Below are 60,948 nucleotides of genomic sequence, written 5' to 3' on the forward strand. Positions count from 1 at the left end.
TCTTTTCCACGCGCTGTGAACCTCTCAGAATGAGGACTTCTTGAGGTTGTGTGCCTCTGGGCGGGCTGTGGGTAGAGACCATGGTCATGGTCATTGAGCAGTGCAGCGCCCCACTTATCTTCCAGTAACTAATGAACAACAGTTTGCCTGACCTCCTGGGCTGAGGGGCTGCGATCTGCTTGTGACGTCAACACACGCTCTGGAGTCTTTCACCTTGCATGAGCCACTGGCCTGCTCCATCCTAGATGGTGTTTTAGCCCCACTTCCTGGCCAGTGCTGAGAGATAAGCAGGTGAAAGGCCCAAGGGGCCACGTTCTATTCAGCAAGGGGGACAACCTGCTGCAGACCAACTCCATCAATGCAATTTCTTGCCTTCACTGGGTTCCACAAGGCATCAGTCATCATTCATGTCTCCAACCTGACCTCCTCAGGTGGGGAAAGAATTTCTCAGTCTCTGATGAAGGGCATTTGTCTTGGTTTATGTGCAAGGTCTGGATCCAGCTCTATGGTGCCCCAATACAGCTTGAAAATGAGAGTGTCATTCGCTCAGTCGTGTCTGACTCTTTGAGACCTGTCCATGAGGTTCTCCAGGGAAGAATACTGGAGTGGGTTGCCATGCCCTCCTCCAGGGGATCTTCCCGATCCAGGGATTGAACCCAGATCTCCTGCATTGCAGGTGGATTCTTTACTGTTTGAGCCACCAGGGGGTAGCTTAGCAAAGAGTCAACACTTAGAATTGTGCACAGCAGTGGGGGAGATGCTCATGCAAGGGACACACATGGGCACTGAGATGGAGGGAACAGCAGAGTCATGATTCCCATGAATCTCATGCTCAGCCGACCTATCTGCTCGTTGAGTGGTAGAGGGTGAAATTGCTGCACAAAATAGTGATTTTTATCTCTCTGTTCTGAGCACTTACACGTGAATTCCTGCAGCTTAAATGCCATGCGATGTGTAACTACCACCAGGACCAACCTCTGGGTTTGTGGGTGCTTTGTTAAGGGGCCACAGTCTCTAGTGGTGGGTGGCTCAGACCACCCCAGTCTAGAGGAGGGGTCAGCAAATTTTTTTTCTGTGAAGGGCCACAGATACTACATATCTTAGACTTTGTGGGCCATATGGTGTCTCTCCCTACCACTCAGCACTGATTTTGCTGCACAACAGAAGCCATAGACAGCATGCAAATAAATGAGCATGGCTGTGTTCCAATAAAACTTTATTTACAAAACAGATGATGGGGCTTCTCTGGCAGTCCAGTGGTTAAGAGTCCACCTTGCAATGCAGGGGACACTGGTTCCATTCCTGTTCAGGGAAGATCCCACAAGCCTTGGAGCACCTAAGATACTTGGGGTTAGGACTTTAACTCACAAATTTATTGGAAGCGGGGAGACATAATTCAACCAATAGCCAGCCGTTTGGTCTCCTTTGTTTTCTCTTCCTCTCCAATTGGCTGGCCAGAGATCATTCTCTCTCCCCATTCACATCTGCATCTCCCCTGCCTCCGACTGCCTCATCACCTCCAGCCCTCTTTCCCAGGTTACCCGTCTCCAGAGAAGATCTAACTCCTCAGCTTGCAGTGACAAATTCACCTCCCCACTGACTGTCCGTGAAAATTTCTAAATAACTTGGAAGAGGGGCGGGGGAGGAGTCAGGAGGAAAATGCTATTTAATTCCACCTGGTTTTCAGCAAAAGAGAAGGCTGCCACCTCCATGGACTTTAGATGATTACAACGCAGTCTTGAAAAGATGTTTTTGTGGATTTTTCAGGCCATTAGTAAGAGATTATAATAGTCATACTCCTCCAAATAGAAAAATTATCAGAAAATGAGAAGTCTCTGTAGCTTTAAATACCAGTTTTACAACTGGGGACAGTCATTCTCTGCCATCTACTGGCCACAGGTGCAATCGATAAATGATCTTTGGTCTTTGGAGCCAGGGCCACCATAATTAAAGGTAGAGCAGTGGCCCAAGATCACTGAACGGCCCTTGTAAATGTCTTTGTGCATGGACATGACTTACGGTGACATGTCCCATAGAGCCCCATGGCCCACAGTCAGGATGAGACCCTGGCCAGCTAGGGAGCCCCAAGGCTGCCTGGTGGTGTTCTGGTCTGAAGTGCTAGAAGCCAGAGGAGAGAAGGCTGCAGATGAGGACAGAGCAGGCCTGGGATGCGAGGAAGCCGCGAGCAGTGGGCCCGGCTTTGTGCCCAGGAGGCCCTCTCCAGCCGCCTACATGCCTGAGCAGGACACTGTGTCCGTTCATTCAACACACAGACATCTCTTTCTTTTAAGGAGTAATGTTTTCTTTAATCTTTTCCTGATATAAAAAGTAAAGCATGCTCATTGTAAAACGTTTAGGAAACCAAACAAATATAAAAGTAGAAAAACATCATTTAGGTTGGCACCAGAGGGTGGCTTGGGGGGCTTTACCGCAACCTCCATTAGCACCCCCAAAGTCACTCCAAACACGCATGCAACTTGAGGGAAACCTCTGCGTGCCTAGCAGAGCAGCTTGCAGTTTGAGGAGAAAGTCCCTAGCCCCTCTTCGAATGGCCTCTAAAGCATCCATTATAGACTTCCCGCAGGGCCCACTGGCCACAGTGCCACCAAACCTGGAGGTGACTACTGTCTGCCATTTTTGTGCCTGTGTGTTATCTTTTCTTAAATTTATTTTTTATTGAGATACAATTAACAGATAACTATATTGGTTTCAGGTGTACAACATAATGATTCAAGGTTTGTATATATTATGAAATGATCACAATAAGCCTCCTTAGCATCCATTGCTGCACACGGGACTTCCCTGGTGGTCCAGTGGTTAAGACTCCACGTCTAAGATCGTACCTGCCGAGTGGACCCCCCTCCCCCGCAAAAAAAATCCACTGGTGCACAGAGTTCCGTTTTTTTTTTTTCCTGTGATGACTGACAACTTTTAAGACCTAGTCTCTTAGCTACTTTCAAATATACAATGCAGTATTGTTCACTATGGTCATCATGCTGTACATTATATATCTTATCTTTATGTACTATCTTTATATCTGATTTTTTAAAATTTAGGACATTTAGGACATACCTGCTTATATTTTATTTTCCACTCAATGGCACATCTTAACATGTTTCCATGTCACCATTCCTCTGAAACATTATTTATAAAGGCTGCATAGTATTTTATCCATATAAATCTGCAATGTGTAGATCCACCTTCCAGTTTGGAAGTTTATGTAACTTGCTTCCAGGTTTTGCCCTGACGGAAAATGCTGGAATGAACTTCCATGGATCTATGTCTGTGTGCTCCTCTAGGATCATTTTTTTAAAAAAATAATTAACCTATGAATTAATTTTTTTTAAATTTATTTGTCTTCATTGGGTCTTAGCTGAGGCAGAGGGGGATCTTCACTGCAGTGCACAGACTCTAGTTGTGTCTTGCAGGCTTCAGAGCATGTGGGCTTAGTCGTTGTAGCACACAGGCTTAGTTGCGCCTTGGCATGTGGGATCTTCCTGGACCAGGGATCGAACCCATGTCCCCTGCATTGGAAAGTGAATTCTTAACCACTGAACCACCAGGATCATTTCTTAAAACAGGAATTACCATCGATAGTACAGATGCTTCCAGGCTCTTTGATATACATGGCCATATTTCTTCTAGCAAGTTGAGGCTCCTTTACCCTTTGGCAAACAATAGATGTGTGGATTTTCCCTCGCCTGTGCCTATGCTAGATGTAAGCAACTGGGTGCCAAACAGTAGGCTGCATGCTGGAGACAACTTAGCAAGAAAATTAAAAAAAAAAAAAAAGAACTTGGTGTCTGCCTCCCCAGATTTCCTGACTTAGCGGGAGAAAGCAACCCTGATCAAATAATGAATGTAGAATTACAAACTGGGAGGAGTTATCTGGGAGAGAGGAAAGGGTGTGAGGAGAGTGCAGTGTGTGGCGGGGGTGGGGGGGTGGGGGGTCGCTGGGTGGCGGGGGGAGGTGGCTTTGGAGTGAGGGAGGCAGAGAGCAGTCAAAGACAAGTTCCGTGTGGCTGAAGCCAAGAGGATCCGGTGGCCGGTGGCCGAATGTGGGTGGAGGCTGCAGGCGAGCTGCTCAGACCAGCTGGGCCGTGTATTGACAGATCCCAGGAAAAATTCCAGAGTACTACTAAATAGTTTTAAACACCAGGGTGGTGTGGTCAAAATTGCCTTTTGAGAGTCACTATTTTTAAAATAAAAAATTTAAATAGTGGTTAAAAGAAAAACAACTAACATAAAATTTATCACTATTGGTTAATTTTATTTTTTTCCCTTTTGAGTGGTTATGGTTCAGTAGTGTGCAACAGATTCCCCAAATTTTTCATCTTGCAAGACTGAAACTCTGTCTCCATTAAATATCAACTTCCGATTTCTCCCGCCCCTCAGCCCCTGGCCATCACCTTTCTACTTTCCATGTCTATAAAGCTGACTAGGCATCTCAGGTAAGTGTGATTATGTAGTGTTTGTCTCTGTGGCTGGCTTCCTTCACTTGGCACAATGACCTCAAGGGTCATTTATATTGTACCATGTGTCAGAATTTCTTTCCTTTTAAAGGCTGAATAATATTCCATTGCATGCGTATATCACATTTGGTTTCTCTGTTCATCTGTCAGTGCACACTTGGGTTGCTTCTGTGTTCTGGCCATTGTGAATAATGGGTGTGCAAATATGTGTTTAAGCTCTGTTTTCAATTCTTTTGGATCTATTCCCAGAAGTGGGATTGCTAGATCATATGACTGCCAGGGAAATCCCTCCTATGTTAGCTCTATTTTTAAATTTTTGAGGAACTTTGAGAACTCTCAGGAAGCAAATTCAGCAAGGCTAATTCTCTTGTCTACAAAACAATAGAAAATAGTACTGGATATCGCTGAAGGCTATCAACTTCTTGTATTACATTACTATACTTTACTAACTATACACACACATGAGTGTCTCCAAAGTTAGAAGAGCTCAATATGAATAATTAAATGTTTACACATTTCAGGAACACCTATTGTATAGACTTGTGTCTTTAAGTGCTTTGAGGGACAATATTTGTTAACCAAATGTTGTTGAGTTCTCGGTCTCTGTGAGGCATCATGGGGAAACCCGAAATATGCCTAGCTTGGGTTTCTGGGAAACCCCACTCTCACAAAGGTGGCAACACCACCCTTTGTTACGTGGTTTGATAGAAATAGAGGTACAAAGGGAAGGTTCTAAGAGTTCAAGGGAGGCAGGAGTCATGGGGAAAGGCTTCCAGGGCGAGGTGACAGTGGCTGTGGTGGGGTTTGGGCAGGTGGAGGGGTAGGGGCTGGAGGGTTCTAGGTGGCTGACACAGGCATGAGAAGATCAATGGGGGGGATTCTGCGGGTGAGATGGGTGGAAGAGAACCAGAGCTTTAATGCCAGGCTGAAGAATTGGCACTTCTGTGGTAAGCGGGGGTGAGGGGCCCAGAGGGGTTTAGGGGAATGACATCAAGCTGTGCAGTGATGTGTGTAGAGCAGACTGAAAGGGAGAGCTACGGGCAGCTGAGAAATTAGTTAGAAAGGGATTAGGTAATGAGGGTTTGAGTTCGGTGGTATGGCACAGGAGGCGGGGAGTGACAAGGAGGGGCCGGATGAATACTGTGAATGACTTGACCTTAGCTTCTTTTCTGTGGATGTCCCACCCCACCTTTTCTTCCTTCCTCTCTGCTCTCCTCTCCTCCTTCCCTCTTTCCTTTCTCCCTCTCTCCTTCCTTTAGAAAAGTATCACATATATCTTACCTTATGATAATTAGTCTTCCTTACGTAGGTTTCCTTCTGAACCTTGCATAGTGGCCTACGCTTACCAGAAACTTAATACTTGTTGGATTGCCATTGTTTACTGATTAGAAGTGGGACAGGTGCCAAGGCATGGAGTCAAGTCTGAGTGGTGGGAGAGAGCAGGATGCCAGGGGAAGCTGCTCAGGGTCAATGTCAGGTTGAATCTGAGCTACTGGCAGGTTATGCAGCTGACTTGAAATCTTGCGCTGTGCTGGGAAAGATTGAATGCAAAAGGAAAAAAGGGGTGGCCGAGGATGAGATGGTTGGATGGCATCACTGACTCAATGGGCATGAGTTTGAGCAAACCCCAGGAGATAGTGACAGACAGGGAAGCCTGGTGTGCCGAGTCAGACTGAACAACAACAAGAAGCTAGAAAAGAGAGAGATTTTAAGGAACATCCCTGCCTTCACCCCCACTCCAGCTGGGGTGATAGTATCTGTGTTTTAGAGCACAAATTTTGGTCTGAGGTCATATTTTGGTCTGCCACTATCCGAGTACCAAATTAGGTAGTCTTTCTGAGCCTCTGGTGGCTCAGATGGTAAAGCATCTGCCTACAATGTGGGAGACCCGGGTTCAATCCCTGGGTCAGGAAGATCTCCTGGAGAAGGAAATGGCAACCCACTCCAGTACTCTTGCCTGGAAAATCCCATGGACGGAAGAACCTGGTAGGCTACAGTCCATGAGGTCGCAGAGTCGGACATGACTGAGCGACTTCACTTTCACTTTTCACTTTCTGAGCCTCAGGTTTTTTTTCACCTGTGAAAGTGGGATAAAGTGGTATCCTATAAGGTGGTTGTCAAGGCTAAGGTGGGGTTAAATGTATTCATACAGCACTTGGGGCAAAGAATAGCTATAGTTATGAATTATTATGATTATTAAGGTTTGGAGAGGGAACATAAATCACATGACCCCTGAGTAACACCATCACGGCTTCCCACTGCACGGCGAATAAGACAGCCTCCTTCCTGGGCTCCGCACTTGGTCAGGTCCCTGCCTGCCTCTTGTCCAACCCCTCAGCTGTGTTCTGCCTGCCTGCCGCCTGAACTCAGCAAGCTCTCTGCTGCCTTAGGACCTTTGCATTTGCTCCTTCCTTGCTTGGAAGGTTCTTTGCCAGATCTTGTGCAGCTAGCTTTTTTCTGGGACAAGGGAGTATGTATGCTCTGTAATCCTCATTCAAATCGAGATACGGGATCTTCTGGCTTCCTGAGATTTAGATCTCAGCTCAGACATCATGACTTCAAAGCAAATGTCCCTGAGCAAGTCCCCTTGCCATGCCCTCTGGCACACCATCCTGCTTTATTCTCTCTACAGCTCTCACCGTGATCTCCAGTTACCTTGCACACAGTTTATTTCTATGTCCATCGACTCTGCTCTGCCTCACCCTCCTGGAGAAAGTACCACAAGAGCAGCCACTTTACTGTGTTTACTTCTATATCCTCAGCACCTTGAACAGCACCTGGTGCAAGGGAGAGACTCAGCAAATACTTGAATGAATGGCTGGTGTAGAAGATGAGAAAGGAGGGGTGATGGTGACAGGAACAAGGTCAGTGAGGGTGGAGGAGGTGGGGAGGAGGAGTGGCCTGGGCAGGGGAGATCACTTACTTCCAAGACAGGAGGGAAGGGGGAGGGATGAGGGGACCTGGGAGACATTTTGATATGCAGTACAGGGCTTCAAGTGCACTGCTTCGGCTGACCGCTTTGACATTTTCACAAAGGAAAGGGTGCAGTCACCTGCTGAGAGCTGAAGGGCAGCAAAAGAGGGGTCTGGGCTCTGAGGCTAGTGGAGGGTTTTGGAATAATTGTACTTGTTGCATTTATTTAGCACTTATGCACCAGGCACTGTTCCAAGCCCCTCAGACTAGTTGATTTCATCTCATGACAATCCTATGAGGAAAGGCATTATCATTACTTCTATTTTAAGATGTGGAAAGTGAGGTCCAGAGAGGTCAATTCACTTTTTCCCAAGGTCAGACATTTAGGACATGGCAGTCTGGCTGTTGGAGCCTGTGTGAAGAACCTTTGCAGTTCCCTGCCTCCCTGGTCCCCCAGGCATGGGTATATGAAGGATCAGGAGGATATGAAGAGGACTGTGGCCTAAGTGGCACATGGCAGGCCCAGAGGCAGCCAGCCAGCCAGTATGCTGTGCCAGGAACCTAGGAATGGGAGCACAGAGTGAAGGGGACCACGGGGTGGGGCAGGTGGTGACTCAGGGTTAAGCATGGCAAAGATGGAGGCTGAGGCTTTCTGAAGTGCATGAGGGAGGGGGTTTCTGGGCAGAGAAAACAGCATCTGCAAAGGCCCTGGGGTGGGAAAGAGCTTAGCTCATTGGGAGGAGTGAAAGGACAGAGTCACAGTAGAGTGGCAGGGATGGGGGATGGTGACTGGTTGGCATGCAAACAGCCCAAAATGGAGCCCAGGCATTGGTATTTTTTAAAGTACCCCAGGTTATGCAGTCAGTGTTGAGAACCACTGATTTAGACCTGTTTCTAGGTGTTAGTGGTTGGGGGCCTGATTGTAGGTGGCAGGGATTATATTTATTGAATTCATTTCAGTGCTCAGCATGGAGGTTTGGGGCCCACACTTTGAGAAACATGGTCTAGATGATTCTAGTAGCCAAGATGGGGTCATTGACCAGCACAGAGGCATGGCTTCAAAGTGTGACCTCATCTCCTCCCAGGGAACCAGGACCGAGGTGAGGAAGAAGGCAGCATCGGTTGGGAAAGGATCAACTTAGGTGAGCAGCAAAGGTGGTAACTGGGCAAGGGGGGCACTTTATCCCAGGCACAGGCAGAGGAAGTGGGGCTAGAAGCCAGGCACTGGGGGTGGGCAGCGCAGGAAGGAGCAAAAGGAAGCTGGCGGTGGGCACGGGCAGAGCCATGGGTGGGGTTCCAAGGTTCAGGGCTCACCGCAATCAGGTGTGACATGCTGGTGATGGCACCTCATTATTCATCCTTTAACTGACACTTCAGTCCCACTCCCAAAAAGATGTGTGGTGAAACTGAAATATGGAAGTATGGAAGGGGACTGGATGGTGTGTCTGTGGTGGGGGGAGGAGGGCAGCAGAGCAGGTGTCAGATTTTACTGAGCCAAGGTTGTTAACATCACATGACAGCGAGAGTGAGAAAGCCCTGGGTAGGGCAGCAGAGCCAGCATCATGCTGTCTGGCACAGAGCTTGGGGAGGGGGGATGGGTAGCATCCATACAGCACCCACTATGTGCCAGGCACCACGTTTGCCACTTTGTTTCTTTCTCACTTAATAACGCAAGGCCTGGTGGGCCATAGGAAAGTTTGGCCTTTTTTCTTAAATGCACTGGGAAGTAACTGAAGGGTTTTCAAGAGGGAAGTGATGAGAGTGATGTAGTTAAGTCATACAACACTGGTACTCTGCCCATTCTATTTGATAGGCCAGGAAACTAGAGGTTAGTTCGTCCAGGACCATGCACAAGGAGTGGTGGCCAAACCCAGATTGAAACCAGGCCCCTCTGAGATAAAGCAGTTAGGGCAGAATGTTAACAGTTGGTGAGCACAGGTTAGGGGTCTAGGGTGTTCATGTTCTCTTCTTTCAGCTTTTCTATATGTTTGAAAAGTTTTGTAAAAAAAAAAAAATTAGAAAAAAGAACTAGGTCTAACTCCAAAGCTGGAGCTCTTTTTTCCCCCAGTATGCCATGCCCTGTCACTAACCTAAGTGACATTAAGTCACTCACTGTCCCCTCTGAGCCTGACTTAGACCATGAGAAAAAACAGGATTGGATTAGACTACCACCAAGGTTCTCTAACACTTAGCAGGAATCTTGCCAGGGCAACATGTAGCTTTACGTTGCTGCTGCTGCTGCTGCTAAGTCGCTTCAGTTGTGTCTGATTCTGTGTGACCCCATAGATGGCAGCCCACCAGGCTCCCCCATCCCTGGGATTCTCCAGGCAAGAACACTGGAGTGGGTTGCCATTTCCTTCTCCAATGCATGAAAGGGAAAAGGGAAAGTGAAGCTGCTCAGTCGTGTCTGACCCTCAGCGACCCCATGTACTGCAGCCTTCCAGGCTCCTCCGTCCATGGGATTGTCCAGGCAAGAGTACCGGAGTGGGGTGCCATTGCCTTCTCCTTTAGGTTGCAAGGCTACACTAAGAGACAGGGCTTCCACCTGCCCTGCACTCAGGAAGGCCGCCATGGGTCTCCTGTAGCAGCAGCTGGCAGGCAGTTTCTAACCTCCAGGAGGGTAGTCACTGAGGCTGCCCTGTCACACTGCCTGCTGCTCCATCCACTGTGGGGAATCACTTGCAAAAGGAAACACCTTCCTCTGCCAAGGCTTTGGGTGGGGCTACAAAAACCGTTCATGACAACACTGAATCAGCACACACATTTGGGTCAAGTTCACAGAACAGACTGGAAGAGAGCCCTGATTGAAAAGCAGCCTCCAGCTGAGGCCTCTTGAGTCCTGAAGGGAAAGGAATCAGAATGCCCAAATCCATACCAGAGATTGGAGGCAGGGGAAATAAAGGCACTATGTTCAAATGAGGGGCTTTCTCTTCCAAGTGATAGAGCTCAGATTCAAGTTCAAAAAAGCACAACTAACTTTATGGGCTTTGTCACCCCAAGAGGTACTACAAGTTCAAAACAGATTTTTTTAAAAGTTGCAAATGAACGATGTGAAAACAGGCTCTTTGGGAGGCAAGTGTAAACTACTGAGGCTATGATGCCAAGGCCAAAGCGGTTCTCCAAAAATGTGTATTACAGAACCTGTCAGATTCCTGGGGCTGGCACAATCATGGGTCTGACTCAGTGTGACATTTGTGGCCATCAAGAATCAACATCTTTTCTTCTAACAGTGTTATTTTGTTGCCTGAATCCCCAGGGTCAAAATAAGGATCCTTGGCTGACTTCTGAAAGCACTGTGACTGCTTTGTTTATTTTTGATAATACGTGGTTTCTTCTCCTCTCCAACGGCAAGTACACTGAGAATTCTGATGCTATTTCCTTTCAAGATAGGAAATGCCACTCCAAGCATAGCTGGGGGGATGGCAGCAGTCATGTGGGACCTGGCGACATAAGCCTCCTCCTCAGTTCTTCCTAAGATCACACTTTGGTTTTTCACACAACATATATTTATTCAGAAAAAATTTGCAATAAATTATAATAAAAAAGATGACACGAAATACAGAATCCCACTAGCAGCTTTGCTTAGTGACCAAGACATTTTTGGGAAATGTAACAAACCATTCATTACAGGGTAAAAATTAGGAAACAGTGAAAGGGAGACTAATGCGACATCATCACGAGGGGTTAAACCATTTCTTCCCTAAAACGATAGCTGCAGAGTCCTTCCTACCAGCTGGATCTAAACTCCTTACTTCAGAGGTGCTAGGAAGTAGTGCGTTAGAGGTACCTAGGGGTTAGAGAGTGGGGTGCTGGAGTACACAGGGAAACAGATTTCTTATGTCTGCTCTGTTTCTGATCTCCCATCCCGAGAGATTGTCTAAAACCCTTGACTCTGTGTACATCCCAGGACCAGAGCTGGACAGAAGGTGGAGGCAGTGAAGCAACCAAGTGCACCTGCCTTTCGGAGAGTGAGCTAGATGCTGCCCACGCCCCCCACCAACCACAGCCCTGACCACATGAAGGCCCCAGGTGGTAGCTGACCGGGAAATGTGTCTAGGACAGGCACTTCCCTGTCTCTGTGTGACCACCTTGCCCCAGCGTCTATCACCTGCCTCTCCTCAGATCCTTTTCTGACCTACTGGACATGACAAAAGGGTTGTGCTCAGTCGGCCAGTAACTAAGTTCAGCACCCAGCCCCTGACTTATTAGGTCTGCAGCTATTTGGTACCAATAACTTGATTCCTACTTCCATAATTCTCAATCAGGAAAGGCTTTAGGCAGAATATCACAGGATACATACCTTTTCTTCCCCCAAAGAACTCAATGGATGGGAGACAGGGGAGTTGAAGAACCACTCAGTGGCAGTGCTTTCCTGGCTCTCTGCTTCGATGCTCTAGTAGAGTCAGGAGTCAATGCCTAAAACCTTGCACACAGCCTATACACACGGCTCTGGGGTTTCCATGTGAACATGTGACAATGAGTCAACTCAGGGTGGTTTTAATGAAAGAAAACCAGGAGGAAGTCAATTACATCAGGCAGTTTTGCAGTCAGTGGCTGGTTTGCCAACCAACATAGATTACTTTTTTTAAAAAGGGCTGCCCCACAGGAGCTTGAGTAAATGACAAGCTCAGAGGGTTGTCTTGGGAGGGAGAGAAGGTGCTTGCTTTGTCCCACTGCACAGTCTCTTTTACGCAGCACTGGACAGGTGACTGGGAGCTGAGGGCAGCTGGCTGCAGAGCCCCAGTCAGTCCTGATGTGGGAGGGGGTGACAGTACTTCAGGAGAGCAGAGAGGGGATTCTTGGGGTTATCCTCAATTCCCCTGCTGGGGGAAGGAACAGTTTCTGTAGAGAGGCCCACTTGGAGTGCAGCCTCCATTTTTGACTGTGGTACAAGCGTTGCTCTGGAGCTGGATTTCTAAGTGGGGTATGGGCCCCACAGACACCCAGGGTTGGTTCTCGTGTACAATTTGCATAAGAACCAAAAGGGATAGTAGGAAGCAGGACCTGTCGAACATGAATATTCTCACTCCTGAAACACTCAAGAGTGCTTCCATTCTGTGAGTCTCTCACATCAATGAGATGTCATCTCTAATAGTCCCTAATGTTCTGCTACTAAGTGTGGTCTGAGACAAGAGAATGTGCTTCCACTCATCACAGATCCATAAAAGGCCAATGTCAGGGATGGGGACAGATACCATTGTGGTAGGAATGCACAAATGCATGTAAAAACCACGTGGAGATGGTTAACTCACTGTTGGAGACACCCAAGGAGTCACTAGCCTCACCGACTTTCTTCGTCATGGTAGTATTAGTGGAGTAGAGCACAAAGGGGTGACATGGGGAGGCGGTAGGGCCAAAGTGCTTTAGACCAAGGACTACGGACAAGTCTGAGCTACGGCGAGTAGTGCTTGTGGGCCTAGAATAGGTACACCTCAGAATCTAGGTTCAGGTGCTAAGGACAATCATGATGGCTGGGCTGGAGGGCAACACACACAGCCCCAGGTAAAGGAGTGTAAATACAGGTCTCTTTGCCTTATGAAGAGAGAACACAAAAACACCAAAATATGGTTAACTTTGGCTTGGCAATATAAGTCTAAAAGTATCTTGCTGCGTAGAATATGGCAAGGGAGGGGTTAGGAGACTCTTTTCCTTTCACACTAGAAACAGAACTTTTTCATGCCAACGGCCTCGAAATTCTGCAACGGACCCTTCCTGTGGCATGACTTTTGAAATCATTCTGAAATACTCGAGGCCCAAGATCTTCTGCCTCTAGAACCTCGGAGAGTAGTAAGAGGAAAAGGCTTATCATTAGTCTTCATCACTCCCAAGTAGAAAAGTCAGAAGGAACTGGGTAGCACGCTGGCGGTCACTTGGAGTCTGTCTTGCCATAAGGTTGGGTGGAGGCCTTAGAAGGAGACTAGTGAAGAGAGTAGCTAGAGGGAGAGAGAGAAAAGGGGAAAACACTCAGTCAGACACAACCTAAGCAAAACCTCAGGGATGGGGGCCAGGGGATGAGGGCAGTGGGAGGAAGTGACTGTTACACGCCTGGACACGAAGAAGGGAATACATGTGTCCACCATCCACGGACAGTCCTGACCAATGCTCCCATGTGGCCATTCCTAGGAAGTGTTCTTACCGATCATGTTGGCGTTGACATTGTTGTACTCGGAGAATTTTAAGAGTTCTCGAAGGAATGCCATCAAATAACGAAAAACGTTTCTATGGCATCCTGGAAGCTGGGAAATCACCTGTTTTTTTTAAAAAAAGGGGGTGGGCAGTGAGGATAACATGGAGGAAGGGAGTAAGAAGAGCTCACAGCTGCCATGAAAGTAGTTTATAATTCAGCCCTTATAGGACCCCTCCCTTATTGACTCATGACCAATATTACCTGTTGAATGGTAACTTACATGGCAGAATGGTCATCCTGTTTGGCCCCTGTCCACTCAATGAGCAGGCCACGTTAACACATAGTCATACGCATGCCCTGCCTCAGGAGCAGATGGGTGTCAGCCTGGTCTCTCCCAACCTCCCCAGGCAGGTGGTGGTGGCATCTGCCAAGCTGAATGGCTTTCTGTGCAATGCCATTTGGCATGGGTGGGAGCACCTCCCGATACTCACTAGTCTGATTCAGAGGTATTCTCAGTTATTGTGCCTCAAAAGCATTTCAAGATTAAAAACAAACACTGAGAAGATAAAAAGAAAGGCTCACGAGTGTCACCCACCCTTCCTGGTCATGTTGGCTAGAATGCCGCATGTGATCAGTTTTACCAATCTTACCCTGGAGAAGAGGTGTGCACCCTACTCAATGGGCTAACTGGAAAAGGGTGGCAAATATAATAGGAATAACACAGCCTACAGTTGAAGGGTCCCAACTCTCAGTGCTGGTTTCCTGCTCTGAACAGATCAAGACCTGTCCTAGCATACAGCTGGTTGTCCAGCTGGCTTTGTAAAAATGAGTGATTTCTCTGTTGGGGAACTTGCCTCAAACACATTCTCAGAGCAACAAGACTCACCTGTCGGCAGATCCGGGGATCCTGAGCAGAGTCGAGGCATCGCTGATAGAGCTCATAACAGATGACAGGTTCCGGCAGGGCTTCTAGGAAAATGAGCAGTGCCTCAGCCACTGAGTGGTTACTGCCAGCTGGATGGCCTTCTGTCAAGGGAAAGAGGCTCCAGGAAAAAGGCCACACTTAGACGCAATGTGCTCCCTCCCTCAAGCTCCCTCAGGGGAGGTTTTCTTCCTCTTATTCAGGGCACCCTGATCCTAACTGGGGTTTGATATTTTAATGGTCCAGGTGTGCTGCAGCTGAGTTGTTAGAGAATTGATCGAACACTCTTGGGAGGTTTGGCCTGACTCGAGAGTCAAGGGAATGTGGCCTGCAGAATGACAGTTCACACTGGAAACTCATCATCAAGATTTCCCATCCTCCTCCCGGTTGTGTGGTGGCAGGAGTGATCACTTGGCCTAAAGCAGAGCAGCACCACGGCTGTTGGTCATATGTCCCATGCAAATTACAATTCATGGTTATCTACCCTTTGATTCCTTTTAGTAAGCATCTCACACAGAGAAAGCATGAAAGTTCCTAAAGGGAATTGAGAACTGTATAGTCAAAAGACAGTTACAAATAAAATAAATACGGAAAACACAAAAATCACATGCAGGTGGGAAGAAGAGTTTGGGCGAGTGCACATCCAGCTTCCTAAGCCTTTGTCGAAAAGGATACGGATTGTCTTGGGAATGCTGGTGTCCAGACAATCAATGATCTGCTGTAACTCCTCCTGCATTCCAGGGGTTTGGAACAGATCCTCCTACCAAAGAGGTTACAATGAATGAACAATGCAAAATGACCAGCCCTAAGGTTCTGATGATTACCCAGCGATCAGGAGAGTACCAGGAAGCGAGGGGAAGGAAGAGGCATCATTCATGATGAGGAACAGAGGTGTGACAATGGCACCTTTTCCCTTTATCATCTCTGTAATCCATGTGAAATTTTCTTTCAAACTAGGAGATTATCATCAAAGGTTTCAGCCTGCACCTGACAGGGCAGGGGACTGGATGACTTGACGGGGACATCAGGCATTCCCACTTCCAGGCTCCTGACAGGTACAGAAGGTGGAGTCCAAACAGGGGATCATATCCAAATATTGACACACAGACTGCTAGGGCAGGAGTCAAGGGTATGTCCACACCAAACCTTGTTTTCAAGTTCTGTTACTTTTCAGTAGGTAAGACAACATTATCTTTCAATGTACTGCCAAGAAAATTTTCTATTTCAGGAGAATGGGTTGGGGATGGTAGGTATTGTAGATGGGACTGAAAAGGACGGACAAATTTTTTAAAAATGGGATGGAAGTTTGCTTTGGACTTTGAAATCTGTGATGCCAAGGTGACAGCTGAAGCAGGTGCTCCGGACTCAGGTGCGGAGTGGTCCAGGGGAAAGCGTGTGTGGCCAGGGGACAGGGGAGCTCAGTTGGGCTCTACTCTGCCACTACACTTATGCCATAGTCTTAGGTAAATCCCCTAGCCTGCCTGCTTCAGCTCTCACAGCTATACATGGGAATACTTCCACTTGCCCAGGTGCTCTCATGTGACAGTGCTGTTCTGCAGAAGTGGCTTGGGAAAGTTAAAAGCACTATCTATACTGACACGAGGTACTATCATTTCCCAGTAGACTCGGGTGCCTTCCAAAGGTGCCCAGAGGCCTGCCCTCACTCACCTGGTGACAGGCATATCTGAATAAATGGTCTACCAGGAGCCAGATCTCCTTGGGCACTTTAAGAGGTTTCTCACTGGCACCTTCATCCAAGGGAACCATCTGCAGAAGGGATTTCTCCTAATAGATGAAAAACAGTGAGAGTCAAAGGGTCTCAATAAAAATTCCTGTGTGAAACCATCTTCCCCCAACCCAAGTTCTGCTTATATGGGTATTATCTGATCTTCAGCTCTTAAGACTGTTTTTTTTTTTTTTTTTTTCTCACTGGGACGCTCCTGGTCAGAAGGCACTCAATATGGATTTCCACAGTTAAATGATCTTCTTTTCTAACAAGACGCTTCATTTGACCGTTAAGCATTCCATCTGGGTTTATTATGTTTCTCATGTCGATGCACTGTGTGCTGTAAATCCTTTCAAGGGTGACACTGAGAACCGGCAATACAGTCACGGTAGAGTCCACACACTACCGGAGACTCACGGACCATTAAGTTACAATTGTCAACAGAGCACTTGGAGAGAGCAGCAGCTACTGAGTTGTTGACTTTTAATTTATTCTTCTTTCAGGTCTTACCACAAATATCAGAGCTTGCATTGTTGATTTAAATGGCGTTCTCTGGTCTTCAAGAATGAAAGACAATTCACATTAGACCTACATGCATGAATATTTCAGGCTTGATAGAAGATCTAATCTTAAGGCACTAAAACTCAAAGTCCTAAGATCCAAAAATAGTAAACTGAACACAGCATACCAAGAGTCGGAAATACCACAAAAAATCTAGGCTCTGAGTCCAGAAGTTATTCTTTATAGTAACAGCTCAGCAAAGAGTTCTCAGGCCTTTGACTCCATTCACCTAACTTTCTACTCTCTCTTAGATTCTCCTGAAGGAATCTCAGAGGAAAACCCAGAAGCGACATAAGTTAGATCAGTAACTAAACCTGAACTGGAAATGGGGAATAAACTCAATTATTTCATGTTTATATAGTCAAATATAAAATATATCACAAGGATTTCTGAAATAGGTTAAAAGGCATCTGAAGGTAGCCTTCATACAAAATCTAGTGCAGAAAATGGTGACCAGTTTTTGGCATCTTCCATCTCCTACACCTCTGGTTTAAGGTCACATATTATGTATACTCAAACTTAGGAAGTGCTGGAAATTTGATCCACAACCCTTAGCTGTGTCACTTGAAGGGAAAGAAGAGAAGTATTTCACTACTTCCAGAGAGCGCATACACTAGAACAGACAGAGGGCTAAGAAGAGTATTCTGTTCTTCAACATGCACGGGTGACCTTTTAAAGCTGCTGTGCCTTTCTATGGGCATCAGGAAGAGAAGGAAGCATGACAGTTGGTTAGCATTTAAAATTTATCTTCTTCACATTCATTCTGTTTCCTTTCTTTCCCTGGGAATCCATCACTTTATATTCACGTCTCCTAGAGCTGCCAGACCTTCAATCATGGCTCATCCATTAACTTCTTTCTACTTGCAAGTATTAAATCCAGGCATCCACATGACACCTGAGCCAAAACACTGTCCATAATGCACTCTGCTCACTTTCTGGACCAAATGTAACACATGTACAGATTCTTCAGCAGAATAAATTATTCAGCACCAATTCATGTACTTTTTAAAAAATCTGACATCCAATTAGCACTTTTCCTGTACTAAGGCATTAAGGCAACACAAGGCACTATTCAAGATGAAAAGACACATGGCCTGCTATTAACAGGAAAGGGTTGGGAAGCAGAGCCGTCTCAATCCTCAGTGGTTTAAAAAGGTTAATAAAATGCCACCAGGTTACATACACCATCCACTATCCATTTTCAAATTCACGTGTGCTAATATGAAATGTCATGCTTGCTGTCTCTGAAGTCTAGAGAAAGATTACACCCAAGAAACAAACTTTAAAAAAAGTCCACAAATGATCCTGAACTCTAATTTTTCAAAGAGAAACCAGGCACGCTGTGTCTTCTTTCAATGGGACACATTCAGTACTTGATAAGTTCACACTCTGTAACCTTCGTGCTGTTAACTGAAGCACAAAAACAGTATGCCATGCCTACCATCAAAACACATTAAACTCCACCAAATGGGGAGGTCACATTAGATACTGTGTGAAAGTGTTTTAAGAATGGTTTTCAAGCCCATATTTCTCTATTAGATGACCCTGTGTAGAGATGGGCCACAAGCAACACAGAAGGAGTGCTCACTTGGTTCCTGTACTGGGTATGCAGGAGACCCAGGTTCTAGTTCCCTGTGCTCCACACCCTTGATGTCAGGAGCAGGATGACTTCAGTGAGGTTCTCAACCTTCCTGGGTTGTCTATTAGAATGGAGACGACATCTCACCCTGTCTGAAGGCAGGGAACTCTACCACATGATCCCTATGATCTCATTCAGGTCTAGGATTCTATTCTATGCTCTATTCTTGACCATATCTGTGTATTCTTTCGGTAATTACTCTTATCACTTCCCCCAAATCACTCTTAAAGAACAGAAATTCACTTCTGCTTTTACTATCATTGAAAATGGAAAATGGCTAAGCGGTACCCTCCTCCATCTTATGAGCTTTCATATACATCGAGACAGCTCTTCAGTTACTTCTCATTTCAAAAAACAGTAATCTGGAACTTTGGGTCCTATTGCTTTTATGTTCTGGGTCTCAATGACTTGGCAGGTGTAGTAAGTATCTTTCCTGTACTTTAGACACACTTAAACACAGCTGGCAGAATTTGGGGGGATTCTCATGGAGTCAGAGGTCTCTGATATGGGAAAGCCAAGGGATAAATTCCAAGGACCATGGTTAAATGTTAACCAAGCACAGGGAAATGCATAATCACCAATGGATTGCATTACCTTTTCTAGGAAGCTGTCTTCTTCCTGAGAGCAGAGCAGGAAAAGAAAGTCATTGACAGATAGAAAATGATTAGAATTAACTTACAGAATTAGAAACAGATCAGTATTATTAGAATGCACTAGCTTACTAGATACACATATTTTTAACAGCTTTAAATTCTGCAAATAAATTCTGTTGAAAATGGAACACATTCTCACATACAAATTTCTCGATTATGCATATTCAATTTTGGGCAGTTTGTTGAGACTATCGCTCAAGAAACATATGTGTGCAGTCCTAGACTTTGGTGTCCATTTGCAGATGTCAGCTGATCAGCCAAACGCCCACTGGGGTTTCCTCTTCCTGCGCTGCTAGGCGGCATCTCGCTCACCCTAGCGCCACTTCAATGGAAGAATGTGGTTGTGAGCCCGAGAGCAGCCATGCAGAAGGAGATGGTGAGCATTTCTCCTCTCCACTGCCATGCCTCTCAGCCTAGCTAGCAGTCTCTCTCACTCCTTTCCCCTGCCTGGTACCCTCTCCCCTCCTCAAGGGCCGTTAGAGTCCCCAAATATGAAGTCTCTCTGAAATACAAATTCATTTCATTCCAGACCTTTGTGGACCATAAGATCCATCATTATCCCCTAGTGTGTTTTCTTACAGGGCATAACAGAAAAAAAGAGAAGCAAGGAAGAGGGAAGAAGGTTATCTTTTTAATCATCTTTGTGTTTCACCATTATTACCATCTAACAAAGACAACAGCAACTACTGCCACCACTTAAGGGGTATCTGCCATGTAGCGGTAATTGCAACAGGCTCATATACAGTGTCATTTAGTCTCCACACAAAAGCAAAGTAGATACTATTCCCATTTTATAGATGAGGAAACTGAGGCTCTGGGAGATTATTTGCCCATGGCCACACTATTAGGTATTAAGTGGCAGAATCTGGATTACAACCCAAGTCTGACTGACTCCACAGTCATGACCACTATGCTCCCTTAGGTAATTCAGAAAAGGATAAACTGATTGCTTCCTAGACAGAGAGGCAGAGGAACTCTTCGAGAATGTATTCTATTCTCTGGCAGGCTGCTGCTGCTGTTAAGTTGCTCCAGTCGTGTCTGACTCTGTGCGACCCCATAGACGGCAGCCCACCAGGCTCCACTGTCCCTGGCATTCTCCAGGCAAGAACACTGGAGTGGGTTGCCATTTCCTTCTCCAATGCATGAAAGTGAAAAGTGAAAGTGAAGTCACTCGGCAGGCTAAAGACAGTTAAAAGGCAGCAGGGTTAGTGGAAAGAGTACAGGTATGGGTGTCAGGCAGTCCTGGGTATGAATCTTCATTCTACCTCTTATTCATTTTGTATGGACTGCAGGCAAGCTACTGAACTTCACAGAGCCTCGGTTTCTTCATCTCTAACCAGAGACAACAACATTTACCTCACAGGCACGCGGAAGTGGCCTAAAACTCGGAGTAGGGGAGTGGGGCGGAGGGCGTGCAGTGGTTTTGCAAAAGGCCGGCAGCAGGTCAGGTCTCTCAAAGCTCCCTGCACCTCCCCAACAATTCCCAACCCTGTCAGGGGCCACCAAGAACCTGAATAGAAATCCCATGTCTCGGTCTGAGAGTGAAAGGAGAAATCCTGCTCTCACCATCAGAAATGTGCAGGAGGTTGGAGGTGGGGAAATATGTGTTTGTTCCCTGACACTCCAGCTAGTGGTGCTGAGCGCATTTGTCCCACATGACTGTTCCATATGATGGGTAGAGTTTTTAGCACTATTAGCTACATTATGAGTTAAACATGCTTTTGTAGCATATATACAATGAAATATCATATATAGAATGAAATAAAAGTAATCAGAACAATAGTGCTTTATAAAGGATACAAAATTTATAGTATTGTAATTATAATATTTGGAAGTTAATTCGGAGGGCCAAACATCTAAGTTAACTCAATTTTGGAGTACAATCTTTTTTAAAATTTGGAACTACTTGTTAACAAACAGAGAATCTTCCTGTCTGACAGACTTCTCTATCTTCCCTCCCGTGAATATGTGCCATATGATATGATGAGTAAAACCGGGCAGAGTTTTTATATACTAACCTGCCAAACCATCCAAAAGGTCTTCTTTGAGCACTATCTACCAGTGCAAGACACTGAGTTAAATGTCTTTGAAGGGTGGTGGTGGGGGGCAGGTGTGAAAAGTGAGGCTACACAGAGGGGAAAGACATGGTCTTTGACTTGGGTTTGCAACTGAGTTGGGGTAAAGAGGCCCAGAATTTATGGCCTGGCATTATTTTGATTCACCAATCTGAGTTCTCAATAAATGGTAAAAACACATAAACAAAAAATCAGGGTTTGTACAAAGGAAGAAGTCCAACTAGCCCTTAAAAGAGTCACAGGATTTTAAAGGGTAGAGACGAGGTGGGGACATTACAAGTGGCGGGGGAGCAGAAAGGAGCATTCTCCTAAGGCAGGCCTACCATTGCTGCTAATCACTTAGTCCAACTGACTTGATTACTGGCTGCAAAAGGTTACATGTTGATCATATTATGATCAATGTTATGTGGCAGCCAAGCCTGGATGGGAGGGGAGTTTGAGGGAGAATGGATACATGTATATGTACAGTTAAGCCCCTTCCCTGTTCAGATGAAACTATCACAACATTGTCAATGGGCTATACCCCATACAAAATAAAAAGCTCAACAAGAAAAAAAAAAGGGAAAAGAGCCCAGGAGTCCCCAGCGGGAACACTGGCTTATAACAAATACACTGCAAATCGTTCTTCACACCAGCATTCAGCCTTAGAGGAAATTTCCCAGTAATAAATGCAATGAAAATCATGTAAAAAAGTCATTTAGAGGCAGATTCAAATTTAAAAATAAAAAGCAGAAAACTGAACAGATACTGAAGTTCTAGAAAGGATTCATGTGAAATCTAAAAAGAAACACAAACCTTAAACTTCATAAGATAAGAAATGGGTCATTAGGTCAGAAAGACAAAATAAATGTCTGCTAAAGAGATCACTGGGAACAAATTAATCACTAAGTTGTTATTCATGCTATTTCAGATTTTTGATATTGTTCTGTTAATAGACATGTGATGTGCTTAGTTGCTCAGTCGTGTCCGACTCTTTGCGACCTCATGGACTGTAGCCTGTCAGGTTCCTCTGTTCACTGGGATTCCCCAGGCAAGAATACTGGAGTGGGTTGCCATGCCCTCCTCCAGGGGATCTTCCCAACCCAGGGATCAAACCCAGGTCTTCTGCATTGCAGGTGGATTTTTTACCATCTGAGTGGCCAGAAAAGCCCTTAATAGACAGGTCCCCAAGCAAATACAGCTGGTTCCCTCATCCCTCAACTTTTTCCATCTCTGTATTTACAAGCCAAACCTTTAGCTAAATCTGATGGGTTCAAGCCTAGTCTCTTTTCCCACTAGTCCAATCTACATGTAAACTAGAATGTCCCTCCAAATGTGTCTATAACCACCTACTAATGTGACCATTTACAACCACATACTACTCATCAAAGACTTCCGATGGGTCTAGATGCCCTCTGGCTCCAGTATAAACTCATCTGTTGACTTCAAGACTCTCCATCCCCCATTCCCACCCTACTTAGCCAGCTTCACACACCAAAATAGGCTGATTCTGAAACTGATTTGCACAGAAATTAGCTCATCAATCAATAAGCTTCTACAGCATATAAGGGCTTGAGTAAGGAGCACAGGAAAGGAATCTATTTGTTAATATAAATTACAAGTTCCACATTCTAAATGACTCATTTTAAATAACTTTTCCAAAATATTAACTTACCAAACACATTGGACATGGGCCCCAGTAAAGGAAGTTAATGTTTAGATGATCTCTAACCAAACTTCCTATTAACCTCGGTTTAGAATTTAGCCATATTGTAAATAGAAGTAAAATTTCATCACCACTGAATTATAGGAACCCAATAAACTCTCTAATACTTTGTATTAAATATACAATGAATACATATTGATGAATATACACTACTTAATAAACCAGAAAAATCTACCTTAATTCTGGAAAAGAATAAAGATAATTATAAAGAGATTATCCTGTTTGTCGCCTGTGCTAATCCTAACAGTTCTAGTAGCGGCAAAGTCACTATCAGGGAGAATGAAAAGGATTTATACCAGTTAGTTTATTCTGCACTTGCAGGGAAGAGCACGTAGCAGAAGAATCTTGGTGAAAACAGCACAGGAGAGTCAACACAGGCACTGAACTCATGTCTAGTTTCACTCAAATTTTAGAGTAAATAATACAAAAAAGGACAATAGGTACCATCTCATGGGATTTGAACTATCATCTTGGGTCTTGCAACAAGCAAGAACAAACTGAAGCATTTCAGATGGTCAAAATCAAGCCAAACCAGCATGGGAAGGTATTACAAATGGGGTACAGACAATCTTAGATTTCTTGTTTGTTGCCCCACACTAATATGGATAATTTCCTCATCAATGAGATCCAGGAATTTAATAATAATTAAATGCAACAGGCTGTGAAAAGAATCAGGACTCTAAATCCTACAAAATTAAAGCTTTAAACAGAATAAATTGTGACCACACATATACAATTTAAGAAGAACTCAATAGTTTCGTAAGAAAAAATGATCAGGGTTCTATTTAAAAAACAAACAAACTCTGAACCATGCGTGCACAAAAAGAAGGAAAAAGGCTTCCTACAGAGTCATTAACTCCACTAAAGATTTTGGCTACTTCCTATTCATGGTCAAATGTGGCTGAATTACCTGATAATATCTTAAAGAAACCTTCCTTAATGCTGGTTAAGTCTCCTTCCCATCCCTTTAATTAAGATGCGACAATTACAGTAAAGGGTAGTATATAGTGCCTAAGCCAACTTTGAGCAAAAGGTTCCAGTTAGAGGGAGTACAAAAGTATAAGTTTAAAAAATCATTTAAAATGGCAGGCCCTTGACTGGACAATTGTCCTGGATTCTTAAAAAGCCAACGTCATCAAAAGAAAAAAAGGGAAGAACTGTTCTCTAGAAGAGACTGCAGAGGCCTCACCAAATGTACTGCATGAATCTGAATTGGATCTTGGCTTTACAAAGCTATGAGAAGAATTATTGGGACAAGTGGAGAAATCTGAATATTGACTGGCTAGTTTTCTTAGGTGTCATAATGGCATTGTGCTGATACAGAAAGTGTCCTTTTTCTCGAGAAGCAGGTCAAAGTGTACACTGGGAAGTGACACATGACCACTTAGTTTTTAACAACATAGCAAAAAAAAAGGTATATGTCGGTGTATGTGTGGAAAGCATGTAGGTGTACTGTACCATTCTTTCAATTCTTCTGCACATGTGCCAGTTTCATAATAAAAGTTGGGAACAAGAAAGCTGGGAAATGGCGTTTGGGATGGAGGCAAGGTGGTAGGAAAAAGAAAGGGAAACAACTTCATTTAGATTATATTCTAAAAGGTGAAATAGTAAATCTAAAACACAGAAATATGATGGTAGGAGAAAAAAATAAGTATCATGAAAAATAATACATGCAGTCATGAGGGCTCTAGGGAAACAAGCATAATTCCAAGAAAGAATGCTGTGAATGAGCTCAAGGGTTTTAATCTGCCATCTGAGTCATCGCTACAACAATTCCATGGCAACAGAACAGATCACACTCTGACAAGCCAGCAGCCTGCCCGCCGGTCTAGTCCTCCCTGCCAGATGATACAATCACTGCTCCAGCTAAGCCAAAAGGATCAATGTGAACACTGGTGGTAATGATGACATATGGCTGTCACATCATTTAATTTTCTTTGGTAAAAGACCGAGTGTACTTCCCAGACAGGTCTGCACAGAAATATATTTTCATTTAGAAGAAAGGTTCTTTTTTTTTTTTTTTTAGTTCTACCAGTTTATTGCTACCAACCCATCTCCCTCCACCTTCCTCTTGCATGCATGCTCAGTCATGTAACGTCATGGACTACAGCCTGCCAGGCTCCTCTGGCCATAGACTTTTCCAGGCAAGAATACTGGAGTGGGTTGCCATTTCCTTCTCCTAACAGTTGTTACTAAATAATTTATGTTCCTGAAGATAATGAGCATTTCCTCCATAAGGACATAGCTTGGTGTTGGGAAATGGAAATCCTCTTCTTCTCTTTTCTCCAGTTGAGTCATATTAAACTTGCATCAAACTTCAGTGCACATTATAACCATCTGGGATGCAGACAAAAACACAAATCCCCAGACCCTGCACCCTGAGATTCTGATTTCACTGCTGGTGAGGAAGGGGATGGGCCTGCGCCTAGGTAAGGACCCCGAGGGGCTCTGAGGCAGGTACCCTGTGCTTCATTATGGTTTTGGCTCCAACAAACAGCCAAGTTTGACTTGGATCAGATATGATGATACAGTGAGAGGCTCTGGACTGCGAGTGAGAAAATCTGGGTGACAGACTCATCACTAACTTATTCCACTTTGGGCAGGTTATTGTTTCTGTGCCTCAGTTTTCTCATAAGTTTGATGAGGATAATATTGCCCTACCCCTCACTGGACCTCACATACATGTTAATTTATATAAAAATGACTTGAAAATATGAAGAGTGTAACAATTAAGCATTGTATCTCTGAAAAGGGAGGCTTTAATTTCACTCAGTGAACTTCGTATTATCTATTATAGCCACGACAAGAGTCAATTACAGATTACTCTCTTCTCTTTCCTTTTAAGCTTAATCCAATGAAAGGCGTGCTAGAGTAAGGTGACATTCTTATTCACCGCTTGTGGTCCACTGCCCACCTCCTCCCATCAGCCCTGACCAAAGAGAAAGCACAGAGACAAGGAGGACATCACTGAAGCACTGTTAAATTTCCATCTTAGGGAGATTCATGCTTTACGATGCCTCTTACCAAGTCTATGAGTTTGGTAACAGGAACTTCTCGGATTGGTCTTTTCATTCGGCACAAAGCCTCTAAGGATGTACCAAAACAACTTGGGAGGTAATTTCCACTGATGGTCAAGAAGTAATCTTTGCCTCGATCCAGGTGGAGGACAAGAATATCTTCAATTTTATCTTCCCCTGAGTTCAGGATGGTCACAGAGTCCTTGCTGACATACACATCAAGGGAGATATCCACGGTCTCATCTGAAATGTAAGAGATGATAAACAGTAACAGAAACTTCCAGTGGAAAAGCAGAAAGGGGATGAGAACCAACAGAAGAACTGTCCTCTAAAAAAATCATCAAGTGATGAAGGAGAGATGGGACACACAAAAAAGGGAGGAACCCCAATATAATGACAGTGAAGGTGAGAGACGTGTGGTTAGAAAACAAGAAGTTAAACAAAGGGAGGGGATGGGAGTCACGAGGGGACAGTGTATCGCGAGCAGAGACAATGGTAAAGGGGAAACTCACTTGGCTCCAAGTAGCCCTCACAAGGTTCAGCCCGAAGCCATGGCTTGCAGTACTGGCTGTCATTAAGCTTAGGGATGAAAGAAAAATGGCAGGGAACCTGTCCATTGTTGCTGATCTGGAACTTCTCCTTTTGTAGTTGCCGAAACTTCACATTCTCAAACACAAACTGGGGAATAACAGACAGACACAAACATGCATCACTAGTAGGGGAAGAAAGTCAGTTGGATTATTCCATAGAGAATATGAATAAAGAATAAGGTCATTATTAACCATTATTAACTGCTGATGTACTCGCCAAGCGAGCCAGCTGTCCACCGTCCCCTCTCACAATGGCAGCGGAGTGAGGCACGTCTCACTACTTCTCTAGGTTACTGATTGTTCCTGGGATCCTGAGAGGATAACCTGACCTCAGATCAGGGCATGTATCCCGTGATCAACTTCTGGTTCCTAAGATATGAATTAACCAGTAAATCTGAAATATTAAATGAGAGCAGCTAACATCTGAGGGCTTACTTTGTGCCCAGTGCTGTTTTAAGGGCTTCACATGTATTAACTCAAGTAATCCTCACAACTGTCCCTTTATCCAGAAAAGGAAACTGTGGCTCAGAGAGGGTAGGACAGGTGCCTACGGTCATATGTCTACTAGGTTGCAGCGCAGGGACAGGAACAGAGGCAGTCTGCCTTCAGCTCACACAGTCTTCACAACTCTGCTAGTTACACGATTTCCCCTGTGCTGACCACTATGGGCAGGAGACGGGTGGCTGGGTATGCTCACCTCCCTCCGGCTGAGTTCTAAGGAAGGAAGGAAATCATTTTCCATTCTGTCCATGATGCGTACAATATCTTCAAACACTTTCCGGTACCTCCGTTCATCCACAACCTTCACCTGAAAGAAAACGAACCCTCTTTTCAGTCTTGCATGCTCACAGCTCATCTTCCTTCGAGATTACCTAATGGCTTAAAACCAGTCATTATAGCAATCATTTCAAATAAACTGTGGTGCAAACAACTTCCTCAAACACTTTCTGAAATCTCATTTCATTCACACCTTTTATCTGAAAACAAACAAACAAACAGATAGATCCTTATTTAGTTTTCTGTGCTCTCAACTGATATATCTTGAAGAATCTAACTATTTTTCAAAGGTCAGTAAAACAAACAGAAATTAAATAAGCGTTACAGAATCATACACTGCAAGGTAGAGGTAAGGTTAATTGGTTAACTTCTTGGAAAAGTTACACCTCTGTGCTAAGAAACTTGGCAATAAATATTTAGGAAGAATATTCTTTGCTCCACTGTTAAGTAATTTAGTGGTGGAGAAAATGTGATGACTGTGCTTAAATATTATTTCAAGCACTATACAAATTGACAATGTCAAAACATACCTGTTTCCAACAATGATCATGAAGCACTGAAATAGCAGAAAATAATTACTAAAGCATTTAACTCTATTATTATGCACAATGCCAAGAATCGTAATATGGATACTCAGATTATATGATGATAAAGGTATGTTAGTAAATAGACCCTACAGCCATTTTAGAAAACAGCTGATACAAAATGTCCCAGAGTAAAAGAGTGACAACAGACAAACAAATTATTTTGACTAACAGATCAAAAAACTCCCATCTGACACAGCACTTTCAGCTTCCTGACACAGCTGTGCCTTTTTTTTTTTACTGTTAAAACTTTATACAAGTCGATGCTCCAAATGAACAAAATTAACATAGCCTTTTCACTTATTAAGATCCTGATTTCTTTTTCAGAATAGAAAACTTTACAAATTCAATTTAAAAAAACAGATTGATGCATACAGTAGAGGCTGTAAGGAAAGCATGAAAAATAATAAAAGCTGAGCCAAGTATCTCAAATATCTCAAAGATTTTTACATATCTGAACCATACTTAGAGAACTGAGGGGTAAGAGGAATTTAATACTTCTTAAATTCTTCTTCAACATTTTCCAAGTTTTATTTCAAAAAGTATTCTACATGTGTCATCTGATTTTCACAACAACCTGTGAGGTGACCAAAGCAAGGATTACTGTTCTCACCATTGAAAATCTCAAGGTACAAAAAAATCAACTAATTTGCTCACTGCCAGTTAACAGCAGAGGTGTTATCTGAACCTCTAGCATAAGACCCTTTCCAACATACCAGGTATGTGACTTGGGTAGGTTTTAAAAACACAGATGCCTCAGCCCACAGATCAAAATCTCTAGAGGACAGGGTCCATGCATTTTGAAGCTCTCAGGCAATTCTGAAATCCACCAAAGTCTGAATGCAACAGATCCCATTACCAATTGCAGGGGTCAGAACCCCATCTCAGCTTAATCTCAGCCAGCCCACAGCAAGTCTTAAGTTAATTGGCCCCTGAGCACTTGGTCCCTTTGTTAATAGTCACTGATGCGAATGGTGGTAAGAAACATAATGTGGTTCTTAAAGCCTCTAATCATAGCATGCCTAAGAGTCCAAAATATGGGGTGGTTACCCAATAAAATCAAAGCTCTTCTCAGAGCATTATCACGATAAAAACCCTTAATGCACATGAAGGGTAATGAAGGGAAAAATGTCATCACAGAATGTCACCACTTAACACACCCATTTTAGAAAAATAAATTACCAACAAAATTAGAATTAAGAAATAAGTACAATGAGCTAGATCTTTATAGAAAGACATGGATAGCATCCTAGAATATACCACTGAATTAAAAAATAGTAAGTTGTATACCGACACATATAGGATAAGACCATTTATAATATATACACAGCAACACACAAATAATACCATATTGGGTATGGGTAAACAGAAAAGCAAATGCAAACACTGAGAACTGTGCCAAGCAATATATCAGCCAGTAGCCACATGAGGAAATTCACATTTAAATAATTCCAAATTACATAAAATCGAAAATTCAGTTCTTTCAGTCACACTTCAAGTGGTCAGTAGCCACCTGCAACTAGTAGCTACTGGACTGGACAGGATAGATTTAGAACATTTCCATCATCACAGAAAATCTATTGGAGAGCACTAGTCTAGAAAGAAAAGAAATTCATAAGGGTAGTTGGCCTTGCAAAAGTGGGAGTGGAGGCTAGAACAGGTGAAGATCTCAGCTTTATCTGTGAATTTTGCTTATTTTTATTTTAAAGAGAAAACATGTTTGCATTTCTGTGTAACTGAAAAAGTATTAAAAACTAGAAAGGCAGACCTTTATTACAGATATAATATATTTTACACAAATATACACAGAAAGCATGGAAAAACTGTAAATATCCTGCTAGGAGCTCTGCATTAATATGTATGTGTTAGTCGCTTAGTTGTGTCTGACTCTTTGTGACCACAATGACCATAGCCCGTCAGGCTCTTGTGTCCATGGGATTCTTCAGGCCAGAATACTGGCGTGAACAGCTATTCTCCAGGGGATCTTCCCAACCCAGGGATCGAACCCAGGTCCCCTACCTTGCAGGCGGATTCTTTACCATCTGAGCCACATTAAAGATACACAAAAATACACAGAAAGCATGGAAAAATTGTAAATATCCTTCCGGGAGCTTTGAATTAATATGTATGGAGTATTAGAAATATTCTGAGGTTCTGAAAAAAATATACACAAAAAAGCTAAGCATAGCTAATGAAACTAAAAAGGTTAGTGTTTGGGAGGAAGATATCCTTTTAAAAATGGATTAAGAGAACTCAAATGAAGAAAACATGGCAGTCTACAAGTCTAAGCTAGAAATTAAGTGGGCAAAAAGTAGTATCTGAAGGTATATGTACTCAGTAAGTTCTTCTGGAGGCCTTGCAGGGGTAGTGGAAAGATCATCTGTAAGTTTGGGAATTAGACAGGCTTAAGATTTGAATCTCAGCTCTTCTTCTAGCTAAATGCTTTTTAAGGAAGTTTATTTAAACTCACTGGTTTTTCACGTGCACATCTGTTAAACAAGAAATATTTAACTCAAAGCCTTGTTGTGAGGAGGTTTGACAAAAAACAACAAAATTCTATAAAGCAATTATCCTTCAATAAAAAAATAAATTTTAAAACAACAATAAAAAAAAAACAAACCCACGCTTCTGGATGGGAAGATTTTAGTATCTTAGTTAGCAGGACTGACAGTATGCCTCTTAGAGTTAGATACAGATGATGTATTCTGACCAGTCTGTGCCTCTTTGCTTCTGCTGTCCCCAGCCCTCCACCAGGAACCTCTCTCCCAGTGCTTCTACTTTTCACTATCTTTCTGATGCAAAGCTATTCATAATCCTTTAAAACCTGGCTTCAAGCTCTTCTTTATGTATAATAACTTTAGGAGGTGAAGGGTGCTACCAGACATTATGCAGCATGAGAAACATCTGTGTCATTAAAAGGCCATATGGACAGCATTTAGGAGGGTCAAGGGCTCTAACTTCTCAATGTTGCAAACAATTATTCGGTTATGAATTGAAAACGTTTATGGTTCACTGAATTACTGATCCATTCTGAGTCTAAATAATGCCCTAAGAATAGATACTTAATACACAAACAAACAACTGTGTGAACAAACAAGTGTTTACCCCAATATGGAAGAGGGCGCTAACAGGCTTGTGGTCACTGGTTTTCAGTTCCATGTGACTCCGGTAATGAAGCTGATTAACATTAACGCCTCTCCAGAGAATTCGGTCACACCAGGCTGGCACCCGACATTTCCCACTGCAAAAAAAAAAAAAAAACACAAAAACCAGCAAGGGATTAGAAGGAGAACATACTACACAAGAGTGGAATATCTACCACACTGGTTCAGACCTGAGTTCGGCCCCCTTGTTATCTGCTTCTCCTTTCCTAACGACTTCAACTATTCCCTACTCTATTGCAAGCTCTGTGAAGGGACTGTCTTGTTTGCCACTGAATTCTCAGCCCCTAGCACAAGATCTGATGAAAGTAGGTGCTCAGTGAAGTGAAGCGAAGTGAAGTGAAAGTCACTCAGTTGTGTCCAACTCTTTACAGCCCCATGGACTATAGAGTTCATGGAATTCTCCAGGCCAGAATACTGGAGTGGGTAGCCTTTCCCTTCTCCAGGGGATCTTCCCAACCCAGGGATCAAACCCAGGTCTCCTGCATTGAAGGCAGATTCTTTACCAGCTGAGTCACAAGGGAAGCCCAAGAATACTGGAGTGGGTAGCCTATCCCTTCTCCAGGGGATCTTCCCGACCCAGGAATTGAACCAAGGTCTCTTGCATTGCAGGTGGATTCTTTATCAACTGAGCTATCAGGGAATGAATAAACAGTGCTCCTAAGGTCAGGATTTACATTTTCAATAATGTTGCCCCAGGGAAAGTAGAATAGCACCTTCTTAAAATAACCTCAGAAGGGTAGGATTATATTCAGAATACTTTCCCTTTGTTTGCTCTATCAACTGCAATGACACTTCACAACAGATAGACAACAAATGAACTCTAAAAATCCAGTCCTATACTTCTAGAGTGGGTTGAATCAACATTGATGGGTAATAGCAGAGGTTTCTTCTTTTTTGTTGTTTTTTCAGAGGTTTCTTTAAACCTAGACTTTTATGGACAAGTCGAGCTTCTAATAAAGATGAACTAAAAAACCTAAGCATGCAAGTTTGAACACATAACAGCCTATAGGAATACCAAAGGAAAGGAAAAAGCCTATCCATCATTCTATTAAAATAAGCAACACTGTACACCTGATCCAGATGGGGACACAAATAAAGTTCATATCAGTAGCTCTTCAGTTGACTCTCAAGTCAGGCAAGTGGAAGAAACAAAGCAACGTGCACAAGATCTATCAGGGTCACTTTTCACTTGCTGAGCAGCTCCCTCCCTCAGAGGACAGGGAGACAGGCTCCTCCCTCCTCACACTCCAAGTCTAAAGAAGCTGATGATGCCTGGGAATTCTCTTTTTCTTTCAAACTTCTGGGTTCAAACAACTAGGAAACCATAGTGAATGAAGAAACAGTAAGAAGACACACAGCCACCAGGCACACACCGACAGGGGCACTTTACTAGGGGTGATCAGGAAATCAATAGCCCCTCACTAGACAGGATTCTCAGCCTCCTCTGGCGGTCATGCAGGCCAGGCTCAGGCACTGGTATTTGTAAAAGCCCCCAAGAGATTCTAGGGTTTCCCTGGTGGCTCAGTGGTAAAGAATCCACCTGTAATGGAGGGGATGCAGGAGACACAGGTTTGATCCCTGGGTCAGGAAGATCCCCTGGAGAAGGGAATGGCAACCCACTCCAGTATTCTTACCTGGAAAATCCCATGGACAGAAGAGCCTGGCAGGCTACAGTCCGTGGGGTTGCAAAGAGTCACACATCCGTGCGCGCGCGCACACACACACACACACACACACACACACACACACACACACACACACACACACACATACGAGAATCTAATGTACACTCAGGATCAAGAATCACTGTGCTGGAAAAACCTTTCATGCTGCTTTGTTTTCACATCTGGTATCATGAGTTAAAGAGATGAAAAAGTGTTTGGGCAAAGAAGCAGAATAGGGCACTAGGTAAGGAAATAGGGGCAAGATCAGGAAAGCAAAAATCAAATAAGCAGTCTGCTGAGGTGAGAGAATAAGGCGCTGCAGGTAGCTCATAAAACTTCAGAGCAGTTCACACCCTCTTAAGGTGAGCTCCCTAGAGGAGGAAATGGCAACCTACTCCAGTATTCTTTCCTGAGAAATCCCATGGACAGAGGAGCCTGGTGGAGTCGCAAAGAATCGGCCACAACTGAGCAAAAGCACAAGCAAGCAAGGTGAGCTCACCTGTGAGTACACAGGAATTAAAAACTCTTCTTTAAGAGCACTGAGCCATTACGTTTTTATCTCTGCTTCTGGCAAGACCCCAAAACTTCCCAGTCCCTCAGCAATTCAGAGGGACAGAAGTAAGATCAGGTTTTAACCTATTCCATAATGAGGTTCTTGTTATTTTACCTGGAATCCCATCGGTCTGTTTTAGAATCATACTTATATGTGGGGATAAACTTGATTTCCCCTTCCATGAAGTCAGCAAAAGCTTTTTTCTGTGTGCGTTGAATATTTAGCTAGAGATAGAAAAATGTATCATATAAGCCACGGTAACACCATCTTAATAGAAGTGATAATCAGGTTGATCAGCTATTTTTCTATGCATCTAGTTTCTGTATCTTTTGCAATTGTCAGAGTACATAGATAATATTTCTGTGCCTTATGAATTACATTTTGACATTCCCACAGCATCTAAACTCACCCACAGACAGGATGCTCATATAAGCATGTCACTAATTTTTTATTGCTAATGGTGGTCAGGGTACAATGGAAAAATGAAACCTGAATAATCATAAGTTCCCTGAAGTTAGCATGTTTTTTTTTTTAATTTATTGAAGCATAGCTGATTTACAATGTTTTCTTAATTTTTGCTGTATAGCAAAATGACTCAATTATACATATATTCTTTTTCATATTCCTTTCCATTATGGTTAATAACAGGATATTGAACATAGTTTCCTGTGTTATACACTAAGATCTTGTTTATCCTATATATAATAGTTTGAGTACAGCTTTTTTTAAAAAAGCACACAAATGTTGACTGGATAATTCCCAAAGCCAAATTCAGTAGGAGTTAGAGATCATTTTGAAAATTATCCTCACTCAAGTATTTTACCAGAATTACATAAGATTCCAATTGTACCCCCTTTGGAGGCAGGACAGAGGAAAAAATGCAAAGAAGTTAGCTAGCCAACTTCAATGTGAAGGTAGACAGGGTGAAGATAGGCTTACTATAAACACCATTCTACTGCAAAACATCAGAATTCTGACCATATCTGAAGGTTAAAAGCCTCATATTAGGATTAAAGACATTAAAAAAATAGACATTCAAGTCAACTTGAGACATTTTCTCCCCTCAATAAGAAGCATTCACTTTCAGCAGCAGTATCCATATGCTGAACTAAAAAATTCAAGTCCTGTGCCAGGTTCTGAGGCAAATTGCCAGAAAACTAGGTTCCTCAATATTGTTATATATAAATGCTACCATATCAATGCTTCCCTGACAAGTTTTAACATCTATAAAGCAGCTAGTCTCAACTTCTCGATCAGTTCCCATTAGACCGCAGTTTGTGCTATTTGTCCCAGACAAACTTCTCTTCTATGCTCCCCAATCCCCTCATAGGGCCTCCCTCTTTTACCTCCAAGCTGTTGCTGAGCCTGCCAAGTAATCATAGAGCAGCTTTCCCTGTTCCATCTGCCAAACCACATCAACATAGCTGAAGGCCTGTTTCCTCCAGGAAGTGTTTTCCAATTAACCCCACCCATTCTCCAACTCATTTATACAAATCTCTGAAATCTCTTCTTGATAAAGACTTAATGAATAAATGTTACATTGACTATTTATCACTAATATTATCTCCCCTCCTCCCATCCAAGTACTTTGTAAAAACCTTGTGTGTATTCACTGCTTCACTAGTCGCAATGTTTTCCCAAGACAATGAGACCTTTCCATCTACTTCTAGATTAAGACACACTTCCCATGGGGCTTAACCAATTTTATCTGCTATGTAAGAAAGAACCTATAAGATAAAATTTTACTTACCTGGTCAAATTTCAAGAGTCTCTGAAGGTCATTCTTGTTAATAAGACTCTTCACTTCACTGGCATCAGGCATGCAAAGCCTGTAGTTCAAATCTCCCAACCAGATGACGACACTGAGGATCAAGCAATATATGAGTAAGAGTAGCAGTAATTAGCATAAAAGTCAATGAGAGGAGAATGCAGAGAAGGAAAATGGGTAGATTACTGATAAGCATTCATTTATCACTATCTGACAAGGGGTTTGAGTGCTAACTATCCTTTGCGGATGAGTACTATCAACGCCTGAGAGGGTCAAGGGGATGAGAAAAGAGGTGGGAGGACGGACACTGCACACATGAGGAACAAAGATGGAGAAATATGGGGTGTGTGTGGGACTCAGTAGCCAAGGAGTTAACTGCCTCAGAAAAGCATGTAGTTTATTTGCTGGACTAGCTTCAAAATTTCACCTGGCTGCTTGCCAGGTCTCTAGGGGAAGAGAATCTGAACATTTTCTGCCTCTCCAAGCTCTGATGTTCTACAGGCTCTCCACAAGGGTCTGCACAGTCTGAATGACACCTCTCTCAGGCGGGGCCCACTAGCGAACAGAGGTCCAGGGCTTTCTGCTGTTGTCAGTCTATCTACCCCTGCCCGGGAACCACAGTCCAAGTCCCAGGAAGGAAGGAGACTGGCAGCCCACAGGGGCCACAGGCTCCCAATCACAGCAACAGACCCCCAGGTGTGCTTAGAGCGCCACAGGGGAGACCCTGAAATGACTGCACCAAAATGGGCTATTTCAAATTCTAAATGGGTCTCCTTGCCAATCTTTGATGCAACATGAAATTTAAGGAATCCCAGGTAAATAAATTTATGGAATCTCAGGTCAATTTTATGACCACTGATGTCAAGGCCTTGCTTTACCACTGTGAAGCAGAATTCCATATGATCCTAAATGTTGAGACAATATGAACAGGCCAACATCACTATCTTGCCCTACTCTTTCCTCAATTACCCCACTCTCTATTGATTCTAATAGCCCTCAATTTATCTTTTGTTTTCCTGCTAATTCCTATCTCAAACCACTTATTCCAAGTCTCATCACCCTCTCAGAGTTTCAATTACTAGTGTTAATTTCCTCACAGATATTTTCTCAACTGATTCCTTGAGAATCCATTCCTCAACTGATTTTTGTTTCTGTTCTTATTAAATTCCATTATTCACTAACCTTTCATATTAACCACTGGTGTTTTTAAATCATCATGGCCCCTTTTCTGAATGATTCACAGTCAGTGAAAAGAATAATGTAGACCTATGTTTACTGGCTTGGAAAATAATTCACAAAAAATAGGATAATACAGTCCTATATACTGAGTATGTGTGTGCATGTGCACAGATAAAAGTCTAGAACAGCACTATTCAGAAGAAATAGGATGCACATTACAAATGTAATTTAAAATTTTTTAGTAGCTGAATATAAGAAATAAAAGAAATAAGTGAAAATAACTTTAACAACAAATTCCATTCAACTCAATATATCCAAACTTTTGTCATTTCAACATGTCATCAATATCTTAAAAATTGAGATAGTTTACATTTTCCCCCATAATTTCAGTGCACAGTCTATGCTCACCACACATCTCAGTTTGGACTAGTTACTTTCAAGTGCCCAGTAGTCACCTATGGCTACTGGACTGCCATACTGGACAGCAGAGATCTAGAAGGATACACACTGAATTGTCCACAATGGTTTTCTCTGGAGGGAGGGACTGGCTGGGGAAAGCAGAGATAAGAAATGATGGATTTTTTTCTTTCACCTTTTATTATATTTATAATAAATATTTCTATTTTATAATAAAAAATAATGAAAACTGACTACAACTGACAGACCCCCTCCACCAATACTCAGATGTCCGCTGATAGAACTAAGCTTTCCTCTGATAGCAAATCTAATTACTCTGACTCATTGCATCTGCTAGTTCTCAAAACCTTCTTCTTTGTGAACCCAATCCCCAAACAGTAATCTCTCACTCTGCACATTTCTATAGTTTCTCATCATGGTTAGTCTCTTCTCAGCTCCGCTACTCAAAGGCTAAAGAAGACTTAACCACTCACTCATGTTTCATGATGTTCAGCTGTGGGAGGGTCTGATTTGGGACCACAAAACTCATTCGTGCGCAGATGTCCTTATAATCTTGATTCCTTCTTTCAAACTCTTCCACGTGGGCAGCCAGGTGGGAATTGACAATGCAAAAGGTAGTGTTGTGAAATACAAACCTCACAGCTACCCCACCTTTGTTTCCCTGTTAGCAAGAGTAATTATTCACAGTTAGTACAAAAGACACAATGAGCACCTGAACTTCATATGGACATGAAATCATAATCAAGCTCAACTCCAGATTAACTCACCATCTTTCCCATGATTCCAGTTCCAACAGTTTCTGTAGCAATATCACGGATATATCGCAACTGATCCTTTCTGGCAAATATCAGGAGCATCATCCCAACAAGGCGGACTAGCTGAACCTTTAAGTTCCAGGGAATTAGAAGAGGTTTGTGTTAATACCACTCTTTGCACATCTCTAACTTCCCACAAGTAATTTTCCACCAAGAAGATATAATCATGTCTCAATTTGAATCTAAATCCTCTAATTTCCCAATGGACCTCATAAACAGGCAACAAAATTTTTCCAGGAAAGCGCTAATCTGGCTCTGACCAGTAAAAGTCTTCAGGGACAACAAGTACCCTCAGCTCTAGATTCATTATTTTAATCACGTTTTAGCCTACCATGAGTAAGCAGTATTTAAAAGTTGAATAATAAAGACAAAGCCTCTATCCCAGCTTGTTCCTTTTGCCTCTCCTTCCTAGTAAATTTCCTAATAAAATGTATAACAATCCTATTGACTTTGTGAACTAGAAATATGTCTGAAATATGTATTAGTCTATATGAGAGGAATAACATCTTCAGCAGTCTTATCACCTACATCAGGTGTAAGAAGGGGCAGATGAAAATTACTCAGACAGATGACTCCTTTTGAAGGGCTTGATATGGTAGCTGAATAATTAAAATAACTCTTTTGGTAGCCTCTACTATGTGCCTTCTAAAGACCAACAAATTGGGTCACCTTGCTAAAGTCAACTCTACTCTTGACTTACAACAAAGTTTTAAACTCATTTAAATTCCACAGCACTCCTGTTCTTGCTCCAATTCTAAAGCTTACCCAATGCACCCACATGCTTCAAACTGCTTTTCTGTAAAGCATCCAGTTCTGACCGTGTAAGCAAACAATTTCAATCTTAAATTCTTGTTGCAAAAAATCACTTATATGTCATTTGAGTTAATTATTGCTATCAGTACAGTAAAATTCTTCCTTTCTCTTAAAACTTAGCCAAGCAATGAAACTATAGAATTGAGAAGCTTAGGGAATTTTTTTTTTCTAGGAAATAGGAATGAAAAGCATTAGTCTGCCCTATCCGGTATTACACATGGGGGAGAATTCAATTAATCCATTCTTTTGGAACAAGCTATAAACAGAGTAACTTCCAGTGAGTGCTATTTAGTCATATACTAAAAAAGATAATTAAATGCAGCTTACTTTCTTATACTTGGCTTTGGAATGCAAACTCCTCTCTACCGCCAAGGACCACTCTTGTTCTTTCACAGATTCAAAGTAGAAAAAGGCTTCTGTGCTCAAGTCCAGCTCTTGGAATCTGAGAAAACAAGAGGATGTGAGATCTACATCCCATAATTATCTCTGACTACCTCCTGTCCCATTTTCTGAGACATTAGGTGAAAAAAGGAATGTGGGAGAGAGGAATTTTAGAGAACTGCTCTACTGATTCAAGTGATCAGTAAGGACAAGTAGTTTTCTTTTCAAAAGACTCCCCCACAAGTATATGCATAGGTCAAGCAAAACACAAAAAAACTTCCATAAGGGATAACAGAGCTTTGCTTATATATCCTAGGAATAGTCACTATTAGAATTAACCTCAGATCTCAGTTTCTATGAAGAATATAGTTTTCTATGGGTTTTGAGAGGACTAGATGCTTCCTCACACCATTTTAGATATCTGTTCCTCTATGATCTCACAAATTTGACCCACAAGTTAGCTCTCATATATAGTCTACAGTAGGTTTTTACAAACAGTGGGGGAAAAAGGGCAAAATGTCACATAAAGTAACACCAAACATATAGCCAAAATGAAATTCCAGATATGTATTTTACCCAATGCAGTAGATATCAGGAGGGTTCAGATCGCAGTTCAGCCAAGGTTCTAACCCACTATCTGGAGACTGGCCATTCACGTTCCACGTTCCAACAAAAAATCTAATACATAATACCAAAAAATAATTTAGAAACAAAGGTAAAGTGTGAACTAAAGAAAGTTCTCTCATTACTTCTATACAAGTGTATATTCACAATAAGCCAGTGCAATTTCTCAAGCTGCTTTGCCACACATACCAAAAACCCTTCTTGCCTGTAGAATGCAAAAGCAGTGGGCTTATTCCCTCTAACTTTCACAGCAGGTAAACCTACAGAAAGGAATCAAGTTTCTATTTAAAAAACACAAATTTAATGGCTCTACCACATTTCCTTCCTCTTACATTCCATCCAAACATATTTGAAGGGAGAGCTTCTGGATGGGAAAGAGGTATCTTCACTCTGTAAGGATGTCTAATATGGATAACTGTTCCATAAGGAACCATAGTTAAATCCAAAAACTCACTTCTTGAAGGATTAGAAGGACATCTGTGGAGGAAATTCTGTGGAGACAGATATAGTATTAAGGGGGAAAGCAGAAGGGAAAACTCATGACTGTCTTAACTGTTTACATACAAATATAAGCATCCTGGGGAATCTGAAGAACTGGAGGCTTCAGCACAGGGATATAGTCATGACTGAATTAGAATAAATGAGGCATAATGGGATAGCAGATGGGACTGGAATCTTGGACTAAAAGAGTACATGCTGTTCGCAAATAACAAAGAAAAACGTTGCTGCTCTGCACATCGAGATACACGGCACACTACACCACTCCACACGCCACACACAGTGAATCCAAGAAAGAGGATATCAACAAGTAAAAATGAAATGAAAAATATAATAGAGGAAAGAATTCAAGATAGGCCTCCCAATCAAGAGGATTGGGTGAAACTTCGTTTAGTTAACTTACCAAAGTAGGAAAATGAAAATTAAGGTCTAGCGGTAACAGTGGACTTAATTTGCTAGTACTGGCGAGAAGAAATTCAGCAGGTCAGATAGATAAACACACCTGCTTATGGAATGTGCTAGGAGACAATTCTCTAGTACATGTGAGCTTGATTTCGTTCTCTAAGAGTGGATAGTATTAGTAGATGTGGTATCATTAGTAATTAGAAAATCCAAGGGAAATTGTAGCATTTGCATTATCGCGGATATGTAGCTTACTGACCGCAAAAAGACAAGCGCTTGAATCAGCTCACCATTCTTTTTTATTATGCTTTTATTCTGAAATAAGCTAATTACACTAATACCTTAAATACCAAAAGAATATTTTTTTCTATACCAACTAATGTAACTAATGTTTCACCTCCTTAAGTAGAAGAGAGACTAACCTGAAAGTCTGAATGTTGACATATTCTTTTTCTCGCTTTGCCAGGATGTGTTTGATGAGACCCTCCCGCTGTCCAGACTGGGTGTTTGGTACAAAGAGCTTCCGCATGGTGTTGGTCACTTTGGGGGGTTCCTTGTTAGAAGCTTCTTTTTCACGTGGAAGCCTAGCAAATAAATGAGCAATTCAGAAGTGAAACTGCCTTCACCAGGGAAGTCTCACACATGGGAAATCTGTTTCAACACAGGACTTACATTCTATTCACTGAAGGGGGTGGGGGTGGAGGTTCCCGGTGAACCCCTATAGGCTGATTCTGCAAACTGATTTTCTTGTCCAAATTCATAGATGAAAAATTATCCTCAAATCCAAGAAGCCCTGAAGGATGCAGAACCCAGAGTCAAAGCGGGGGAAGATAACATCCAACTTGTTCAGGATAGATAGGACTTTGCTTTGGTCAGCGGTTTTGGTCTGACCCCTATTTGCTCAGCGGCATTACCAAACAGAAAGGTATACGAACAGTGATAACGTAGCTAGGGGAAGAAGCACATTTGTCCCTGAACCACTGACATATTAACTAGAATGATAAACATAACCAGTAAGTTACATTAACTTGGAACGTGACTAAAAGAGCGAGTATTTATAGACTTTTAGCACAATGCCTGGTTGATAATTAGGGATTATATCACTATCTCATTTAATCGTCACAAAGACCCCCATGAGATAGGTGCTATTAAAAAATCTTCCTAAGTTACAGAAAAAGAAACAGAAGCTCAGAGATGTCAAAGTAACTTGACCAAGGTCATATAACTAGGAAGTCAGAGAGCTGTGATTCAAACCCAGGCAGCCTGCCCCTGGAGTCTGCATTTTTTACCTCTCTGCTAAGCTGGCTCCAAAAGAGCTAATGTGCCACAGAAAGTAACAGGACTGAACATGAGGTGGTGAGTACAGACTCCAAAACCACTCCAAAGGAGAAGGTATCTGACATTGACATTACCCCACACTATCTTATCTGCCCAGATAAAATCTACTGACTCTGCAATCATCATAGCAACCAGGGGGAAAAAAAGAATCTTTTCAGTACCTGAAAAAACAGAAGAGTTGTCCTTAGTGTCTAATTTCTGGTACCAGCTGGATGACTCCTTTTGGTCTGGAACAAGAAGCTGTGACTGAGCTGGAGAGATAGGGGTCATAGAGTGAAACAACCATCCACTGAATGGAACTTACCATAGCCAAAAGAGGAGCCTGGCAGGCTACAGTCCATGGGGTTGCAACAGTCAGGCACGACTTAGCAACTAAACCACCACTACCACCAAAGGCCATTCACTTAGCACCATTCCTGAACACAAAGGAAGAGACTAAGAAAATGAGAGCAGCTCTGGGACCATCTGGGGCTGGAGGAGGATTACTGTCTGCAGTAAGCTGGCCATGGCAAGAAACAGAAGATTCTGGAAACTGACTCAGGGTCCTTAAAGCTGAATAGACTTACCCTAATCTATCCCTGGGGTCATTCCTGAACAACAAAAAAAATCACCTATCAAGGCTCCATGGGCAAGGTACTCTGCTAACAGGCACCTGTCTCTGTATGCATGTCCCACACAAATAGAAAGAAAACTGCTGAGGTTTGAGTCACCTTCCTGAGCAGCAAGGACTTCTGAGACGAACTTCACACAGTGATCCTCATCAGGGATTTCAAAGCGTCGCTCTCTGGTCCAGTCCCCTTGAATCCGAATTTTGCAGCCACCTAAAAAGAATAGAAATCCATATACATATAATGTTTTCTTGGGATCATATTTTCAACTTACCAATTTAATAGAAGAAGATCCAGATAGCAAACATTCCAGACCTCTAATGTATGAAGCATACCTATAAGATCAAGGGATTCGTTGTGGTGGTGGTATTGGGGGTGATGCAGAGAAAAATTTAATGTAGGCTAATGAGCTGTGTAAATGAGCAGCCCAATATAGTGACATGATGCATAATAAAATCATAGTTTCCTACATTCTGATATGTTGCTCATATGTCACTGTAGGAACCTTCAAATTCTAGCAAAAGATCAATTCCCCAACCACCTCCCTCACAGCTCCTAGCTGGAAATTCCTACCACTTCAAATCCAAATCACATAATATGAATCTCTGAAGTGTGAAGGGAAAAACGGAAATAGGATGGTTTGTTCCTTAGGTACAGACTGTACTCAGGCAACTGAATTTATAAGCTAAGTAAAAAAGAAAAGCATAATGGGAGCTGCTTCAATTATTCTGAAAAGAAGCATCCATACCTCATTTACCTCCAGTAAAAAATCTATGTCTTGAAAAAACTCCCCAAAATAATATAATGACCCATGTCCATGAGTGTTCTGGTTCAAGTATAGCCAATTGGAAAACAGTGTAATTAGAAGCAAAGTTACCTAGGACTTCAGTTTCTTATGTATATAACATACTGTCTCCCCTTTTCTAAAGCCTTACATTTACCATCTGAATTATCTGTCTGGCTATGGTGATCCAGGAAACCCGGGTCCTTGTTTATATTCTTATTTTAACTGGTTTATTACACATACTGCTTTCTCATGGCCCTAGAAACTATAAGCTCTTTGAGGGCAAGAGACAGGTTTCATATAAGGTTTACCCAACACAACACTCTCAGTGGTCTCCCAGGGTTGTCTGGGACAGAAGGGCTTCTTAGGACTCAAGACTTCTAAAGCTAAGACCAGGAAAGCCCCAGACAAACTGGGCTCATCAGTTACTTTATTGATAATAATGACATCAGACTTCACAGACAGAAGGCATTTAATGACTATAGAACTGGACTCTTTCACACTTGTAAATAACAGAGATGAGAAAATGAAATGAAAATCATAGTATCTTATGGTGGAAATCCACTTCTGAATCTTTGACTCTTTCTTTGCATTTCTTTACGTTTCTATCTACACAGATTTAGTGATCAGAAGAAAGAGATAAACATAGAGGATTAAAATGGGGGAAAAAAAGCACGCAAGAGGACCAGCAATAAGAAAATTAATGAGGCTGCCACTGTAAGGAGAAAAAAAGGGCATGAATAAGGACTGTCAATTAGAACTGCCTTCAAGATACAGGGAAAACCTCCTTCAGGACACAAATAGTCCTCTCTTTCTCTGATAATTTATATTAAAAGTAGAAAAAAAACTTAAAAAGAGCAGCTTGTATCGGACAGAAACTTAGAACAGGAACATGTGTTCTCTCTGTTCCAGGATCTTGAAAGATACATTTTAGCAAGTTTAAAAAAATAAACTGACCCATTTAACAGAAGATTCCAGAAACTGCTTACAAAACAAAAAACACTAGATGCTCTCTCACCATGTTGCATGGGAAAGAGAACAAATTACCCCCTCCACCCAACTGTCTACTCTCTTCCCTGCCAGCCCTTCTGGCCTCTGAAATCAGCTAACACTCCTTTTTCCTCAACTTCTCTGAATACTCCCTGAATCTCTCAGTAGTTCTCAACTCAGGGAGCATCAGAATTACCAGAGGCACTTTCAGGAAATACTGACACTTGGGCCCCACCCCAGGCCAAGAAAACAGAATTTCCGGGGGTGAAGCCCAGACACTGGCAGTTTCTAAAAACACTCCCCTAGGTGATCTAGTGCATCCAGAAAACCAGTCACCTGCAAACTGGCTGGCCCCTGAGAGTAGCTCCCCCTGTGGCCCTCCGAAGTAGAGGCTATTTATAGTCTCTCACACGCTATGTAATTTAAGACTGGTGTCCTTATTTGTCCTAATGCCATCTCCAGACCATTCCCTCTCCTCCTCCCTCAGGAAAAATCCCTTCTCCTTTGAGGCTCACCCACTGGACTATGCCAGCGCTTTCCCTTCCCTCCTCCATGAGATCATGTACCAACCTCCCAGAAATTTCTGAATTCAGGTCTGATTCATAAGACTTCCTCTCAACTCACACTTTTGCTTTAATTTTGCATCCCTTCAAAATTAGCACCAAAAACTCAGTCAACACCTTCAACTTCCTCATCCAACAACCTTGCCCCTCCACCTCAGCCACCTACTGCCTCAGTCTTACTGGGACTACTCAGTTATACCCTGGATCTTTTGTCACAGAAACACCATCACCTCATAAATCTTTAATTCAAATACCCACTCTGAACTCCTTGCCGCTTACCTGCTCTTAGGGGAACCTCTGACACACTGATCCCTTCACTTTCTCAGTATTCATTCACTCTCTCTTGCTTTCACTACCCTCCCCCACCTTTCTTTGTGAGGGCATTAACCCTGCAACTGTGCTTAAGAAATTTTCTCAGCAAGAATATTGGAGTAGGTTGCCATTTCCTCTTCCAGGGAATTTTCCCGACCCCAGCATTGAACTCATGTCTCCTGAAGCTCCTGTAATGGCAGGCAGATTCTTTACTACTGAGCCACCAGGAAGCCCTTCGCTTTCCTTTTTGTCAAACAGAAGCCATCATTTCACTCAGTTGCAAAAACCCAGAACTGCCTTACCACTCACTGTGTTCTGGCTAATGCCTACCTGGCTAACTTTCAACACTCAGAAATCCAACTAACTGCGTTCTCTGTACTTATATCTGAGGGAGTAAAACCAGATACACAAGCACACACACACCCCATTATAAATTGACTGCTAACCTCAACAGGGCCCTGTATGATAGGAATCAGTCTAAGTTTCCATAGTCAACTTGTCTCCCACTACTCTCTGGAAAAACAATTCACAACTTCACTTTTATCGTCAGTCTTTGAATCCCACTCTTCTCAAGCTCTTTTCTTCCAAGCAGACTGCTTTACCTCATACTTCAAAGGAAATGGAAGCCATCATATAAAACCTACCTGTATCTCTATTCATCTTCTTTCCCTTCTGGTACAAGGAAGAAGATCAGAGGAATTACAACCCCTTGGGTTCTCTCAGGAATCTTACCCTCTCTATCATTCTCTAGACACCTCCCTTCAGTATCTTCAACCTCTCCCTCATAGTCTTCTTATCAGCATTTAAATAAATCGTGCTCTAAATTCTCATTTAAAACAAAAGACCTTCCTGGACCCCATATCCCCCTCCAACTCCAGTTCATCTCTACATTCCCCTCTGCAGTCAAGCTTTGAAAGACACATAGTTAAGTTACTACTTGCTCACCTTCCATTTTGCTCTTTAATCCACTCCAATGTGACTTTGGCTCCCACTACCCCTCTGAAATTGCTTTGTTAAGGTCACCAATAATCTCCATATTGCTAAATTCAATGGATATTCTTCAGTCATATTATCAGATCTATCAGCAGAAATCAACAGTTGAAATAGTCTCTTTAAAAGGCTTCTATGACACCATACTCATCTAATTTCTCTCTCTCTTTGGTCACTAATTTTTAGTGCCCTTTGAAGTATCTTCTCCTCTACCCAAACTTTAAAGAGTAGAGTGAGTTCAATCCTAAACCTTTTTCTTCACTCTGTATCAGCACTGTCCAATAGGACTTCCTGTGATGATGGACATGCTGTATAACTACACTGTGCAATATGGTAAACAATGACCCCATGTGGCTAATGAGTACTTGAAATGTGACTAGTGCAACTGAGGAATTGATTTTCTAATTTTGTTCTAATTAATTTAAATAGGCACATATGACTAGTGGCTACTATAACTGATAGCACAGCTATACAATACAATTACATCATCTCCTACAGTTTCAAATACCCTCTTTGTGCTAGTGACCCAGACCTTACTTCTGAGCTTCAGATGCATACATTCAACTGCCAATTTATCATCTACACTGAAATGTCTCAAAGAAATTTCAAAGTAAACATAGCTAAAACCCCAGGAAAACTCATTCCTCTTGCAATGTTCTTATTTCTGCAAATGGTACCACCAACCACATTCATGCCAGAAACCTAGGATTCATCCTTGACAACTTCTCTTCAGCTTACCCCCTACCCCCACACCAGCCTCTGTTGATTTACTCTTCAAAATCATTTTTGACTCTTCAAAGTCTACTTCTCTCCATTCTTACTGCCACCATACTCTCTAGCACTCTAGCTTAAACCACTGAAAGAGCCTCCTGGCAACCCAACACGGGCATAAAATCCTTCATATTCTTTCAGTTTTTAAACTCTAAAAATCCAGATTCCTCATCATGGCTTACAAGATTCTACTGGATCTGGTCCTAGCCTGGCCTACCTTAGTGCCTGAGACTTATTTCAGGCATCCTGGCCTTCTTTCATTTCAAAGAAAGTATCAAGCTACTTCCCAATTTGGGACCTATGCCCATGACGTTCCTGGAATCTTCTCTTCCCCATTTTCACCTTTTACTTATCCCCTCTGGTCTCAATTTAAAAGTCACTTCTTCAAAGAGGCCTTCCCTGAGGACCTTGACTAATTTAGTCTTATCAACTCTCTGTATTTCTCCCTGATAGTATTTATCAAAACTGCAACTGTCAGGACTTCCCTGGCGGTCCAGTGGTTAGGACTCCAGGGTTCTGCTGCAGAGGGCCTAGGTTCAATCCCGAGTTGGGGAACTAAGATCCCACAAGCTGTGGGTGATGAAGCCAAGGGGAAAAAAAAAAAAAACAACAACCCTGTAACTACGTAACCATACATTACCAGTTTAAAAGCTGTTTCTTGCACTATGTTTCATGAAGTACCATGCCTATGCTGCTTTTCCCTGTATCCCTAGAGCATAGTGCCTGGCACATAAGAGGTATTCATAAGCTTATGGAAAGGATTAACGGATTATAGCCATCAATGTGACACTAGTACCAAATAGCACAGAAGCAAGAACCAAAGCAGGAGCAGCAACCTTATCTATGTTATTTTCTACCGATTGTGCAGCACTTAGAATAGTGCCTGGCAAATAGAAGGCACTCTACAAATATTTGTTGAAGAATGAATAAAAGAGGGCTCAGTATTAGGGAATTAGTATCATACTGTCCATCAATAGGTCAAAAAAGGAAGAACAATAGAATCATCTCTATACATACTAAAAAGACATTTGATAAAATTTAATATATATTCATCATTTTAAAAACACAAAGGACTTCCCTGGTGGTCCAGTTGTTGAGACTCCATGCTTCCACTGCAGGGGGCGTGGGTTCAATCCCTGGCTGGAGATCTAGGATCCCACATGCCCATATGCCATGGCCAAAAAAATTAAATAAACTCATACAAATTTGAAATATATGCAGTTTCTTAACATTTTAAAAAAATAAAACTATCAAATCAATAAGCAATAATGTCCTCAACAGTGAAGCACCACTTGAGGCATTCTCAGTGGAATCAGGAGCTGAACATAAAATGTCATCATCATCATCATTTAACATTGACCTCCAAATTCTCGTTGGTGTAATGAGATAGGAATCAAAACTAATAGCTACTGCTGCTGCTAAGTTGCTTCAGTCGTGTCCAACTCTGTGCGACCCATACATGGCAGCCCACCAGGCTCCCCCGTCCCTGGGATTCTCCAGGCAAGAATACTGGAGTGGGTTGCCATTGCCTTCTCCAGGTATAGCTACTACAAAGACACAAAACTATTATTTGCAGATGACTAGGGCTATCAAAACCAAAAGAGAAAATAAAAGTCTCCCCCAAAATAAAATTCTGTATAAAGTGGCTGGATAAAAGATAAATATCTAAAAGTCAACAGCTGCTCTGTATACTAGTAGTAAGCAATAGAAGAGAAAAAAGCTGCCAAAAAAAAAAAAAGTTCCACTGACAATAGCAGCAAAAAAAAATCCATCAAAAAATACTTAACCTACAAATATTTGCTATCTATGAAGAAACCACAATATGTTACTGAGAGATATAAAGAGAACCTCGGTAAGCAGAGATATACCATGTTCCTTGACAGTGACTGAATTTTACAAAGGAGTTAAATTAACAAAATTTGGTGCATATCTATGGTGAAATGTTAGCCATTAAAAATCATTTAAACTATTTTAAATGATATGGGAAAGGTCACAATATCTGTTAAATGAAAATGCAGGATAAAAACTATATATTAGGATTCCAATTATGTAAAAATATAAGTAAAGGACTGGAAAGAGATACATAAAAATGTTAATTACAGTGGTGATCTCTAGGTCACAGGAGTGTAATTTTAATTTGATACATTAAACTTTCCTGAACTTTACAAATTGTACCTAATGAAGGATGTATTGCCTCTATAATCAGAAAAAACATTTTAAAATGTTTAATACCAACATCCAGACAGTGGGAAAACATAAAGTTTCAGTAAAATCAGCCTTGCTTAACAAACCCAAGGTCTTCTCCAGCAACATATTGTGTGCTCTAAAGGTTTATATGTGAAGCCTAAGGATCAAGAAAAAAATCTAGTTTCAGTACAAATATTAATAAATAGGCAGAAATGAAGGATTTTTTTTCAAGTGGTTACTTAACTCCTTCCCATATAATCTAGTAACTTGAACTCTGGACACAGCAACACATGGTTAATTTCCATGTAGGAGAGGCCAACTAAACCAACGTCATAAATTAGGTGCTTGTAAGAAAGAAGGCACAGCTCAGTTTAACTTTTCAGCTATGGAAATACCTATTTCCATACTAAGAACAGGACATTTAGGTGTCTAATTTCAGAAGATTTCAGCACCAATGTGAGTCACTGCTGAACAAACTTTGCTCACATTTTGCTTTATTAGTATTGCTCTTACCTTCTCCTTTTTAAGTACAGTAAGACATAGATATTAGGTTACTTGCTTTCCTGGATATCTGCAGGAGAAGCTAGAAGTTGGATGTGCTTAGCCTTTTAGGATCAGCCCTTAAGACTTCCAAAATTTATGACCAAAGGAAAGAATAATAAAATCCAAATCAGAAGAAGTACCTAAACTGTGTAATACAAAACAATAGTGCCAAGGACAGGGACTGTATCTAAGCAAAATTATGTATGAACTGATAGCCCCAAGCTAAGGGCCAAGTCCCAGGCATCCAAGGACTCAACCAAGAGATAAAGCACCCCATTTGATTTGGATTCATGTCGTCATATACTCTTTCCCACGGCAACCACAGAGTAGATACAGTAGCATTCAAGTGCCCAATTTTTCCTCCCCATGTTAACAAAGCACAATTTTAAATGATAAATGGAGAACAGCTTGCACAGAAAGTCTAAGATGATTTGTTTCAAACAGATAAAAAATGTGAGAACGGAAACAGTGAGAAGGAAGACCATGTTCTCTCTGATAAAGAAATGCCTTGAGAAGACGGCCTTAAATAAAAGACCAAAATTATTTTAAGGAAAAAAAAAAAAAAAGATCTCCCTGGTACAAAAGGGACTCTGTAGCCTCCCAAATAATATAATAAATTAAGGAAAACATTATGATTTAACATGTAAAAATCAAAAGTAGGTAGGGGAAAAAAGCTTAAAACATAACAGCAGTTAAAAAAACCTCATAAACCTTTTGTGCCTTAAACACTTTACGGCCCTTCCTACAATTTCCTACTCCACAGGAATGACTTAACTGATAGCAACAAAAAACTGGTATCTCAAAGAAGTTCAGCATCAGAAAAGCAGATCACGTTTTCAACTTTTTAAAGACTCTTGCCAGCCACCTGCTTTTTCTTAAGCTTAGGCTAAGTGTTTTGGGGAGGCAATACTAATTTGTATGGCTGCCTTATGAAAATAGAGAATACAGGATAAAATGGTAAGATAAAAGTTGTGCAAAAAAGGTGTCTTACATACAGTGGGTCTTCAAGTACATATTTGTTGAATGAAAATCAACTCCATTCAGAAAGATACTTACTGTTTGAAGCTATGTCAATTAAAAGAGTTTCTTCTGCTTCTAAAGGAAAAGAAGAATAGGATCAGGGAAGAGAAAACCATTCATTATAACCCAAAGAAGTACAAACCTAACTACTTCTTTCAATCACCACTACTAGGTTTTAGAACACATTAAAAACAATCCTTTGCTTTTTTGTTTAGCACTTTTAAAGGGGGATTTTAATAGCACTGTGTCCTAAAGATTATAAGCAATTCAACTAAAACAAAAATGCATTGAACAAGTAATCACATGGAATTCCTCAAAGCAAATCAAGCAATGACAATAGTAGGGAATATAACATGTTAATTCAAGTGAAGGTGACTTTAATTCCCCTCAACTATAACACACTAACTTAATATAATCTAACTGTATCATTTAGATAATTCTTATAAAAAACCAAGAAAGTGACCCCAGAAGCCTAGAGGTAAATTACTTTCTTAACTCAAATCTAGTCTCTGAAAATTTTCCAATGACCTCATTACCTCCACCCCTGCCCCATACAGGAACAGAGAATACTTGAAGTTATCTTCAGGCTACCATTAACACTTGTGGGTCTAAGGCTTACCACACCCAACAAGTATAAAACGGGTCAAGTTCAAAGTTCTATTTTCTCTCCATGGCTCACCTAGACTTCCTCCCTTACCTCTAGTGTCTAGAACCAACTCATCACTTCCTCTTGGACTTTCCTGGATTTGGCCATTGGCACCTGTCAGACCCTCCTGGCTGGTTAATCTCTGGGTACTCCCTCTGGGTACTGACTCCTTCCTGGAGGAGGAAATGGCAACCCACTCCAGTATCCTTGCCTGGAAAATTCCATGGACAGAGCCTGGCAGGTTGCAGTCTGGGGTCGTAAAGAGCAACTGAGCACGCAGGCACTGACTCCTTGGGATGAGTCTGGATCCACCTTGGCCAGGAGTAGTCTCAGCCTTTTCTAGCTCCCTCACTTGCCTGGATTGTAATTTGGCTTCATTATTCAGGTGCAACAGAAGAACTGATAACGCCCCAAGTTGTCTAATATTAGAGAATAGTCTCAATACTTTCACTAGCATGATGAATGAAGCAAGGGACAACAGTGCTTCAAGACAGAGGTATTAGTTCACAACTGCTCTTTGGTAACTTTAATTCTTTAAAACCCAAGTACTCATAGATTTTTCAAGATAGATGTACAGGTTGGGAAACAGAAAAGATGTGAAAACTCAAGGAGGTATCTGTTCCTTTTGTCATGAGGATTACTGTGTGCACGCACACAAATTTTCCTAGATTCCAACCTAGCAATCTGCCATCTATTTCTTATTAAAGACAATACCAAGAGAAACAGGGTAAAAGAGATTCTAGAAGTAGCACAAAGAAGGTATAGAGTTAATAGGATACTAACATCATTGTCTTTGGCTTTTCTCCTCCTTAAAGGGCTGAGTATGTAACAAAAAGCACTATGCTATCAGAAGTGAGGTGACCACAGTAACTTATTTCGGCATGCAGGTGCCTCCTTCAATGTCTCTCTTACACAGGGCAGGCTAAATAAAAGACTTCATTCTACTACACAATATGGATTCTATTCACAGTGGGTATTTTTAATTCTTAATACATGCTCTCTTAAAAAGTGATGCCCACTTAGTATTTCTACTTATAGGAATAAATTCTAAGGAAGTAAGAGACATGCAGGAAGATTCATTATTTATACTAACAAAAAATAACTCAAATGTCAAACACAGGGAATAACTACAGTAGAGGTCACTCATAAAATTGAATAGTATACAACTATTAATAGCATGTCAAAGCACTCAAGACATGATAGCAAATGGAATGGACAAAAAACACATACATATGAGCTCCACCGACCCTAAAAGTTACATGTGTAGAAAAAAGGAAACTGTTAGGTATTTATCTCTGAAGGACGTTGAGTTTACTTATTTCCTTTATAATTTTCTGCTCTTTCCCAACTTTTTACAGTACATATATTACTTTTGTGATCAAAAAAGTTGCATGTAGTTTAAGAAAGAATTTATGCAAGGCAAGATTCAAGTTTTCCAAGAAGCTGTAGCCGACACAGAATGCCTGTCTGATAAGCCAATGGAGCCACCGGAAACATAATGCATTTGTTCTCTAATAATCAATTTCCTTTCTAGGGCAATGTGAAATGACAGAAGCAACACCTCCTACACAAACCTCCCAATTTTTTGAGTCTCATTGTAGCAGATGAAACAACAGATTTTCTGTTCCCTTTCCCCAAATTTGAAGGCAGGAAGCCAAGTATTTCCTCCCAAGAGTTGATGTTCTTATGATTCACCAATGTCAAGGTTTGAGAATCAGCACAATTGAGTGTAAGGTACTACAATCTGGCAAGGCGTGTTGCCAAATGTTTTAATTTAAAATAGTGTGGGGAGAAAGTGCTGAATGCATGTGAATCGAAGTGACCTTGATAGTTTACAATGAGCAGTTTATCAGTTAAGCCCAAGAATGTGATTAAAATCTACATATAGGTTCATCAGCATAAAAGACTACCTACATAGGTAACAGACCACATCTATCTCTAACCCCAGCCAGGGTGGCAGGTGAGAATATATATATTTCAATATAATCCTTCAGTACTCTTAGACAAAGAATTTATCATCTTCTTAATGGTAGATTATTTACAGAGGGTAATGCATTTCATTTTATGTGCAGTGACAAATTTAAAGATGTATGATATTATACAATGAGATAATGACCGAAGGAAAAAACATTATAAAACTAACTAAGCAATTAAAGCTAGTACCTTGAACACATCTGAAGTGGCTATTTATAGGAATGATATCTTGAACACGCTGTTCCTTCTTGTGCAACCGGATTATTAGCCTAGGAAACAGAAGAATGAATCAACGAATAGATACTGAAAAACTAAAAAAAAAAATTTAACAACAAAATACATTGCTGTATTGTTATACAAATCTAGTCTGTATTTATTGGACTTGTTGGATCTTGTTCCCTGGATCTGAGAATCATGGTAGATATTGCTTGAGGTCTAAAAGGATATTAGTGATGATCAGTACCTGAATACCCACGGTTCAGTGCCATGGAGAACACAGTCTATGTCCTAAAAACAGTTTACAATTTTAAGAGCATGAGTTATAGTGCACACACCTTCAGATTACGCATACTAGAGTGAAGAACTAACAGTTAGGTGTGAAGACCATGAGAGAAGGGACTATGGCTGTCTTTTCACCACAGTATTTCTAGCACCTAGTACAACACCTGGCATGTAGCAGTCCCTCATGTTTGTTGAATAAATGGATTATAAATTTCATCAATTAGCTTTCTGATTTTATTCCCATGGCTTTTATCAAAGAATGATTCTATCTTTTCAAATAAGTATACAGGTTCGTGGAGAAGTAAGAGGAGGTGCCCAGCCAGCTGCATCAGTCAAAATAATCCAGTGACCAATGAGGTAGCAGATATCACAACCAGATTGCTTTTATATCCCTGTGTTTTTATCATGGTTTACAATTTAATGCTAATATTTCTGGTAAGTATGACTGAACTTGGCCCCTCAGTATGAAACACAAGATTGCCAAATTCCTATGTATTCCTGAAATATTAATTTTCACTTACTACTTAATCTTAGTGGTCCAGAATCAAGGTGTAACTGACTGGTAAAAGGTCATCCTGAACATCTCCTAACTTCCCTCAATCACTCTTCAGGTGGTTCTTTGAGCCAGGAGCACTATTCTTTTCTTCTGAGACCTAGCTCAAACTATCAACTCCCCTGTGAAACTCCTCCGAAGTAACCTCAGGCAGAACTAGTGGCCTCATGCCTTTGCTTGTCCCTTAAATATAGCGCTTAACAGACTCCATTACAGTTACATATATAACTATATACATACATACAAAAAACTACATGCGAATCCCTCAGATTTGAACTCCATGAAAGCAAAGACCCTATTATATTCAGTTTTGTCTCTTACCTAATAGATGATCAATAACTTTGGTTGAATAAACATTTAATTAAGCTACAAAGAGAGGTGAATTTCTAAACATACTTGGTCAGCTTTTGACTTTAGAAGTCATTCTTTAGAAGGGCCTAATTTCTATTTTGTTGTCTTTTGGGGGCTTGTCATTTTAGCTTTTTGATTTTTTTTTCAAATTGGTTAACTTTGAAGGGGTAACTTGGGGGAAAGAAATGCTTAGATAGAAGTAAGAGAAATAAAAGTACTAATGCCGTTTTTCTGCTCTGATTCTACTTGCCTAACTTTCGGGATTTATAGTTTAAGGTGATTAGAAAGAAGAATATGGGGGCAGGTCCTTCTCAAACTGCAAAGTTCATGAGTTGAGTAGAGTCCTATAAACCCAGACGTAGACCAGAAACTAGATAAGACTGACAAAATAATGGTCAATGAGAAAGAGCTTACTTTAAGGAAAATGAACACAAACCAATGTAATTCCCAAGTAAAGTAATACAGAAATGATGTTGAACATTAACAGTAAAGTTTCAACTGGATTGTCTTGTTAAAAACCAACACAAAACAGACAACACGGATGGACCTTGAGAGCATTATGCTAAATGAAAGAAGTCAGACAGAGAAAGACAAATACCATATGATCTCATGTGTGAAACAGAAAAACAAAACCCCAAAATACTGAACTCAAAGACCCAGAGAACAGATTGGCAGCTGTTAGAGGCAGAGGATGGGGGTGGGTGGGTGAAATGGGTGAAGGGGGTCAACAGGTACAAATGTCCAGCTAGAAAATAGTTAAGTCCTGAGGCTGTAATGTATAGCATGATGACTATAGTTAATAATAATGTACTGTATATTTGAAAGTTGTTAAGAGAATATGTCTTAAAAGTTCTCATCAAAAGGAAAAAATGTTGAAGGAACTTCTCTGGCAATTCAGTGGTTAAGACTCTGTGCCTCCAATACAGGGGGTGCAGGTTCAATCCCTAGCCCCGGAAACAAGATCCCACATACCACGTGGCACAAAGACAGAAAAAGACTTATGGTAGTGATCATTTTAAAGTATATACAAATATCAAGTCATTATATTGTACACCTGAAACTAACATAATGTTATAAATATCAATTTAAAAAAGAAATGCCACCCCCCCGCAAAAAAAAAAAAAAATCAAAAAACATAAGCTGGGAATTCAAGTCAAGTCCACAAATATTTCCCTAGGAAATACTCTGATTTGTTTAAGGAAGGTTAAAGATGAAACAACAGGTTGCATCATAATCTATTTACCTTGAAAAAAAAGAATGTCAGTGTTTGATTCCTTGTATGCAATAAAGTCGTTTTCAATTGTAATTTTAGTCTCTCAAGTAAATTTCTCCTATGGTTAACAGCAGGAACTACAAAACTAAAGAAGGCACCCAAAAGACACGGATGATACAGATGATTTGACAGTATTAGGTGTCTCCAATAATGTAATGTCTCCAATAAATGATTTCAAAAGAAACTTCTCAGATATGATGTAATTCTGAGATGTTATATGGCTTTAAATCTCAGCTATGTTACTTCCTGACTGTGAACAAATGACTTAACCTCTCTAAACCTCCATTTCTACACCAAGGAAAAGGGGATGACGATGATAATATTACAATTTCACAGCAATCCTCACATGAGAGTTAAATGAACTAATTCACGCCAGTGCTTAGAAGAGTACCTGACACACATCAAGCCATTGAGTGTGACTTGTATTATACTCATAACTTATACAGAACTGTAACATAGAATTTGATTTCTCTAGGGGGGAAGATAAAAATAATCAGGAGAGCTACCACTGCGAGTTTAAAAGTGCTTCCAGCATATGAGACCAGATAGAAAGAGGTGTTTCTCTCAAGGCCAGCTGCTTGTTCCCTTATCAGCCGAACAGTTCCAAACCTACAGAACCAAGGGACCAGATCCTGGGATGTGGTCATCTCAACACTGTAGCTATTTTTATTTAATCCTCATAATTTAAAGAAGAGGAAACCAAGGCACAAAAAATTTAATGGTTTGCCCAAGGTTCACATCTTCCCATTCTATTCTTGCCTTTGGAAGTGGTACTGGTGTTCCACTTTTCAATTCACTTTTCTGTTGAATTTACTTTCATTAAACTGGTCTTCCAGTTTCATGAAATCTGGGAAAAATAAAATGAACTTATCACATCAACAGAACTGACCAACCAGAATCTAGGGAAGAGCTACTTCCATAGAACCAGCTGACATCCAGTTTGAATGGCACCAAGAGTTTCAGAATAGGGCAGGCTAGGCTAATGGAAATTTCTTCTCTGTAAACTAGACAGCATAGATAAAGATTGAATCTGGACAATCTAAAGGCAGGGGCTGAAAAAAATTGTTTTTAAGCAGAATTCATTGTTGGGGGATGGCAGGATTTAAGTGATTGACAATTCTTCACTGATGTCAAGAAACCAGCCAACAACTAGGGGCGGTGGCTGGGGCATAAAGGGATAGGGACCTACCTATATAGGATAGTCACCTACCTATATAGGATAGTCATCAGAGATACTTTAGATGAAACATTAGTGGCAAGGAAGTGAGATCAGCAGCTATAGTGATGGCTTATCAAAATCTTTTGATCAATCAGTCAACAGTCTTTACTGAGCTCTTATGTCCAAGGCAGAGTGGAAGGTAACACACCCTGATGAAAGGCCAAAAGTCGTTTACATTTCTATACATGTCATTACTTTTTCTAACAGTCAAGTCAGTAAGTGAAGCAGTTACTGGCCTACACAAAATCATGACTGAATTAATGAATATGCCTTCAAGCAAATGGAATAAAGGGGTGGGGAGACTGGAGGAACCAGTTGAATGAGATTAAGAGAAGGTTAACAATGAAGCGTTTTTACAACACTTTTACTTCTTTGTAAACCACTTTCATATTTATTATTCTCTCAGTTAACTCCAAAGGCTATAAGGTAAGGCAGTTCATGTTTTTATTAAACTGATGGGGACACTAAGACCCAGAAAGCTTTATTGACCAGCCCAGGATTACACAACCCATGTCAGTTGCAGGGGCAGGAACTAAGAACCCAGGCTTCCTGCTTGCCTGCCCATTGAGCCCTTTCCTGAGCCACAGGCCAGAGCAAACTTGGGGAGAAAGCCAGGTGGTTAGAGCACTGGCACCTCACACCCGGGCCGAACCTGTTGCCCACGTGGCCTCAGTGGGAGGAGGGTGCGTGGCTTGTCGCGGTTTGGGGTTGGGAGGTAATGGCAGGCTCCCCTCCTTTGTGGGTATCAGGTGGTTACTTACTCATACTGCCCGTTCCTCTGGACTAGGGTCAGCGCGCAGGGCTCCCGGAGAGGACCCTTCATCTCCATACCCTCGATAGTATGCGGGCGCTAGTCAAGGGTCTTCTCTACAAGCGCGGCCCAGGAGGGGACCCGAGGTGCAGGGTGGCGAGAGGCTCCTGCCCCTCTGCCCACCCTTCCTCCCCAGCGTCCGAGGCAGCGCCTCCCGCGCTGGCCCCCCTCTCCCGCTCGGCTCGGCTTTGGGGCCCGATTGCCCGCTAGCAGCCCCTCCGCCGCGATCCGCAGTCCCGCGGACCCCCACCCCCGCCCTGCGCGGCCTCCCCTCCCCCTTCTCTCAGGCGGATACGGTAAGGGGCTGGGCTCCAATCGGGAGCGGCGGCTCCATCCCGGCGGCTTCCAGGCTCGGCGGGGCTGCGGACTGCGGGCTGATCCAACGATACTGCCTCCCGCGTCCTCACACCCCTCAGCCTCGGCTGCGCGTCCTTAGAGAAACAGCTCCGTGCTGGGCGCGGGCAGCCCGCAGCCTGGAGCCCAGAGCCGGGAGCCGGGAGCCTGACCCGAGAGAGAGCGGCGCCTCCCACCCCCGCCAGTTTTCCAGGCCGCCGCAGATTCCGCCCCCTGCGGCCAACCTGCGGAACTGCAGGCCAACCCGACGGACTGGGGGCGTCTCCCCCACGTCCAGCAAGGGATACGTTTTCAAGGCTGTCTGTGACGCCAGACTTGTTTTGGGGACTTTGAAGGTTGCCATAGAAACAAAGTACAGTCATACCCATCAAATAACTCAAAGGTGTTGGGGCCACTAGGACCCACATCCTCCATTCAAAATATCCTTATTATGGTTAACAGAATGGACCGTGCTGGACCTACCGCTCAGATGTCCTCCCACCTCACTCCATCCTTCCACCCCCTAAATCGGAAAAATCCCCAGAGATCATACCTTTGCTTTCTCTGTCCCCCTTTAAGCTCACTTGTAAGCAGGCAAACACCAAATGTATTATCCCTGGCCCACATCCCTTGCCTAATATAACTCATTGTTAGCAAAGCATTGGATGACAAAAACCCACGGTTATTTCACACAGCGATGCAGGTTTGACATTTCAAAGCCATGTGCTTGCTTGTGTCTCCTGCATTGCCAGGCGGCGCTAGTGGTAACGAACCCACCTGCCAAAGCAGAAGATGGAAGAGACGCAGGTTTGATCCCTGGGTTGAGAAAATCCCCTGGAGAAGCGCATGGCAACCCACTCCAGTATTCTTGCCTGGAGAATCCCGATGGACAGAGAAGCCTGGCAAGCTAGAGTCCATAGGGTTGCAGAGAGTCAGACACGACTGAAGAGACTTAGCACGCACGCACCTGGGAAGCCCCATATGCTTGCTTCCTCTCCCCTAATTGCTCCGTATCCAATCAGCCAACAAATCTTATTAATATGTTCTTTGGAATTACTTTTAGATTCTTTGTTTTCTTGCCATTCACACTGCCATCACTGGAGTGTAAGCCCTTGTGATATCTCATTTGACCATTTTACTCTGTTGACAGTCATAAGAATATTCTTCCTAGAGTAATGTTTCAGTTGTGTTATTCTTTTGTTCAGTGGTCTTGTATGGATGTGAGAGTTGGACTGTGAAGAAAGGTGAGCACTGAAGAATTGATGCTTCTGAACTGTGGTGTTGGAGAAGACTCTTGAGAGTCCCTTGGACTGCAAGGAGATCCAATCAGTCCATTCTAAAGGAGATCAGTCCTGGGTGTTCATTGGAAGGACTGATGCTAAAGCTGAAACTCCAATACTTTGGCCACCTCATGCGAAGAGTTGACTCATTGGAAAAGACCCTGATGCTGGGAGGGATTAGTGGCAGGAGGAGAAGGGGACGACAGAGGATGAGATGGCTGGATGGCATCACCGACTCGATGGACATGAGTTTGAGTAAACTCTGGGAGTTGGTGATGGACAGGGAAGCCTGGCGTGCTGTGATTCATGGGGTCACAAAGAGTCGGACACGACTGAGCGACTGAACTGAACTGAACTGATTTTTTTGTTCAAGACTCTATGCTGCTGCTGCTGCTGCTGCTTCTGCTGCTAAGTCGCTTCAGTCGTATCTGACTCTGTGTGACCCCATAGACGGAAGCCCACCAAGCTCCCCTGTCCCTGGGATTCTCGAGGTAAGAACACCTGGAGTAGGTTGCCATTTCCTTCAATGCATGAAAGTGAAAAGTGAAAGTGATGTTGCTCAGTCGTGTCTGACTCTTAGCGACCCCATGGACTGCAGCCTACCAGGCTCCTCCATCCATGGAATTTCCAGGCAAGAGTACTGGAGTGGTGTGCTCATTGCCTTCTTCACAAGACTCTGTGGTGAACTATATATCAAGACTGACTTTAAACCTGTATTAATTAACACAGTGTGGTATGGAGGTAGAAAGACCAATGGAATCAAATACTGAGCCCCAAAACAGGTCTACACACATATGGAAAGTTGATACGTGGCATATTTGACTTTTCAAATTAATGTAGGGAAAATGGATTATCTACTAAATGGTGCAGGGAGTATTGATAATCCACATGGAGAATTATAAAATTAGATCCCTATCTCACACCATAGAGGGGAAAAAAGTCAATTCCCTGTGGGTTAAAGATCTAACTGTGAAAAGCAAATCTTTACAACTTTCAGAAGAAAATAGGAGAATATCGTTATGACCTAGGGAATGAGAATGATTACTTATGACCCTAAAAAGGAGGAAGTAGGGGAATTGACACATTTAGCTATATTAGATATCAAAATGTATGCACTTCAAGATAACATGAAAGTATGAAACGTGGCAATATCAGAATATAAAGGACACATATACTTAGTTACAAACAAATTGCACTGCTAGACATTTACCATATGGTTGACATGTAGCTGTTCCCAAAGAAGAATGCACAAGAATGTTCATCTGAGCATTTCTTTTTTAAGAATATAAAGAAATACAAATGAACCTATGGTCCATTCATACTGTGTGAAATACTATGCAGCTGCAAAAATTAAAGTGGTAGGTCTCTAAATACTAGCTGATTCAGAAGGCTGGCCAGTATATATTGTTGGGTGAATAGAATAAATCACAGAACAGGCAAAAAAAAGATAACATGAGCAAGTTAAAAGACAAGCCACGGGCTGGCAAAACATATTTTCAGTAACTATAACTGACAAAGGATAACCTATGAGGTTCTACACTCTAGGTGTCATAACCTAACTCACTCTCCTACCACTCACTCCAACTCATTCTGCTTAATTACACTGTTCCATGTTATTCCTAGGATTTGCCAGGCACACTCTTGCCTCAGGGCCTTTGTACTGGTGGTTCACTTTGCCTGCACTCTTGGGCTTCTTTGGTGTCTCAGATGGTAAAGCACTTGCCTGCAATGTAGGAGACCCAGGTTTGATCCCTGGGTTGGGAAGATCCCCTGGAGAAGGGAATGGCAACCCCCTCCAGTACTTTTAACTGGGAAATCCCATGGACAGAGGAGCCTGGTGGGCAACAGTTAATGGCATGGAG

The 60,948-nt window shown here is 42.2% G+C and overlaps 1 protein-coding gene across 2 annotated transcripts; it reads right to left on the reverse strand.

Annotated features, from left to right (window-relative positions):
• Window positions 1–10,946: 10,946 nt before the first annotated feature.
• OCRL (OCRL inositol polyphosphate-5-phosphatase) lies at window positions 10,947–57,822 on the reverse strand. Of its 2 annotated transcripts, XM_068962858.1 has the most exons (24): window positions 57,769–57,807; window positions 57,424–57,512; window positions 52,955–53,034; window positions 50,182–50,220; window positions 42,088–42,198; window positions 41,539–41,628; window positions 40,712–40,832; window positions 40,462–40,623; window positions 39,092–39,193; window positions 38,462–38,576; window positions 37,274–37,390; window positions 36,980–37,167; window positions 34,893–35,004; window positions 33,257–33,366; window positions 30,867–31,002; window positions 27,098–27,208; window positions 26,323–26,488; window positions 25,818–26,053; window positions 18,955–18,978; window positions 16,103–16,219; window positions 15,110–15,194; window positions 14,399–14,526; window positions 13,522–13,633; window positions 10,947–13,318 (listed from the first exon to the last, which is right to left on the reverse strand). In XM_068962858.1, the coding sequence occupies exons 1-24, from the start codon at window positions 57,805–57,807 to the stop codon at window positions 13,194–13,196; spliced, it is 2,715 nt and encodes a 904-aa protein (XP_068818959.1). In that variant the 3' UTR covers window positions 10,947–13,193. The 2 variants fall into 2 exon arrangements, with proteins under 2 accessions (XP_068818959.1, XP_068818960.1); XM_068962859.1 differs by lacking the exon at window positions 18,955–18,978 and having other exon boundaries at window positions 57,769–57,822.
• Between the last annotated feature and the right edge of the window lie 3,126 nt (window positions 57,823–60,948).

Source organism: Capricornis sumatraensis, chromosome X (assembly GCF_032405125.1).
Source record: "Capricornis sumatraensis isolate serow.1 chromosome X, serow.2, whole genome shotgun sequence".
In the NCBI taxonomy this organism is placed as follows: Eukaryota; Metazoa; Chordata; class Mammalia; order Artiodactyla; family Bovidae; genus Capricornis; species Capricornis sumatraensis.

Bases quoted from the DNA above. Each gene is read 5' to 3' on its own strand.
- OCRL (XM_068962858.1), bottom strand. From the start codon at position 57,807: ATGGAGCCGCCGCTCCCGATTGGAGCCCAGCCCCTTACC. The intron at 57,513-57,768 runs GTATCCGCCTGA...ACCCTTGACTAG, and splicing joins TTGGAGCCCAGCCCCTTACC to CGCCCGCATACTATCGAGGG. The intron at 27,209-30,866 runs GTAAACACTTGT...GTTTTCTTTCAG, and splicing joins GCGCCCTCTTCCATATTGGG to GTGAAGGTTGTGGATGAACG.